Source organism: Eucyclogobius newberryi, unplaced genomic scaffold, assembly GCF_026437365.1.
Source record: "Eucyclogobius newberryi isolate DKJ021-1_F unplaced genomic scaffold, fEucNew1.0.hap1 SCAF_21, whole genome shotgun sequence".
NCBI classification, from domain to species: domain Eukaryota; kingdom Metazoa; phylum Chordata; class Actinopteri; order Gobiiformes; family Gobiidae; genus Eucyclogobius; species Eucyclogobius newberryi.
The window spans coordinates 3176623-3234989 of record NW_027315846.1 but is presented as its reverse complement, the minus strand read 5'-3'; the positions used below and the strand labels follow the sequence as shown (position 1 = coordinate 3234989).

Genomic DNA, 58367 nt, shown 5'->3' with positions numbered 1-58367 from the left:
CGTTTTGTTCTGTTCTAGTCCTCGTTTTGTTCTGTTCTAGTCCTCGTTTTGTTCTGTTCTAGTCCTCGTTTTGTTCTGTTCTAGTCCTCGTTTTGTTCTGTTTTAGTCCTCGTTTTGTTCTGTTCTAGTCCTCGTTTTGTTCTGTTTTAGTCTTCGTTTTGTCCTGTTTTGTTCTGTTTTAGTCCTCGTTTTGTTCTGTTCTAGTCCTCGTTTTGTTCTGTTCTAGTCCTCGTTTTGTTCTGTTCTAGTCCTCGTTTTGTTCTGTTTTAGTCCTCATTTTGTTCTGTTCTAGTCCTCGTTTTGTTCTGTTTTAGTCTTCGTTTTGTTCTGTTCTAGTCCTCGTTTTGTCCTGTTTTGTTCTGTTTTAGTCCTCGTTTTGTTCTGTTCTAGTCCTCGTTTTGTTCTGTTCTAGTCCTCGTTTTGTTCTGTTTTAGTCCTCGTTTTGTTCTGTTCTAGTCCTCGTTTTGTTCTGTTCTAGTCCTCGTTTTGTTCTGTTCTAGTCCTCGTTTTGTTCTGTTTTAGTCCTCGTTTTGTTCTGTTCTAGTCCTCGTTTTGTTCTGTTTTAGTCCTCGTTTTGTTCTGTTCTAGTCCTCGTTTTGTTCTGTTCTAGTCCTCGTTTTGTTCTGTTCTAGTCCTCGTTTTGTTCTGTTTTAGTCCTCGTTTTGTCCTGTTTTGTTCTGTTTTAGTCTTCGTTTTGTTCTGTTCTAGTCCTCGTTTTGTCCCGTTTTGTTCTGTTCTAGTCCTCGTTTTGTTCTGTTCTAGTCCTCGTTTTGTTCTGTTCTAGTCCTCGTTTTGTTCTGTTTTAGTCCTCGTTTTGTTCTGTTCTAGTCCTCGTTTTGTTCTGTTCTAGTCCTCGTTTTGTTCTGTTCTAGTCCTCGTTTTGTTCTGTTCTAGTCCTCGTTTTGTTCTGTTTTAGTCCTCATTTTGTTCTGTTCTAGTCCTCGTTTTGTTCTGTTTTAGTCTTCGTTTTGTCCTGTTTTGTTCTGTTTTAGTCCTCGTTTTGTTCTGTTCTAGTCCTCGTTTTGTTCTGTTCTAGTCCTCGTTTTGTTCTGTTCTAGTCCTCGTTTTGTTCTGTTCTAGTCCTCGTTTTGTTCTGTTTTAGTCTTCGTTTTGTTCTGTTCTAGTCCTCGTTTTGTCCTGTTTTGTTCTGTTTTAGTCCTCGTTTTGTTCTGTTCTAGTCCTCGTTTTGTTCTGTTCTAGTCCTCGTTTTGTTCTGTTTTAGTCCTCGTTTTGTTCTGTTCTAGTCCTCGTTTTGTTCTGTTCTAGTCCTCGTTTTGTTCTGTTCTAGTCCTCGTTTTGTTCTGTTCTAGTCCTCGTTTTGTTCTGTTTTAGTCCTCATTTTGTTCTGTTCTAGTCCTCGTTTTGTTCTGTTTTAGTCTTCGTTTTGTCCTGTTTTGTTCTGTTTTAGTCCTCGTTTTGTTCTGTTCTAGTCCTCGTTTTGTTCTGTTTTAGTCCTCATTTTGTTCTGTTCTAGTCCTCGTTTTGTTCTGTTTTAGTCCTCGTTTTGTCCTGTTTTGTTCTGTTTTAGTCTTCGTTTTGTTCTGTTCTAGTCCTCGTTTTGTCCTGTTTTGTTCTGTTTTAGTCCTCGTTTTGTTCTGTTCTAGTCCTCGTTTTGTTCTGTTCTAGTCCTCGTTTTGTTCTGTTCTAGTCCTCGTTTTGTTCTGTTCTAGTCCTCGTTTTGTTCTGTTCTAGTCCTCGTTTTGTTCTGTTCTAGTCCTCGTTTTGTTCTGTTTTAGTCCTCGTTTTGTTCTGTTCTAGTCCTCGTTTTGTTCTGTTTTAGTCTTCGTTTTGTCCTGTTTTGTTCTGTTTTAGTCCTCGTTTTGTTCTGTTCTAGTCCTCGTTTTGTTCTGTTCTAGTCCTCGTTTTGTTCTGTTCTAGTCCTCGTTTTGTTCTGTTTTAGTCCTCATTTTGTTCTGTTCTAGTCCTCGTTTTGTTCTGTTTTAGTCTTCGTTTTGTTCTGTTCTAGTCCTCGTTTTGTCCTGTTTTGTTCTGTTTTAGTCCTCGTTTTGTTCTGTTCTAGTCCTCGTTTTGTTCTGTTCTAGTCCTCGTTTTGTTCTGTTTTAGTCCTCGTTTTGTTCTGTTCTAGTCCTCGTTTTGTTCTGTTCTAGTCCTCGTTTTGTTCTGTTCTAGTCCTCGTTTTGTTCTGTTTTAGTCCTCGTTTTGTTCTGTTCTAGTCCTCGTTTTGTTCTGTTTTAGTCTTCGTTTTGTCCTGTTTTGTTCTGTTTTAGTCCTCGTTTTGTTCTGTTCTAGTCCTCGTTTTGTTCTGTTCTAGTCCTCGTTTTGTTCTGTTCTAGTCCTCGTTTTGTTCTGTTTTAGTCCTCGTTTTGTTCTGTTCTAGTCCTCGTTTTGTCCTGTTTTGTTCTGTTCTAGTCCTCGTTTTGTTCTGTTCTAGTCCTCGTTTTGTTCTGTTCTAGTCCTCGTTTTGTTCTGTTTTAGTCCTCGTTTTGTTCTGTTCTAGTCCTCGTTTTGTTCTGTTCTAGTCCTCGTTTTGTTCTGTTCTAGTCCTCGTTTTGTTCTGTTTCAGTCCTCATTTTGTTCTGTTCTAGTCCTCGTTTTGTTCTGTTTTAGTCTTCGTTTTGTTCTGTTCTAGTCCTCGTTTTGTCCTGTTTTGTTCTGTTTTAGTCCTCGTTTTGTTCTGTTCTAGTCCTCGTTTTGTTCTGTTCTAGTCCTCGTTTTGTTCTGTTTTAGTCCTCGTTTTGTTCTGTTCTAGTCCTCGTTTTGTTCTGTTCTAGTCCTCGTTTTGTTCTGTTCTAGTCCTCGTTTTGTTCTGTTCTAGTCCTCGTTTTGTTCTGTTTTAGTCCTCATTTTGTTCTGTTCTAGTCCTCGTTTTGTTCTGTTTTAGTCTTCGTTTTGTCCTGTTTTGTTCTGTTTTAGTCCTCGTTTTGTTCTGTTCTAGTCCTCGTTTTGTTCTGTTCTAGTCCTCGTTTTGTTCTGTTCTAGTCCTCGTTTTGTTCTGTTCTAGTCCTCGTTTTGTTCTGTTTTAGTCCTCATTTTGTTCTGTTCTAGTCCTCGTTTTGTTCTGTTTTAGTCTTCGTTTTGTTCTGTTCTAGTCCTCGTTTTGTCCTGTTTTGTTCTGTTTTAGTCCTCGTTTTGTTCTGTTCTAGTCCTCGTTTTGTTCTGTTCTAGTCCTCGTTTTGTTCTGTTTTAGTCCTCGTTTTGTTCTGTTCTAGTCCTCGTTTTGTTCTGTTCTAGTCCTCGTTTTGTTCTGTTCTAGTCCTCGTTTTGTTCTGTTTTAGTCCTCATTTTGTTCTGTTCTAGTCCTCGTTTTGTTCTGTTTTAGTCTTCGTTTTGTTCTGTTCTAGTCCTCGTTTTGTCCTGTTTTGTTCTGTTTTAGTCCTCGTTTTGTTCTGTTCTAGTCCTCGTTTTGTTCTGTTCTAGTCCTCGTTTTGTTCTGTTTTAGTCCTCGTTTTGTTCTGTTCTAGTCCTCGTTTTGTTCTGTTCTAGTCCTCGTTTTGTTCTGTTCTAGTCCTCGTTTTGTTCTGTTTTAGTCCTCATTTTGTTCTGTTCTAGTCCTCGTTTTGTTCTGTTTTAGTCTTCGTTTTGTTCTGTTCTAGTCCTCGTTTTGTCCTGTTTTGTTCTGTTTTAGTCCTCGTTTTGTTCTGTTCTAGTCCTCGTTTTGTTCTGTTCTAGTCCTCGTTTTGTTCTGTTCTAGTCCTCGTTTTGTCCTGTTTTGTTCTGTTCTAGTCCTCGTTTTGTTCTGTTCTAGTCCTCGTTTTGTTCTGTTTTAGTCCTCGTTTTGTTCTGTTCTAGTCCTCGTTTTGTTCTGTTTTAGTCCTTGTTTTGTTCTGTTCTAGTCCTCGTTTTGTTCTGTTCTAGTCCTCGTTTTGTCCTCGTTTTGTTTTGTTCTGTTTTAGTCCTCGTTTTGTTCTGTTCTAGTCCTCGTTTTGTCCTGTTTTGTTCTGTTCTAGTCCTCGTTTTGTTCTGTTCTAGTCCTCGTTTTGTTCTGTTCTAGTCCTCGTTTTGTTCTGTTCTAGTCCTCGTTTTGTTCTGTTTTAGTCCTCATTTTGTTCTGTTCTAGTCCTCGTTTTGTTCTGTTTTAGTCTTCGTTTTGTTCTGTTCTAGTCCTCGTTTTGTCCTGTTTTGTTCTGTTTTAGTCCTCGTTTTGTTCTGTTCTAGTCCTCGTTTTGTTCTGTTCTAGTCCTCGTTTTGTTCTGTTTTAGTCCTCGTTTTGTTCTGTTCTAGTCCTCGTTTTGTTCTGTTCTAGTCCTCGTTTTGTTCTGTTCTAGTCCTCGTTTTGTTCTGTTCTAGTCCTCGTTTTGTTCTGTTTTAGTCCTCATTTTGTTCTGTTCTAGTCCTCGTTTTGTTCTGTTTTAGTCTTCGTTTTGTCCTGTTTTGTTCTGTTTTAGTCCTCGTTTTGTTCTGTTCTAGTCCTCGTTTTGTTCTGTTCTAGTCCTCGTTTTGTTCTGTTCTAGTCCTCGTTTTGTTCTGTTTTAGTCCTCGTTTTGTTCTGTTCTAGTCCTCGTTTTGTCCTGTTTTGTTCTGTTCTAGTCCTCGTTTTGTCCTGTTTTGTTCTGTTCTAGTCCTCGTTTTGTTCTGTTCTAGTCCTCGTTTTGTTCTGTTTTAGTCCTCGTTTTGTTCTGTTCTAGTCCTCGTTTTGTTCTGTTTTAGTCCTCGTTTTGTTCTGTTCTAGTCCTCGTTTTGTTCTGTTCTAGTCCTCGTTTTGTTCTGTTCTAGTCCTCGTTTTGTTCTGTTCTAGTCCTCGTTTTGTTCTGTTTTAGTCCTCATTTTGTTCTGTTCTAGTACTCGTTTTGTTCTGTTTTAGTCTTCGTTTTGTTCTGTTCTAGTCCTCGTTTTGTCCTGTTTTGTTCTGTTTTAGTCCTCGTTTTGTTCTGTTCTAGTCCTCGTTTTGTTCTGTTCTAGTCCTCGTTTTGTTCTGTTCTAGTCCTCGTTTTGTTCTGTTCTAGTCCTCGTTTTGTTCTGTTCTAGTCCTCGTTTTGTTCTGTTTTAGTCCTCATTTTGTTCTGTTCTAGTCCTCGTTTTGTTCTGTTCTAGTCCTCGTTTTGTCCTGTTTTGTTCTGTTTTAGTCCTCGTTTTGTTCTGTTCTAGTCCTCGTTTTGTTCTGTTCTAGTCCTCGTTTTGTTCTGTTCTAGTCCTCGTTTTGTTCTGTTTTAGTCCTCGTTTTGTTCTGTTCTAGTCCTCGTTTTGTTCTGTTCTAGTCCTCGTTTTGTTCTGTTTTAGTCCTCGTTTTGTTCTGTTCTAGTCCTCGTTTTGTTCTGTTCTAGTCCTCGTTTTGTTCTGTTCTAGTCCTCGTTTTGTTCTGTTTTAGTCCTCGTTTTGATCTGTTCTAGTCCTCGTTTTGTTCCGTTTTAGTCCTCGTTTTGTTCCGTTTTAGTCCTCGTTTTGTTCTGTTTTAGTCCTAGTTTTGTTCCGTTTTAGTCCTCGTTTTGTTCCGTTCTAGTCCTCGTTTTGTTCCGTGTTAGTCCTCGTTTTGTTCCGTGTTAGTCCTCGTTTTGTTCTGTTTTAGTCCTCGTTTTGTTCTGTTTTAGTCCTCGTTTTGTTCTGTTTTAGTCCTCGTTTTGTTCTGTTTTAGTCCTCATTTTGTTCTGTTCTAGTACTCGTTTTGTTCTGTTTTAGTCCTCGTTTTGTTCTGTTTTAGTCCTCGTTTTGTTCTGTTTTAGTCCTCGTTTTGTTCTGTTTTAGTCTGAGGAGAAAGTACAAGTTTAAATGCACTTTTTTATCGTCCCTGGCCCAGTTTACACTTCAAAATTGCACCTTAAAACTAGAAAAATACACACATTTTCAGCAAAAAATCCCTTGAAATAAGTGAATTTTACCAACCAGGAATTCTTGAATCTTACTTATTTTGGGTTTATTTGGTAGAAATGTCCTAAAACAAGATAAATCAGATTATTTTGTGGAGATTTAAGGGAACAAACTTTCCTGATGGTCACGACGGGCCCAAAAAAAATCACGTTTAGTTCTGGTTTAGTTCTGTTCCAGTCCTGGATCAGTTTCAGGTTTAGTCCTAATTTACATCCCAATTCTGATGCATGAATGAAGTAAACACACTCGCTCACAGTCCCTGGTCCATATTAGTCTCTCTGACGCTAGATCTGGTCACAAAAGCAGCCAAAATGTCCACAAAACTATCATTAGACTGCATTTGAGTTCACTTACAGGAATAAGGAATAAGGAAAACAGGAATCTGAGTCTCATTTCCTGGTGGTGTGGACGGCCGAGTAGTTCTCCCACATGTCAATCATTCCCTGCGTCCTACTGCACACCTGCCTTACCACAGCAGCACGTTTCCCTGGCCGGTGTGTGTTTAGCGAGTTCCTTCAGTGACAGGACAAAATGACACAGAGAACGACCGAAAAGAGACTGAGACTTTAAACAAAACTATAAACATCCTTTTCAAATGTGAGCGAAGAAGGCCGGATCATTAGCTCACGATTAATTAATTAATTAGGGCATAATAAAGACGTTTAAGTGACCAGCTGCGAGCGCTTTGGTGAACCGCCCCCCTCATTCGTCCCACTCATTTGCACGACGTCAACGCCACAAATTGTAATTAAAATGTCAAATTTACACATAAAATCCACTCTTTTTGGACGTTTTTTTAAACATATTGTCGTCTATTATAACTTCTCTGTGTGTCATGTTGATAAATGTAGGCGGTTATTACCTATAAACCCACCACAACTTCATTCATTAGACAAAATCCAACAGTTTTACATCTGAAATTACTGTATATTTGAAAATACAAGCTAAAAACGGTCTCGGAAAGTGACTTTATGTGAGTATCCGCTCTGTTTACTGGCTTTATTCCAGGGCTGACTCTTCTTCTTCTTCCTCTCCTTCTGTGATGTACGGCTTTATTCTTTAGGCTTTATTCTTTAGGCTTTATTCTTTAGGCTTTATTCTTTAGGCTTTATTCTTTAGGCTTTATTCTTTAGGCTTTATTCTTTAGGCTTTATTCTTTAGGCTTTATTCTTTAGGCTTTATTCTTTAGGCTTTATTCTTTAGACTTTATTCTTTAGGCTTTATTCTTTAGACTTTATTCTTTAGGCTTTATTCTTTAGGCTTTATTCTTTAGGCTTTATTCTTTAGGCTTTATTCTTTAGGCTTTATTCTTTAGGCTTTATTCTTTAGACTTTATTCTTTAGACTTTATTCTTTAGGCTTTATTCTTTAGGCTTTATTCTTTAGGCTTTATTCTTTAGACTTTATTCTTTAGACTTTATTCTTTAGGCTTTATTCTTTAGACTTTATTCTTTAGACTTTATTCTTTAGGCTTTATTCTTTAGACTTTATTCTTTAGGCTTTATTCTTTAGGCTTTATTCTTTAGGCTTTATTCTTTAGGCTTTATTCTTTAGGCTTTATTCTTTAGGCTTTATTCTTTAGGCTTTATTCTTTAGACTTTATTCTTTAGGCTTTATTCTTTAGGCTTTATTCTTTAGACTTTATTCTTTAGGCTTTATTCTTTAGGCTTTATTCTTTAGGCTTTATTCTTTAGGCTTTATTCTTTAGGCTTTATTCTTTAGGCTTTATTCTTTAGGCTTTATTCTTTAGGCTTTATTCTTTAGACTTTATTCTTTAGACTTTATTCTTTAGACTTTATTCTTTAGGCTTTATTCTTTAGGCTTTATTCTTTAGACTTTATTCTTTAGACTTTATTCTTTAGGCTTTATTCTTTAGACTTTATTCTTTAGGCTTTATTCTTTAGGCTTTATTCTTTAGGCTTTATTCTTTAGGCTTTATTCTTTAGGCTTTATTCTTTAGGCTTTATTCTTTAGGCTTTATTCTTTAGACTTTATTCTTTAGGCTTTATTCTTTAGGCTTTATTCTTTAGACTTTATTCTTTAGGCTTTATTCTTTAGGCTTTATTCTTTAGGCTTTATTCTTTAGGCTTTATTCTTTAGGCTTTATTCTTTAGACTTTATTCTTCTGGGTCTGTTCGTCGTCTGTCCAAGAGGCTGCTAGTCTCTCCTGCCCCTGATTTATTTTCCTCCCTGAGCTAAGTTGGTGCTTTCCTGTTTTGACTCTTTTGGAATTTTGATGATAAAATAAAGATAAACTCTACTTTGCCTTTATCCGGGCTGCGTTTGGTGTTTTTGCCACCGGGATCTTAACAATTTAGTTCCATTCTGTTGTTGTGCTGTTTGCAATAACCAGGCGACTCTAACAAAGGAGACGCTAACGAGACAAAGGGAATTACCGTCAACGATTAATTACGCGTCTCGTCTGTGCGTCTGAAGGCGATGGAGAGCAAGCTGCTGATCGGAGGGAAAACCATCATCGACCACACCAACGAGCAGCAGAAGACGCTGGAGCGGCGGCGGCAGCAGATCGCCGAGCAGGTACCGCACGAAAACCGCACGAAAACCGCACGACACGCAAGCCAATGATGCGAAAAACACGGGGAAATCGGCCAGAAAATGGTCCGTATTCCCTGAAATTCTTTTAATAATTCAGTTAAAGGTCATGTTTACGAGCACGCGGCTGTGAATGATATGATTTCATTTAGTTTTGACGTGAAAAATCATTCAAAAAAAGGACAAATTAACGTGGGAAAGGCTGAAATTAAAGGGAAAATGTTCAAATTCATCGTCATCCAAATACAACAGTTTATCTAAAAATGTATTACCGTATTTTCCGGAGTATAAGTCGCACTGGAGTATAAGTCGCACCTGCCAAAAAATGCATAATAAATAAGAAAAAAACATATATAAGTCGCACTGGAGTATAAGTCGCACTGGAGTATAAGTCGCACCTGCCAAAAAATGCATAATAAATAAGAAAAAAACATATATAAGTCGCACTGGAGTATGAAATGCGGTTACAAGTGTGAAAATAACAAATAATATCACATATAAGTCGCTTCAGAGTATAAATATGAGTATATAAGTTTAAACATAAGTTGCACCCCGGCCAAAACTATGAAAAAAGGTGCAACTTATAGTCCGGAAAATACGGTAAATGCGTGTTTTTGATGATCATATTTCGTTTTCTCCAAATCTGATCAAGGTATTGGATTTATTTAATTATTCCGGTTTGATTTTTACAATACAACATAATTTAAATCATTTATTTGACTTGATTTATTCATGTTTTTGTGATTTATGTTTTAAGTATTTAATTAAAACACCGTGTTAAATGTTAGTTTCAGTGAGATATATTTACAACAGTAGAAGTTAGATGTCATTTTGTAGTATTTTCCTGACGTTTCTGCTGAAATGAAGTGACTTTTTGGCTCATTTGCATATTTAATCATTTGCATATTTAATCATGCGGCGCCGGGATCAGGTGGTCAGTGACGAGCAGATGCAGGACCTTATGTTTGTGGTCGGTTTGAGAAATGGATGACAAAAGCGAGGAATAACGAGCAGCAGTGAAACTCAAATGTTCGTTATGTGATATAAAGTGTTAAAGTCAGAAAACAAAAAGTACTAGTAAAGTGTATATTTGTGTGGAAAAAGACAGAATAAGTCCAATAAATGCTCGTTCATTCACGATTTTGTTCTTTTTGCTTTGGTCCGTGCAAATTCTTTACAAAAATCAATAAAATAATGAGTAAACAATACACGTTTTATTAAAGTAAGACTCTAGTTCTGATAAATAGAATATAAAACTGTCAAAATGTCAAATTTAGATGTTTTTTTCCCCAGTGGTTTGTCTTGATTATTGATATTTTTTAATCTTGATTATTGATACTTTTCCCAGTATTTTGTCTTGATTATTGATACTTTTTCCAGTATTTTGTCTTGATTATTGATACTTTTGGCCTGTGGTTTGCTGGTCTTTGTGGGAGAAGAGTGAATGAATATTTAATGAAGAAAAGCACTTTGTGAAGCTTGTAAAACACAATATAAAAGTAAACATTATTATTATTATTAATAATGCTCTTTGCCGTGATCGTGGTCGAGTATTTTAAAGGACGCACAATAAGCAAACGCTGCTGCTGCTGTTGTCGTGCCGTCGTTCCCTCATAACAAACAAAAAACAAACAAACAAACATATCTGGAGTTGTGTTTAGCGTCATTAATCCTGTTTACCATCTCTGAGCCTCACGAAAACACGCCGTTTCAAGTTCCCTCAGATGTGGAGCTCTCACGTGCCGTTTTTGAGTCCACAAATCCTCGTTTATGACCTCGTTATGAGCATTTCCGCCTCAAATCTGGCTCATTACAACTGCGTGTCAACATTAGCGTGTCGGGGGTAAGCTTTTTGTTTTCTTCCCCACCGTAATTCCCTCTGCTGCCTGTAGATGGACAGCTAAGACCAAATCCTGATGAAGGAACGCCCGACTGATGGAAACTAATGTGTGGTTTTTGATCCGTACATTATTTAAAGTTCTAAAACATGAAATGCCAAAGCAAATGAAGGAACAAGAGCAAGTTTAAAGGTTAAAAACAATAAAACAAATACTTGTTGTTTTGTGGTCGTGGGAGTTTTGTATTTATTTTACTCATTTACAACTGTTTTATGGTTTTGCTTTTATTTCTTTTTACTGGTTTAATTGTTTTAGAACCTGAGCGTTTCTACCTTTTGTTGTTGTTGTTGTTGTTGTTGTTGTTGTTGTTTTCTGTCCCTCATATGCACTTTCCAAACGGTTTGGTGTTTGTTGGTGTTTCAGATCCGGCGAGAGCGAGTGATCCAGCAGCAGATGATGCTCCAGGACGAGGAGACGCTGGAGATGAAGGAGACGTTCTCCACGCTGCAGCAGGAGGTGGAGCTTAAGACGCGCAAGCTCAGGAGGGTACGACGCTACGACACTACGACACGCCCCATCACGCCCCATCACGCCCCATCACGCCCCATCACGCCCCATCACGCTCCATCACGCCCCATCACGCTCCATCACGCCCCATCACGCTCCATCACGCCCCATCACGCCCCATCACGCCCCATCACGCCCCATCACGCCCCATCACGCCCCATCACGCTCCATCACGCCCCATCACGCCCCATCACGCCCCATCACGCCCCATCACGCCCCATCACGCTCCATCACGCCCCATCACGCCCCATCACGCCCCATCACGCCCCATCACGCTCCATCACGCCCCATCACGCCCCATCACGCCCCATCACGCCCCATCACGCCCCATCACGCCCCATCACGCCCCATCACGCTCCATCACGCCCCATCACGCCCCATCACGCCCCATCACGCCCCATCACGCCCCATCAGGCCCCATCACGCCCCATCACGCCCCATCACGCCCCATCACGCCCCATCACGCTCCATCACGCCCCATCACGCTCTATCACGCCCCGTCACGCCCCATCACGCCTTATTATCATTATTATAATCATAATTTATAATATTTTTAAACAGGGACCAAGTGTAAAAGAAGAGGTGTTATTGTTGTTGTTATTATCATTATTATTATTAGCATTAGCACTATTATTAGCATTAGTATTATTATTATTATTTTATTATTATTTTAAACAGGGACCAAGTGCAAAAGAAGAGATGTTGTTGTTGTTAGGCCCGAGCGCCACAAGCTGGCGAGAGGCCTATTAATCTCGTAAGGCCGTGCGAAGCACGGCTGCGAAAGTGCGCACGTAGTGCGCACGAAATCGAGCGCGAAGCGCTCGCCCACTTCCAAACACTCACTAACGCACTCCTTCACTCATGCACGCCCCGTGCATACTAATTAGTAGTAGGAAAATGGAACATTACCGTTGTAAACGGGCGAAGCCCGTGCAAAAGAGCGCACTAAACGAGCACTTTACATTGAGATGACGACCGCAAAGCGGTCGTCATCCCCATATAAAGCACTCATTTGCGCTAAGTAGCTCACGAATACGTTCCCCATCTCTTGCATGTTCCGTGCATATAAGCATGTAATGCAAAAATTTAACATTATTACTGTATAGAGGGCCAAAAACACAAAGTGGGCGGAGCCCACTCAAAATTAACGAAAGTACCCGTCAGTGACCAGGGACCCACACCATGAGGTAGGAAAGCGCGAGCGCTTTTCGAAAATGTATAGTTTATGATATTTGAAAAATGGGAAACATTGTTTTCGCATCGGAATATTATTCTTTCTTCTTCTTCTTCTTCTTCTTCTTCTTCTTCTTCTTCTCGGGACCAACCCCCCTATTTTTCACCCAGTGAACATTGACGAAAAGTCACAAAAATGTTCACACCTCTAAAAATCGTGCCTCTCTACATTCTGGCTATTTCCCTTTTCTAAAATAAAAAAATTGGCGCGTCAGCGCCCCCAAATGTACCAAAAATGCATTGAGAGATGGGAAATGACCCAAAAAAAATCGGATCGTAGAATCATGAAATTTGGCGCAGAGGTAGATGGTGACAAGAGAAGTAAAAAATATTATTACGGCAACGCCGTCCGCCCAACCAAATGTCGGCCATATTGCTTCAAAAATGGCTAAACATGACTTCGGAGATTTTCCAAACGTCGTACTTTTACGAACTCCTCCCAGGGCGTTGGCCCTAAAAAGCTGAAATTTGGTGAAAATGCTACTGAGGAGTGGGACATCAAAAGTTATCCAAATTACATTGATACCTCTCACGGTCTCGGTGCGGCGAAGCCGCAAACTGTAGCTAGAATTTCAGAAATCTCCCATATTTAAAATTTCTGCCGTTTGCGCAGATAAAGTCCGAATTGCGTCAAATTAGAATCAGTTGTTAAACTCTTTGCCCTAAACCTACTTGAAGTGAAATAAATTCATTTGGCGCCACAGCGCCCCCTACAGATTTTATATGGAGGTTAAATGTTTAGTTTTGCGAAATTATATGAAATTTGACACACAACTCAATTTTAGCATCCCCATCAAAAAAGTCAATGACCCATGTCATAATTGTTATGGCGTTGCCGTAACGATGACCGAAACCTTTCATGTTATTCCAATGGGGAAATCGCCAGAACATGTTTACACTTTAGACTTTCACAAACTCCTCCCCCTCAGGGCGTCAGCCCTATTAACCTGAAATTTGGTGAGACTCATCTTCAGGACCATCAAAAGTTATCCACATTTTCATTCAAAGAGTCACGGTGTCTGTGCGGCAAAGCCGCACATTTTGCCAAGAATTCAAAATAAAATAGCTTTTTGATGGTAAAACAAAGGGGAGAAGATGTGACAGCGTCACAGATTCAGCAGTAGGCGTAATAAAAGGACAATTGGGGCGCGTTAGCGCCCCCTCCTCTTGCGGCGTGGCGGCGGTGTGGCGGCGGCGTGGCGAGGGCCGATCATTGCCGCTTGCGGCTATATTTATTATTATTATTATTTATTATTATCATTTTATACAGGGACAAAATGTGAACAAAGAGGTCTTATTATTCTTTTTATTCGTATAATTTATTTTTATAAAAAAAAATGAATTCTGAGTGACATGAGTGCTTCCTTTGAACATAAATATGAGGTAATAGTCGAATTACAGTTCAGCTCAGGTCAGAGGAGAGTTTAATCTTGTAAATGTGAGTTACTTTCCAGTCCTGACGTTCACCTCACTGTTGTTGTTGTTGTTGTTGTTGTTGTTGTTGTTGTTGTTGTCATCGTCGTCGTGGTCGTGCAGCTGTTCGCTCGAGTTCAGGCGGTGAAGGTCGAGATGAAGGACATCGTGGACGAGCACGTGACGAACCGACAGGAGCTGGAGCAGACGCAGCTGGAGCTCACGCGAGAACTCAAATACAAGTATGAAAATACACAAATACTGGCTCAGACGACTCATGCAAGTATGAAAATACACAAATACTGGCTCAGACGACTCATACAAGTATGAAAATACACAAATACTGGCTCAGACAACTCAAATACAAGTGTGAAAATACACAAATACTGGCTCAGACGACTCATACAAGTATGAAAATACACAAATACTGGCTCAGACAACTCACAAGTATGAAAATACACAAATACTGGCTCAGACAACTCACAAGTATGAAAATACACAAATACTGGCTCAGACAACTCACAAGTATGAAAATACACAAATACTGGCTCAGACAACTCATACAAGTATGAAAATACACAAATACTGGCTCAGACAACTCAAATACAAGTGTGAAAATACACAAATACTGGCTCAGACAACTCATATACAAGTGTGAAAATACACAAATACTGGCTCAGACAACTCATATACAAGTATGAAAATACACAAATACTGGCTCAGACAACTCAAATACAAGTGTGAAAATACACAAATACTGGCTCAGACAACTCACAAGTATGAAAATACACAAATACTGGCTCAGACAACTCACAAGTATGAAAATACACAAATACTGGCTCAGACAACTCATACAAGTATGAAAATACACAAATACTGGCTCAGACAACTCGAATACAAGTATGAAAATACACAAATACTCGCTCAGACAACTCATATACAAGTATGAAAATACACAAATACTGGCTCAGACAACTCGTATACAAGTATGAAAATACACAAATACTGGCTCAGACAACTCATACAAGTATGAAAATACACAAATACTGGCTCAGACAACTCATATACAAGTATGAAAATACACAAATACTGGCTCAGACAACTCATATGTGACTGACCGTGGCTAAACCAGTAACATGTCTACCCGGAGACATTTTGAGTTATTCACAGATTCTGAAAGTGTGAATTCAAAGCTATGCAATGATGTCTCACTCATGCACATCTGATCATATTTGAGTAAGTTGTGGTCATTTGAATGTATACAACTCTCAAACCCATTCACTGAGAAAACGGGGCTCAAAGTTTCTCACCGGAGTGAGCCCAGAGTCACAGGGGGGCTCATTTGCATCTCATTGAGATAAGCCCTCCCCCCTGTCACACTGACACCACCTCTCCCTACATCTGTCACTCAAGACTCAAGAGGAGTGTTGTTATTGATGGTAACTGGACTTGAATCAGAATTAGAAGTTACTATATTAAAATGGAAATACTTGGATTACAAAAGGCCCTGAATAGAATCAAAGAATCAGAATGAGAATAGGGTTCATTGCATTTGCCGATAAACATAATTCACAGGTGATTCAGGGCAACACAAACAACAAAAGATAAGATAAGATAAGATAGCCTTTAATGTTACAACGCAGTAGATACAGGGGGAAAGGACAGTAACTTATAGGAAGTTTAAAAAACACTCTTAATAGAAGAACTCTTATAAACAGATGCCAGGGCCAGGTATACGAACTGCAACGGGTCCATGGCTTTGAATATATGAGATATGAGATAATAGATATGATATGTACACCACCAGAGTCCAATTACATCAGAGATCACATCCTCTTCTTCGTCTGTGCACTCTTCTGTGCTGTGACTCTCGGCTCTTGGCATCAAAGCTGTAAACAAATAACAGGACATTTAAGAAATGGCTAACTATTTCACATAAAACACTCATTAACTATTTATTTTTTTTAACACAATGTGAGAGTTTCAATATGCTGATAACTCTTGATCTTTGGAAGCCGTCTGAAGAAGGGACTCAGATGCTTCTGCCAGTCCAAGTTCTTGACAAACACAGTACAGAGGAGTTACCGTATTTTTCTGACTATAAGTCGCACTGGAGTATAAGTCGCATTTTTTGGGACATTTATTTGACAAAATGCAAGACCAAGAACAGACATTTCATCTTGAAATGCAGTTTAAAATAATAACAGATAAGAGAACATGATGAATAGGTGTACGTATGCTAACGCTAACACCTTCAGCTACATGACGTATGCTAACGCTAACACCTTCAGCCACATGAGGCACAGACAGAATGGTATGTTAACGTAACATATGAACAGTTATTCAGATAACTATAGCATAAAGAACATACTAATAAGTTTAGCAAAGCATCAGTTTTACCCCAAATCACTAAATCCATTGAATTCTTCTTCCTCTGTGTCACTTCTAAACAACTCCAGAGGAAGAGGAAGTGCAGATTCTTCTTCTGCGTCGCTTAGAGCCTAGAGCGCCCTCTTGTGGTTGTCAGTGTGAAAATAACCAATAATATCACATATAAGTCGCTCTGGACTATAAGACGTACACAGGCCAAAAGTATGAAAAAGGTGCAATTTATAATCTGGATCTAATCTATGTCCCAATTCCCCTGCTGTGTCCTTTAAAAAAAACAAAAAAATAAGCATTGTTCTGTCTTAAAACTTGAGTTGACGCTAAAATTCTGTATTTTTATCGTTTTTGCGTCTTCTTTTTGGACTCCTATAACCGTGGCGTGTTTTCCGTGAGCAGATACCTCCTGATCGAGAACTTCATCCCTCCTGAAGAGAAAGACAAGCTCCTGCACCGGATGCAGTTCGACCGCGACGAGGACCAATGGAGACGAGGACCCGTTTTACCATCGCAGAGGTATTTGTACTTCTGTAAAACACTATTCTGAAACTGAAGATGTTGCATTGTTGTTGTTGTTGTTGGTGGTGGTGGTGGTGTTGATGTTGTTGTTATTGGTGTTGAAGATGGTGGTGGTGTTGTTATTGTTGTTATTGTTATTGTTGGTGGTGTTGATGTTGCAGTTATTGTTGGTGGTGTTGATGATGTTGTTGTTATTGTTGTTGTTGGTGTGGTTGCTGTTGTTAATGTTGTTGTTGGTGGTGTTGGTATGGTTGTTGTGGTGGTGGTGGTTGTTGTTGTTGATGTTGTTAATGTTGTTGTTGTTGGTGTTGTTGATGTTGTTGTTGGTGTGGTTGTTGTTGTTGGTGTGGTGGTGGTTGTTGTTGGTGTTGTTGATGTTGGTGTTGTTGTTATTGTTGTTGGTGTGGTTGCTGTTGTTAATGTTGTTGTTGGTGTTATTGATGTTGTTGTTTGTGTTGTTGATGTTGTTGGTGTGGTGGTGGTTGTTGTTGGTGTTGTTGATGTTGGTGTTATTGTTGTTGGTGTGGTTGCTGTTGTTAATGTTGTTGTTGGTGTTATTGATGTTGTTGTTTGTGTTGTTGATGTTGTTGGTGTGGTTGTTGTGGTGGTGGTGGTGGTTGTTGTTGTTGATGTTGGTGTTGTTGGTGTGGTTGTTGTTGTTGTTGATGATGTTGTTGTCGTTGTTGTTGATGTTGTTCTCTCTCTGCAGCGCTCCAGCTTGTGTGAAGCGCAGGCCTCTCAGTGCAGTTGGATACAAACGTCCCATCAGTCAACACGCTCAGATGGCTGTGACGGCTGCCACCGGGACGCCGTTCAGATATCAGGTCAGATACTGTATACTACTACTTCTACTACTACTACTGCTAATACTACTGCTATTGCTACTGCTACTGCTACTGCTACTGCTACTGCTACTATTACTGCTAATACTACTGCTACTGCTACTATTACTGCTACTATTACTGCTAATACTACTACTACTACTACTGCTACTACTACTATTACTGCTACTATTACTGCTAATACTACTGCTACTGCTACTGCTACTGCTGTTGCTCCAGTTGTCCAAAAATTGATTTAGGTTAGTACTGGTTTAGTCCTGGTTTAGTCCTGGTTCAGACCTAGTTTAGTCCCGGTTTAGTCCCGGATTTAGACCTGGTTTAGTCCTGGTTTAGTCCTGGTTTAGTCCTGGTTTAGTCCTGGTTTAGTCCTGGTTTAGTCCTGGTTTAGTCCTGGTTTCGTCCTGGTTTTGTCCTGGTTTAGTCCTGGTTTAGCCCTAGTTTAGTCCCGGATTTAGCCCTGGTTGAGACCTGGTTTAGCCCTGGTTTAGTCTCAGATTTAGTCCCGGTTTAGCCTCGGTTTAGCCCTGGTTTAGCCCTGGTTTAGTCCCAGATTTAGTCCCGGTTTAGCCCTGGTTTAGCCTCGGTTTAGACCTGGTTTAGTCCTGGTTTAGTTCATGTATCACAGCTGTTGCAGAGCTACAATCCAAACACAGCTGCATCATCACAGATTTTATCCGTCAAGACGACTTTTACAAACAGGACTTTTTGTTTTTGAGGACACATTTTTACACTTTCTCCTCACTTGCTCCAGAGCGACGCGTCGCCACGGCAACGCAACGCCGGCCACATCATCCTCCAGTGAATCACAGCAACAGTTACTGCAAAAGTACTCGACGATATCACTGAAATATACATGGATCTGTACATGTGCAAACGAGTCACTGTTTTGTTACTTTTGGCCGTCGAATCCTTTTACATTCACTAAACTATTCCACAGTTAACGAGTTTCCAATAACGAGTTTCCAATAACGAGTTTCCAATAACGAGCTTCCGATAACGAGTTTCCAATAACGAGTTTCCCATAACGAGTTTCCAATAACGAGCTTCCGATAACGAGTTTCCAATAACAGCTTGTTCTCTGGGAAAAACAATACCGTCTTTGTACAATTCAAACAACTTCCGAGAACTACTTCAGTTATTACATGGATTATAGGCTATTTATTTGTCCTGTTTTCCTTGTTATAGCCACATGAAACTTGCAATTTGAATGATTACCGTATTTTCTGGACTATAAGTTGCAACTTGTTTCATAGTTTTGGCCTCGGTGCGACTTATACTTATATTTATATACTTATATTTATACTCCGGAGCGACTTACGTGTGATATTACCGTATTTTCTGGACTATAAGTCGCACTGGAGTATAAGTCGCACCAGCCAAAAAATGCATATTAGAGAAGAAAAAAACATATATAAGTCGCACTGGAGTATGAAATGCAGTTGCAAGTGTGAAAATAACAAATAATATCACATAAGTCGCTCTTATATAAGTATATAAGTATAAATATAAGTATAAGTCACACCCCGGCCAAAACTATGAAAAAAGTCCCTAGTTTAGACTTCTACAAACATTTAATCAGTTTAGAATGTCTTATTTACCGAGCCAATGTTTCAACATCAAAAGCACCACAACCTCAGCCTCCACCAAAGGATTCATCAGCAGCTGCTCCACCACCACCAGCAAAGGATTCAGCTCCAGCTGCTCCACATTCACCTCCACCGCCTCCAGCAAAGGAACAATCTTCAAAGGCCTTGGACCCATCTGTGACAAGCCCAACAACATCCCTGTCATCGCCCCTGCCTTCACACCAGCCCTGGGTTCCCCCTGCAACATCTACTCCCACTAAAGATTCATCATTCTCCTTCTCATCTCCACTCTCACCCATGGGCCTTCCCAGCCATTTTGAAAGTCTGATCAAATCAGGCATTAAGATGGCTCCACTCACGCCCAATATAGCAAGGGCTATGCCGACTACACCAACAAAAGCCCCACCACCCATCCCCCCTCGCTTCTCACCTGGTCCCAAACTCTCCTTGGCTACAAAAGCCCCACCACCCATCCAACCTCGCCTTTTACCTGGTATCTCCCATAGCTAGGATGCACTGGGTCTCAGCGTTGCCGGGACTTATTGTCACATTAAAAATCAAACCAACCCGGGGCCCTATGTAAAAAGAGCCCCCCCTAGTGCTATTTCTGTAGTCACATCATCACACAGATGGAAAAACAAAATGCGAGTCAGGCCCAATCTGAGAAATGTGATTCATATTCCCTGTGAAAAGATAAAGCCCAGTCCCACTGAAACTAGTCTGAAACTTGCTGTGCTAAATGTCAGATCCTTATGTAACAAATCTCTCTTAATTAATAATTTTATTTCTTCTTATAATCTTGATTTTATGTTTTTAACTGAAACATGGCTTGACAAAAACACAGGAAATGTAGTTCTGATAGAATCTGCTCCACCCAACTTTAAGTTTGAATCTGAAACACGAGAAAACAAAAAAGGGGGTGGAGTCTGTGCTGTCTTTAGAGATGAAATAATTACCCGCAGGTTGTCTTTTGGGGTGTTTTCATCATTTGAGTATGTATCCTTTAAAATGGAGCTAAAACGGTCTCCATCCATTCTCTTCATTGTTTTATACAAGCCTCCCCAGCACTGCCAAAGTTTTATTGATGATTTTACTGAGATGCTTTCAGTCATATGCACAGACTTTGATGGTTTGGTCATTACAGGTGATTTCAATGTGCATGTTGATAATGTTTGTGACAGAAACGCTAAAGAACTTGATGCTGTCCTTGAAACCTTCAGTCTTACTCAGCATGTGAGAGGCCCCACCCACAGCAAAGGACACACTCTAGATCTCATAATTACAAAGGGGGTAAATATTTCAAATGTTAATGTGATCGATGTTGCTCTGTCTGATCATTTCTGTGTCTTCTTTGACCTGTCTGTTTCTCCCCAACCTCCGGTTGGTCCTGCAGTTGTTCAGAGGAGACACATAAGTGATGGCACAGGTGCACTGTTTATGGAAATGATAAACTTTGAAAATGTCTCATGTTCTAATGTAAATGATTTGTTGAACTCTGTTACATCTAGTATTTTGAATGTTCTGGACACCATCGCCCCTATAAAGGCTAAAATGGTTAAAAATAAGCAGAAGGCGCCGTGGAGAAATGATGATTCGGTCAGGGCACAGAAAAGGGAGTGCCGCAGGGCCGAACGGAAATGGCGCAAGTCAAAGCTCCAGGTTCAAAAAGAGATTTACAAAGAAAAGCTGAACATGTACAACTTAATCTTATGTAGAACTAGGGAAAGATATTTTTCTGAAATAATTGGAAGCTGCAGTAACAACTCGCGTGTCCTGTTTGCCACAGTAAACAGATTAACAAACCCTCCAGCTCAGCTGCCGTTAGAACTCATTTCCACATCCAAGTGTAATGAGTTTGCATTATTCTTTAATGACAAAGTTCAGGGCATTAAAAATGCTATAAATCCCACAATGCAAAAAATTACCCTAAAACCACCCAGACACTTAGAGCTAACTCACTTTGCACCAGTAACTGACAAAACTGTCCATGAGATCATCACCAGTCTGAGTTCATCTACATGCTGCCTCGATGTGTTACCCACCAGATTTCTAAAGTCTGTGCTGAACAGTTTATTAGCACCATTCACTCACATAGTTAACATGTCGCTTCAATCTGGAACATTCCCAATGTCTTTGAAAACTGCGGTCATAAAGCCTCTCCTAAAGAAGAGCAGTCTTGATGCCGCAGTACTGAGTCATTACCGGCCCATCTCTAATCGGGCAAAGTCCTTGAAAAGGTTGTTTACCAACAGCTCACAGATTTCCTCTTAATAAACAACTCATTTGATGTTTTTCAGTCAGGTTTTAGACCTCATCACAGCACTGAGACTGCTCTTGTCAAGGTGACAAATGACATCCGCCTGAACACTGACACGGGCAAAGCCTCAGTCTTAATTCTGTTAGATCTGAGTGCTGCTTTTGACACTGTCGATCATGGGATCCTCTTACAGAGACTAGAGGACTGGGTGGGCATCACTGGCCCCGCCCTAAACTGGTTAAGGTCCTATCTGGAAGACAGGAAGTACTTTGTTGAAATTGGTAGCTGTGTCTCAGACCACATGACCCTGACCTGTGGAGTGCCCCAAGGGTCAGTCCTGGGTCCCCTTCTGTTCAACCTCTACATGCTGCCGTTAGGTCAGTTGATACGCAGTGAAAATGTGTCCTATCACAATTATGCAGACGACACTCAGATCTATGTTTCACTATCGGCAGGTGAATATGGACCAGTAGATTCACTCTGTCACTGCATCCAACAGATCAGTTTGTGGATGCAAAACAACTTTCTCCAGCTGAACTCAGACAAGACTGAAATAATCGTTTTTGGCCCACAGAAACAAAGAGAAAATGTTAGCGGTCACCTCCAGAGTCTCGCTCTAAAACCTACAAACCAAATTAGAAATCTGGGGGTAATAATGGACTCAGACTTGAACTTTAATAGCCACGTCAAATCAATAACATCAGCAGCTTTTTACCATCTAAAAAACATTGCCAAAATCAAAAATATAGTGTCAAAACCAGATTTGGAGAGACTTATCCATGCGTTTGTCTCCAGTAGATTAGACTACTGTAACGGCCTGCTCACTGGCCTCTCCAAACGAGCTGTAAAACAGCTGCAGTACATCCAGATTGCTGCTGCTCGGGTCCTGACCAGAACCAGGAAGTATGAGCACATTAGTCCTGTTCTCAGGTCTCTGCACTGGCTCCCTGTGGCTCAGAGAATAGACTTTAAAGCAGCTCTGCTTGTGTACAAGTCTCTCCATGGCCTAGCACCAAAGTACATCTTGGATATGTTAGTGCCATATGAACCATCTCGGACTCTGAGGACCTCAGGGACCGGCCTCCTGCTGGTGCCCAGAGTCAGGACAAAACATGGACCGGCCTCCTGCTGGTGCCAGAGTCAGGACAAAACATGGGGAATCTGCGTTTCAGTTTTATGCAGCTAAAATCTGGAACAGTCTTCCTGAAGATTTGAGACAGGCTTCAACTCTGACAATGTTCAAATCTAAGCTAAAAACAGTTTTGTTTAGCTGCGCATATGACTGAAAGGATTTTTTCTTTGCACTCTTCTCTTTTGTTTGTGATTTTATTAGTTTAGAAAATCAGTTGGATTGATAATTTTTAATTTAGTTAATTTTATTGCATTTCTGTTTCTGTAATTTCTTTGTGATTTGAATGCATTTTTCCTGCTGTGAAGCACTTTGAATTGCCTTGTGTATGAAATGTGCTCTACAAATAAACTTGCCTTGCCTTATTTAAGTCGCATAAGTCTAAAGCGTGTGAATCCTCCTGGTGTTTTCAGGCTGAGAACATCCTGCTGCTGGACCTGGACATGGGCGCTCCCGCCATGTTCACGCTCACCCTGGACGGCGAGCGCCTGGAGCGGGCCTTTTCCCCGCGCCTCCTCCCGGACCTGCTCACCCACGTCCCACTGCGTCCCAGGACGTCCTCGCTCACGTCCGCCACGCGCGTCAGGAAGTCGCAGTCCTGGTGAGACGAGGCAGACGTTTGCAAAAGCTATTAAAGGGGACGTGTTATGCAAATGTGCTTTTATGAGCTTATGTTTTCAGACTTTAAATGAATCTACTTTTTTACAAAACAAAAACATTCTTCTTTGACGGGTTATTCCCATTCAGCCTGTGCACCCGTCTCAACATTCATGTGCAAAGTCACCTTATTTTTTTCTGTATTTATTTTTTTTTTTAATTATTTTTATCTAAAAAAAATATTATTATTATTATTATTTTAATTATTATACTTTAAAAAAATATAATGCGTTTAAAAAAAAATATTATCATTATTATTTTTGATTATTATTTTTTTAAATTTGTTATTTTTTTGTTATCAAGAACATTGGGGGGGAAACAAAGGACGTAAACCTACGAAAAGTCTGAATGTGATTTTTTTGTTTGAATTTTTGAATGACCAGTTCAGTGTTAGTCCAGTTTTTCTAAATTCAAATCCGCACGTTGCAGTTTTACAATCAACAAAATGTTGAATAATACATGTTGTAGTTTATTACAAATACTACTCAGAGAAAAATGCATAATACGTCTTCTTTAAATTCAACCGTGAATGTTTGAAGCTGAATATAGTTTTTTCAGTGAAATTAAAGGGGATGTAGCAGGTTTTTGTTCACAAAGTTGAGCCAAACAGTTCTTGGGGTCAAAACGAGACCACCGTGTGCTGTTTGCTTATAATTAAGGACAAGGTTTACTGTCTGAGAACCAGGCAGAGCGCTGTTAGCATGCTAGCTGAGAACCAGGAAGCACGCTAGCCGTCGTTAGCGTCGGCAAAACTCCGCTCTGGCCTCTGAAAGTGGTGAAAAGCGCTCGTAAACTGAACGCTTTCAATACTAATGCGAAGTTTAAGATGTTTTCACATTTTTTTACGTTTTTTTTCACGTTTTTGAGTCTTAAAAACTTGTTTACTGAATGGTTTGTTTGTCTTTGCCGTCTCAGGTATCAAGCGCCGGACGGAGCTTCGGTCCCGTCCTCGTCGTCAACGACAAACCTGTCCTCGGCGTCTCCGAACTCGTCTCCCGCCTCCAGACAGAGGCCGTCGTCTGCCGCCTACATTTCCCATCAGCCCCCTCTTCAGCCCTGAGCGATTGTACTTCCTGTAAATACTAACGGGCGGGGCATTTTTAGACTCTCTTTTGAATGTAGCTCGTGTTCGTTTTGGAGGAGACACAGTGTGCTTTTTTATGATGTTTATTTTTTGGACACGTTACCGTCTTTATTAAGTGTTTTATCGGTTTAAAACGTGCGTAAATTCAAAGATGACACGTTGTATTTCGGTAACGAGGAAGTACTGCTGTAGAATGAGTGCGTTTGTAGCTCGGTGCCTCTAGTGGGCGGAGGTGGAAATGACAGATTTGACAAAATGACATTATTCGACTAGAAGTAAATAAGCAGTGGTCCAAAAAATGACCTGAGTAAGAGTGAAACAGTGTTTGGGAAAAATATTACACAAACAAACATAAAATTTAATTAAAATTAAGTAAGGTAAATTTAAAATAAATTAAAAATTACGATAAAATAAAATACATTTAAAACAAATTAAAAATAAATTATTAAATTATTTTATTTTTATTTTTTTATATAAAAAATTCGTTGATGTAATTTGAAGAACAAAACATTAAATAAATGACACAAATTCTTAACTCAGAAGTGCAATTTCACAAAACGGTTACTCTGCAAATAGATGCTTTTATTTGTAGTAAAGGCGAGTTAAAAGGCCGTACAGTTAGAATATGTTATGACACATTTCTTTCTTTCTTTTTCTCTTGTAAGTCCGTAAATCATCGGAAATCGCGGCGACAGAAAACGGCCCCAGATCGTGGCAAATGTTTCAACGCTCAAAAAGTAGATTTCAGTTTCCGTGACCTCTGGGAAGACTTTATTGTGAAATATTTCTTAAAGCGGGTGAGTTTGCGTCTCACAGCTCCGAACGAAGGTTTATCTGTCGTCCGACGTGAGGTAGCGGTAGCATTTAACGCTAACACTTTATGCACAGGTTAAGAGCAGCAAAAGCACTTTGAATGTAGGTTATTATTTGTTATTACGTGTGCCAATTTGCTTTTCTCCTTTCTCGTGCGTAAGGCTCCGGTTTTGTCGAATTGAACCTAAATTCACCCTCAAAAAGTCGCGCATCGGCAGGTTCGTGGCCACGGGCGATGAACGAAAGGGAACGCGGGACATTTGCACTATGAACGTCAAGAAAAAAACCCAAAAACAGTTTATATTCTTACTCTCTTGATTTGTACTCACCGTTATGTATTGTTGAACGACTTTGCACAAACAGAAGCGAGACCATTGATTGTCATTGTTAATATTCATTGTTTGTTTTTACACGTCTTTTACACCGAATCCAAAAAAACGGCTTCGATATTGCGTTGATATTTTCGCAGCGTTGATTCGTCGCCGCCAGCGCTCGACCTCGTTCTTATCGTATTATACTTGCTTGTTCGGTGATAGATTAGCAACCAAACGCGGCGCCGCGACTGTTGTGAAACGTGCTTTGTTGATTATAGCGCAGCCAAAGCTTATTACTGTATTTTCCGGACTATAAGTTGCACCTTTTTTCATCGTTTTGGCCGGGGTGCAACTTATACTTATATTTATACTTATATACTTCTACTCCAGAGTGACTTATATGTGATATTATTTGTTATTTTCACACTGGCAACCACAAGAGGGCACTCTAGGCTCCAAGCGACGAAGAATCTGCACTTCCTCTACCGCCAAAGTTTGTGGAGTTGTTTAGAAGTGACACTGAGGAAGAAGAATTCAATGGATTTAGTAAATTTACCCCAAAAATGTGACTTATACTCCAGTGCGACTGATAATGTTTTTTTTCTTCTCTATTATGCATTTTTTGGCTGGTGCGACTTATACCCCAGTGCGACTTATATATGTTTTTTTCTTCTCTATTATGCATTTTTTAGCTGGTGCGACTTATAGTCCGGAAAATACGGTAATTTGAAGGAGTTTTGACTTTCAGGTATGTTGTAATGCAAATGCACGCCTCGTTTCGTGTCTCAGTTTACAGTTAACTTGCACAGTTTATTAATCTTTGACTGAAGACTTCAATATCTATCTGTCCGTCGTCATGGCACCAAAGCGTACTCTCTCCGGGCTCCATGACCGTCGTCCGGCGACGTCGCCCAAAGCCATTTTCTCGCCGCGCTCGTTCGTTTGACCGCCTTATTCTTCTTGAATGTGGAAACGTGCACATGTTACAATAGAAATAAAGAACTAGACGTTTCATTGTTGTTTGTTTGGCTTTTTTCAGTATCATCACAATGTTGATTAAAATGAATCCGAGCCGGAAACGAAACAGATGACAATAATCAACATCATGGAAGATTTTCTACGACCTCCGATACTTTTGTATCTGATTTTTTGAGAGAGCGAAGCGATAAAACCTGCATTTGAAAATACATATTACATTAATTTGACTTCAATCATCGCAATAAAATCGTGATACAGACTTGTATGAATGTTCCAAGTCTTATTACATGGTGCTGAGACTCTTTCAAAGCCTAAATCTACTCAATAACTCACTGGTTAATCTGAGTCTTGGATTAGAAATAGAATATTATTAATTAAAATAAATTATTATAATTTGAAGCCCTTGAAGAAAAGAGCTTGGACACTCCAATAGCGAGAAAATTCAAGGCTTATTTTGTATCATTATTATAGGCCATTTATAACACATTTATAACACATTTATAAACACACGTATGAGGCTACTCCAGTAAAATCATATTAAACTTAACATGCATTAAAAAATATATTAATTTATTCTACCTCCTTTGTGCAGTTTCCTCACAGAGTCAATGTGGTTAATATAACATTTAACAGGTAACTGGGTGTTGAGGGCTCTGCACTTGACTGGCTCACATCCTACCTCACCAACAGGCAAGAGTTCATTTCCCTCTCCGGTCACTCATCCACCCTCTCCCCAGTAACGCAGGGGGTCCCCCAGGGCTCAGTCCTCGGCCCCCTCCTCTTCATCTGCTACATCTTCCCCCTTGGTCACATCCTCCGCCAACTCAACCTGGACTTTCACTGCTACGCTGACGACACCCAGATATACCTCACCACCAAATCCACCCAAAACCCTCCCCTCAGCCACATCGAAACCTGCATCTCTACAATAAAATCATGGCTCACTCTCAACTTCCTCAAACTGAACAGTGACAAAACAGAGCTCCTCCTCATTGGCACCAAATCCACTCTCAATAAAACTGGTCCCTTTTCACTCAGCATCGACACCTCGACCATCACCCCCTCTACCCTGGTACGCAATCTCGGTGTCATCATGGACCCCACCCTCTCCTTCACTCCCCATGTCAGCCACATTGTCAAGACCTCATACTTCCACCTCCGCCGCATCGCCAAAATCCGACACTGCCTCACCCTCCCCGCTGCTGAATCCCTCATCCATGCCTTCATCTCCTCCCGCCTTGACTACTGCAACTCCCTCCTCACTGGCATCTCCTCCCATTCCCTCCACAGACTCCAAATGGTCCAAAACTCCGCTGCCCGCCTCCTCACCCACACCCGCCTCCTCACCCACACCCGCCTCCTCACCCACACCCGGTCCCGTGATCACATCACTCCCGTTCTCCGCTCTCTCCACTGGCTCCCCATCAAGCAGCGCATAAACTTTAAAATACTCCTCCTCACCTTCAAAGCTCTTCACCACCTTGCCCCCCCCTACCTGTCTGACCTCCTCATCCCCCACCGCCCCACCCGAGCTCTCCGATCCTCCTCCTCTCTCACCCTGACTGCACCAACATCCCGACTCAAAACTTTTGGCGACAGAGCATTCTCCCGAACAGCACCCCGACTCTGGAACTCCCTCCCCCAACCTGTCCGCCACTCTCCCTCACTCACAACATTCAAATCCCGCCTAAAAACATACCTCTTCACCCAAGCCTATGACCTCCCCTACCCCTAGCCTCCTCTACCCCATTGCCTACTCTTCTACCCCCTGTTACATCCCCATCTTTTTCTCTCTACTTCTTCTGTCTTGTTCATTTTATCTGTATATTAATGTGTTCTGTACGTGTTGTTCCCCCTGTCTGTAAATACCCCCCCTTTTTTTTTTTTTATTATGTTCAGCGTCTTTGGGTCACTGAAAAGCGCTATATAAATAAAAGTTATTATTATTATTATTATTATTATTATTAAGTCATGTAACTATTATGTAGTAGAAGGTAATAGTCTTTTATAACACATTTATAAACACAGGACTGTTAGCTTCTATATATTTATACTTATATTAAACTACTACCCTCGATCTTGCTGCCAATACTGTTTGTATTTTGTGTTTATATTCAGTCTATTTTTATTGTAACGCCTTATTTTAAGTATTGCCTTTTATTTACCATAGTTTATATAATTATACTATTATTATTCCTCGTCTGTTTCATAACACCGGACCTCATTCCCACTTTGTCAAATTTGGTCACTGACGTTAGAATAATTTAGATAAAAAAATTTTTTAATGTATGTTATGTCATTGTGGCTTTATTATTATTAATTATTGTGAAACAAGGAACATGACCAGAGAGTGAAAACAAATAAATTAAAAATTTATTTAAAAAAAAATAAAAAAATTATAGTAATAATAAATAAAATAACTAAATATAAATAAAATAAATAAAATAAATAAAATAAATAAAATAAATAAAATAAATAAAATAAATAAATAAATAAAATAAATAAAATAAATAAAATAAATAAAATAAATAAAATAAATAAAATAAATATAAAATGTAACATTTTAAATGTAAAATTTTAAATGTAAAATTCTAAATTCTAAATTCTAAATTTAAAATAAAAAATAAAAAATAAAAAATAAAAAATAAAAAATAAAAAATAAAAAATAAAAAATAAAAAATTACAAATTACAAATAAAATAGTAATAATAAAGCCACGCTCTCTGGTCGTGTTCCTTGTTTTATGTTTTTATTTTTTTTAAAAGAGAAAAAGAATACTCTTCAAACTCGTCAAACTCTGCCTGCTTCTGAGCCACTGTTCACATCACGCATCACGCGCCTCCGCGCCGCACGCACGCTTCACGCACCGCACGCAAACACCGCGCCTCCGTTTGTAAATAAGACCAAACTTCCGCACGCGCTTCTCCTTCATCTACAGTGAGATGACGTCGCCGTGGCGTCACGTGACCGCGCTTACAGTAAGTCCAACATGGCAGCGCGAGCGGACGTTTCGCCGTGAACGTTTCAACACTTCCAACTCCATCGCACGCACTTTGCCGCGCGGGACGGAGGCGATGAGGGAGCGGCAGAGGAAGAAGAAGGGCCGTACGTGGGCGGAGGCGGCCAAAACGGTAATCTGCGCGCGTTTTTTTTCTGCGGCGTTCGTTGCGCTTGTGTGTCACGCGTGTTGCGGAGCGAGTTCACGACCCGCCGCGGCTCGCGAGGCCCTGTGTTTACGGCCGGGGACGCGTTACAGCCCAGGCGTTTCGTCCGGCCCGGGAGGCGCAGGTGCTTTTTCTGCTGTTTCTGTGACGTTCCTGCGCAGTTTAAAGAGTGAATATCACGTTCAATGGTTGAATTGTGGTGAATTGTTCGGTGTCGTGTTGGGAAAGTTATGGTTACGTGGTTAGGAATTGTGTTTTTGGTTCGTTTTGTGCACAGTTCGGGGCAATAGCGTCCGATTTGTCACATTTTCTTGCATATTAATCAGTATTTAATCTATTTGACGTGCATCGAATCAAAAATGCCGATAGTTTTAGTTATTTATTACTAAAATTAAGCAGTCATTTAAAATTTCATGGGAAGAAACGTAAGTTAGTTTGCGTCTATATCACAAATGGAGGAAAAAATACTATGTTCTAGCCTGAAAACTTGACAAAAAAGTACAATATTTGGTAAAGTATGTCATATATTTGTAGATACAGTGAAAAACGTTTGTGAGGTCAATAGTACTTGAAGTATTTCCACAGTGTAAGATAAATAATAGGATTTTGCCCTCATCAAAATGCTTAGTGTTTATTACAATCATCTGTTGACTGCACAAATAATACAAAATACAATTGTAAATATGTTTAAACCAGGCTCTGACGTCACTCACGTGTATCAGAGTAGTTTTAATGTGCTAAAGCCATTTTAATTTGTTATAATTTGTGATATTGTGAGGCTAATCCCACTTTCTCCATTCAAACGGCGACGTGTTCCACTTTTAACTCCATTTATAAATGTATAATGCATTTAAATGACATATTACAGACGTTTATTAAATACTCTATACTTTAAAACGTTTAGTCTCGTTCTGGAGGTCAATATATCCACACACGACCTGGACTTGTGCCGCTTTGACTGAAATGCCTTGGCTTTTGAGACGGTCCCTGTTTTGAGCCCGACATTTGCGTAACAACTTTAGCCGTCCGTGCGCCGTCTGTCAGCCCCTTTTAGCGCTTTTTAAACTTAGTTGCGCTAAAACACGTCCTCAAACACGTTCTCTTCGCGTTCGTCCGGATCCCGCAGTGGACGCGTCTCGTGTTATTGCGTAAAAACGGCGTAACTTGTCGCGAAGTTAGCGCCGGAGCGGTCCGTGTTGTGCTAGCGGAGTTAGCATGCTAGCGCTCGTGCTAACCGTCAACAAGTTTTGGAGTCGCTATTATTGATTATCACGCGACGGTTTTTGTTTTCGTCACGTTGTGTTTGACGTGCACGCTTTTTTGCGACCTGTTTATACGTGGCTTTGTGTTTTACGAGCTGTCATCGGCGTAATTACGGCATAATTAACGTAGTTAGCAAAGAGGCTAGTGGACGATTATAACGAGCTAATGACTGAACGCGACAGCAGCGTCTGGACACGTTAAACACTTAAAACTATGACAAATACACGAGTTATAATGAGTTTAACGATGTATAAACTGTACAAACTCTGTCATTACTGCTCTAAAAGTTGTGTAATAAAGCAGCTATTGTCAAGAAGAGTAAAGACATTCAAGTTTTAGATGGAAAACTATTATGCCAATGCACACAGTTATTTTATTAAATAGCAGGAAGATGAAGAGCATGAAACAACTTTTTATTTAATATATCAAAACAAAGCAAGCGTTAAAGTTCTTAAGTTTTACACCAGGGAAGTGTAAGTTCTAAAACATATTTCCTCTATTATGTCATCGATAAGTGACATTTCATCCTAAAAGCAGTTCATACATACATTTAACAAAATAAATGTGTTGCCGGGTATTATTATTTGTCAAATCATAATTATTGTGTAATGTATAAGGAATTTGGACCTTGTTTACATTATGGTTGCTAGGTAACAGTTGTAGCGTTACCTCTGCTGCCCATACACAACCAGGAAGTGACATCATAATGTCGCCAAATTGTCCAAGGTTAAGACACAGTCGGGTCCAGAGGGACGGGCTGTTATGATTATATCATACTATATAACTGTCATTCAAAGTTATGATGTTTAGGGTATTGGGTAACGTAAGGAACAACGTTAAGGTAATGGGTAAAGTTAGGAACAACGTTAGGGTAATGGGTAACGTAAGGAACAACGTTAAGGTAATGGGTAAAGTTAGGAACAACGTTAGGGTAATGGGTAAAGTTAGGAACAACGTTAGGGTAATGGGTAAAGTTAGGAACAACGTTAGGGTAATGGGTAATGTTAGGAACAACGTTAGGGTAATGGGTAATGTTAGGAACAACGTTAGGGTAATGGGTAATGTTAGGAACAACGTTAGGGTAATGGGTAAAGTAAGGAACAACGTTAGGGTAATGGGTAAAGTTAGGAACAACGTTAGGGTAATGGGTAAAAGTTAGGAACAACGTCAGGGTAATGGGTAAAGTTAGGAACAATGTTAGGGTAATGGGTAATGTTAGGAACAACGTTAGGGTAATGGGTAAAGTTAGGAACAACGTTAGGGTAATGGGTAAAGTAAGGAACAATGTTAGGGTAATGGGTAATGTTAGGAACAACGTTAGGGTAATGGGTAAAGTTAGGAACAACGTTAGGGTAATGGGTAATGTTAGGAACAACGTTAGGGTAATGGGTAAAGTTAGGAACAACGTTAGGGTAATGGGTAAAGTTAGGAACAACGTTAGGGTAATGGGTAAAGTTAGGAACAACGTTAGGGTAATGGGTAAAGTTAGGAACAACGTTAGGGTAATGGGTAAGGTTAGGAACAACGTTAGGGTAATGGGTAAAGTTAGGAACAACGTTAGGGTAATGGGTAAAGTTAGGAACAACGTTAGGGTAATGGGTAAAGTTAGGAACAACGTTAGGGTAATGGGTAAAGTTAGGAACAACGTTAGGGTAATGGGTAAGGTTAGGAACAACGTTAGGGTAATGGGTAAGGTTAGGAACAATGTTAGGGTAATGGGTAAGGTTAGGAGAAGTGTTAGGTTAGGGTTTAGGTTAGGACATGTAAGAGCAATGACATAAAAAACAATAAAAATAAATAAATAATGCTATAAAAGCATAAAATAAAACATAAACCAGTCAAAAATATAAACATTTAGACCAGTTTAAGTTGCCTCATTACCATGGCAACCAGATCACCTCCCGACTATCTAGCAGTTGCCATTTGCAAACTATGGAAAATATGCAAATATAATAGTTTAAATCTTCACCAGGATTATGTCGGTTATGTTCTGTCATAGGCACTTTAAGGTTGATTTTGCATTATATTATAAGTCTCCTTTGAGTTAGAACATACGTCATTAAAACCCGGTCTTGATTGAGCCTTTGATATTCTAGTATTACATCTTATTCTTGTTTCCAGGTGTTGGAGAAGTATCCGAACACGCCCATGAGCCATAAAGAAATCCTGCAGGTGATCCAACGAGAGCGACTGAAGGAAATTAGGTGTGTCCATCCAAAGTTATATTCAATTAAAGGTGGTATTAAACCGCTGATTTGCCCGTGTCGACTGCTCAGTACAAATGTGAGTGTTTTTCACGGGTTACTTTACAATAATTTGCTGATCACTGGTACTATCGCACCCCGGCCCTTTGTAAAAACAGATCCATTACGACATACGCACTCCTCACACCGGTGCCGTTTGTCGTCTTCTTTATTGTAATTATTGAATTTCTTTTTGTTTCGTCGTCACCGTTTTCATCCAGAAGGTAAGACAGAACCGCGGTAGCTAGTTCCCACCCTCCCTCCGCTTGGACCACCTCGCTGCACGTTTGGCGTAGTTTTCCCTTTACAATAACATGTCCTAGTTATAGAGCAAACTTTACATAAACTGCTGCTGCGTAAAGCGACGGGTGAAACGAGACAAACATGACATATTTACACACAAAAGGATTCATAAAAGTCCCGAGTTGTTTTCAGTAAAAGAGTCTGTTTCACTCTTCATCGGTCTAATGTTCTTTTCCCTTTAGTCCATATGTGCTTCCTGATGATGGAAACACATTAAATGGCGTAGAGTTAATTTTACTCTTTTTAGAAAATCCAGGGACAGTCAATTTTATTTATTTATTTATTTTTCATTTGAACTAAGGCTTGGCAATTACCGTATTTTCAATGAATTGTCTATTTTTCGATTATTTTTCACATATAAGTCGCACCGGACTATAAGGCGTATTAAGCGAAAAAACAAAAGGTGTGCCACACAAAATCACTTCGAGGTCAATAAGTCCAACCAGAATTAATCCATATACCTTTCTTTCTGGAGTATAAGTCGCACCAGCCAAAAAATGCATAATATAGAAGAAAAAAAACATTGCACTGGAGTATGAAATGCGGTTGCAAGTGTGAAAATAACAAATAATATCACATATAAATTGCTCTTTATATAAAAGTATTTAAGTATAAATATAAGTATAAGTCGCACTCCGGCCAAAACTATGAAAAAAGGTGTGACTTATAGTCCGGAAGATACGGTGTAAGGCACAGTTGGATTTGAATGCGCACTGTAGTTTTTGAGCAAATTAAAGGCTTTAACGTGCTCCTTATAGTGCGTAAAATACGGTAATACAATTTGAATGGAGTAATTTCTATTTGTCAGTGATCAGCCAATCGTCTGTCAGTGGTTTGGAGCAGAGGTCAGACTTTGGGGGGGAAATACATTCGACTTTGTTTTATGGTTAGGCGTATTATTCATGTTCAGATGTTCAGGAAATTCATATTTAAATGCATTTTATTTTAAACTGGACAAAATGAAAACAACTCAATAATCAATCGTTCTGGGATATGCCGTTATATCGAAAATAAGATACTAATCAGATACTAAAACTATCATCCAAACAAAAGGCTTAATTATCAATACTGAAGAAAATAACTTAAGCAGTGTAAAATGTGATCTTTCCTGGACAGTTTTTAAAGGATCTTGAGCAGTATAAAACCACATGTGACATTAACAAAGTCAGATTATTTTGTGTTGAATATTACAGGCTGTTGTATCCAAACAGAAGCTTTTTATTATATTATATTTATTATTGCGAAATCGGTATTGAGCTTATTCCTTCGTCATTGACCATCTAAGTGTTTTACATTATGGGCTGTATCCCTGTTTGAACATTTTTTTTCTAAAATGAATATAGTTATCCTTTAGCTGAGTTAAATTCGTTACATTTTGTCCCGTCTAATGTTTAACAGGTGATCGTTTTAAAGTGCCTATGACAGGTTTTATTTGGTGTATTTGTACCTGTTGTACATATAAATATATATAGTTTTACTCCAATCGAGCAGGTATTTGTGGAGAAAATGATGAAAAATCTGTAGAAAATGACAGGAAGTGACATCACACCAGGGACACTCATTCCAGTTAAAGTTTATGCAGAATTTTCAATGAATAAACTACTTTTTTGACTCTCTAAACATTAATTCAACAAAATAAAGTCGCTCTCATATATTTTCATTTGTCAATTTCAAATTTTTTTGACATTAGATGAGTTTTGACCCAGTGTTTGCTGGCTAATTTCCTTGTATGATGTCATCAATTACAAACATTTGCTATTCTGTGATAACTTTTTATACATTTTAGCAAAATGCAAAATATATTCATCTTAACTGCAGTTTAGTTCAACGAGTCGTCCGACCTCTAGGGGGCGCTTTAACAATGTGAACATATATTTGAGTTATTTTAGAGCCTTTAAACGTTTAAAGCTCAAGCTCGCTACCATTTAAAACATAAAAAGCATCACAGAAACTCACGTAAACCTCCGACACGTGCAAAGGCTGCGTTCACGCGCCATCATGCCGTCTTTGCACCTAAACGTAACGCAACACACGCCTTCGATGACCCGACAAACACGTTATAACCACGTTTGAGCCGTGGACTCGGAGCGCTAACGAAACGCCCGACAGAAAAGCGGCCTAGCTCCCGTGTAGCGTCCGCGCGCTCTTTGTAAATGTGTGATTGTCTGTATTCCAGTGGCACGTCGCCGCTGGCATGTCTGAACGCGATGCTGCACACGAACTCCCGAGGAGAAGAGGGCATTTTCTACAAAGTCCCGGGGCGCATGGGAGTCTACACTTTAAAGGTGATCGAGCGTTTGACCGTCCTGTTCCGAAAGGGCACGTTTCTCAGGCCGTAAAACCCTCTCTTCTCGATACGTTACGTTTTCCGAAGACGAGCAGGCGGCGAACCCTCTACTGATTTGACCGAAGCGACTGAAATGGATGAGTTTGAGTGACGTTTTGCTAGAATGAACGGGACGAGACAACAAAAATGCGTTGAAAATATTAGTTGTTGTACCATAAAACCCATTGTCACGTCTTCTGGCTCATTAACTCTCTGTGTAAATCTGTTTGTACGTTCCAGAAGGACAGTTCTGACGCGTCGAAGGATCTGTCTGAGGACGGTTCCGAGGAGAGCAGCATCGACTTCGACTCTCTGAGCGACTCCCAGAGCACCGAGAACTCCATCAGCCCCGAGCAGCCGAGAGGACGCTGGATGAGGAGAGGTACAAACGACAACGCCACGCCCGCCACGCTCGCTGCGCCACGCTCACCGCGCCCATTCTGCCCACAAAGGGTTAAAATACACGGGTTTGACCGGCCGCGGGTCAAAAAGTACCACACATATTATACAACATATGATTATATAACCCCTCATCAAATGCATACTGTTTTTTTCCGGAGTATAAGTCGCACCAGCCACCAATAGAGAAGAAAAAAACATATATTAGTCGCACTGGAGAATGAAATGCGGTTGCAAGTGTGAAAATAACAAATAATATCGCAAATAAGTCACTCCAGAGTATAAGTATAAATATATAAGTATAAACATAAGTCGCACCCCGGCTAAAACTATGAAAAATGGTGCGACTTATACTCCGGAAAATACGGTACCTGCAGTTGTGTTTAGCTTCATTCAGGCGTGTTTCATTCATCCGGGTCACGAGACTCTCTCCCTCTGAGCCTCACAACGTTTCTAAATCCAGAATCGTCCTGTGGATTTTGGCCATAAATCACGTTCATTATAACTGGGTGCTTATTTTAGCATGTTTGGGCAGGCTAGCTTTTATTTATTTCCCCTTTTTAAATTCCCTCTGCTGCCAGTAGATGGAGTGCAATCCTGATGATGATGAACCACACTTTTCCCCTAATGTGTGGTTTTCAGTACAAAGTTTCTCCAGAGCGAAACTGCCTCTTTGATTGATGTAAAACTGTGGTAATTATTGACCAAAGGAACAATTCCACCAAACATGAGCCGCTGTGAGCCAAGTGGATAATAAGTGATTAAATATGTGACGTCATCGGTTACTCAGTGTTGGAGTTTTGGAGAGTTTCTGACCACAAAACCCAACAAACCATTACCAGCAGTGATCCATGCTAAACCAGGGCTAAACCAGGGCTAAACCAGGGCTAAACCAGGACTAAACCAGGACTAAACCAGGACTAAACCAGGGCTAAACCAGGGCTAAAGCAGGGCTAAACCAGGACTAAACCAGGGCTAAACCAGGGCTAAACCAGGACTAAACCAGGGCTAAACCAGGGCTAAAGCAGGGCTAAACCAGGACTAAAGCAGGGCTAAACCAGGACTAAACCAGGGCTAAACCAGGGCTAAACCAGGGCTAAACCAGGGCTAAAGCAGGGCTAAACCAGGACTAAACCAGGGCTAAACCAGGGCTAAACCAGGACTAAACCAGGGCTAAACCAGGGCTAAAGCAGGGCTAAACCAGGACTAAAGCAGGGCTAAACCAGGAATAAACCAGGGCTAAACCAGGGTTAAACCAGGAATAAACCAGGGCTAAACCGGGGCTAAACCGGGACTAAACCGGGACTAAACCGGGACTAAACCAGGGCTAAACCAGGGCCAAACCAGGACTAAACCAGGGCTCAACCAGGGCTCAACCAGGGCTCAACCAGGGCTAAACCAGGACTAAACCAGGGCTAAACCAGGACTAAACCAGGACTAAACCAGTAATAAACCAGGGCTAAACCAGGACTAAACCGGGACTAAACCAGTAATAAAACAGTGATAAACCAGGTCTAAACCGGGACTAAACCAAGACTAAACCAGGACTAGTTCATATTCAGTTTTCTGTCATTTGCTCATGTTTATTAGGAGAAGCCACAGTGTTTATTACATATTTACTTACTCAAAATGAAACCAAATCACACTCTAAATCTAAACTATGCCACCACCACACAGTGACTTCAGCCACTCCCCTTTAATCTTATTTTCAGTTTTGACAAATGAGTCCCGCCCTTTATCGGCACTACTTCTCTCGACAAAACACACAGGAAACGGACGGAGCGGCTCGCACCAGTCGAGCTCCACTCCGGCTCATTCATTAGTTTCACTGTAAATGGAATCAAATGCAGCATGTCCCTCACTAAAGGTACGTTTGTTAGACTTTTGTTTCCCCTTTATGATGGATTTTCACCTCATATTCTTTCTGATCTGGTCAAAGTTGTGATTTGGTCAGATTCACAGTCTTCCCTGAGGTTCTCCAGCATGTATTCATGTGCTTGTCTCTCATGCGTTTCATGTTTTTACAGTTCAGTAGATAATATTTGATCAGGAAGCTTTGACCCGTGACCACTTCCTTTTATGCACTTTAAACGGCGCTCGTGTCATTTTTTTAAAAGAAGGAAGAGAGATTTCACAATACAAGCAACAAGCAAGTGATAATAATGATGATAATATGGATTAATAATGATTCTAAAGGCTTGAAAAGTGCACTATGTAACTACTCCCTGTTTGTTTTTTATTTATACCTTTTATTTGACCAAAAGGTCCCGTTGAGATATTAAACATTTTTTTGTTTATTGTATGTATTTTTACGTATGTGTGTGTTTATTATTTATTTGTTTGTACATTTGTTAAAACTTGTTAAAGTCCATGTGATGCATTAAACTACACTTTCAATAAAACAATGTGATTATTTGTTAAGTTTTGACTGAACATTCCTCCTGTTTATCTCCAATTTGACAGTTTTGTTGACGTTTAAAATCTCACTTCCTGTTTGGACATGACCAGCAAATATGACATAGGTAGAGGTAATTATTTCCACAGCATTTACTTAGCAACCAGACTGCAAACAAGGGCCAAAATCAATTTAAATCGTACAATAATTATGATTTGACGAATAATTACACCTGACGACACCTTTGTTTTGTTAAATGACTGTTTGAACTGTAAAAAAGTGTCAGTCGTGTGCAAGTTGTCTTTGCGTTTCTGATGGAATGGGCGCTTTTTGATGACATCACAGTGGGATTCTGTGGTAGAACTCGGCTCTAAGGCTGGACTTTGACATACATTTTATTAATTACGTCATACAAACTCCTTCATCACTGTTGTCAAAGGTCAAAAGGCCTCGAAGTCTAACGAGTGAAGTCTGAAGAATGAAGTCTGAAGGGTGAATTCTAAAGAGTGAATTCTAAAGAGTGAAGTCTGAAGAGTGAAGTCTAAAGAGTGAAGTCTAAAGAGTGAAGTCTAAAGGGCGAAGTCTAAAGAGCGAAGTCTGAAGAGTGAAGCAAAGTCTAAAGAGCGAAGTCTGAAGAGCGAAGTCTAAAGAGCGAAGTCTGAAGAGTGAAGCAAAGTCTAAAGAGCAAAGTCTGAAGAGCGAAGTCTAAAGAGCAAAGTCTGAAGAGTGAAGCAAAGTCTAAAGAATGAAGTCTGAAGAGCAAAGTCTGAAGAGCGAAGTCTGAAGAGTGAAGCGAAGTCTAAAGAGCGAAGTCTAAAGAGTGAAGTCTGAAGAGGGAAGTCTGAAGAGTGAAGCGAAGTCTAAAGAGCGAAGTCTAAAGAGTGAAGTCTGAAGAGCAAAGTCTGAAGAGCGAAGTCTGAAGAGTGAAGCGAAGTCTAAAGAGCGAAGTCTAAAGAGTGAAGTCTGAAGAGGGAAGTCTGAAGAGTGAAGCGAAGTCTAAAGAGCGAAGTCTAAAGAGTGAAGTCTGAAGAGTGAAGTCTGAAGAGTGAAGCGAAGTCTAAAGCGCGAAGTCTAAAGAATGTTGTTGTTGTTGTTGTTGTTGTTTTATGGCGGTTGGCATCCAATTGTTGCATTACCGCCAGACTTTATGACACTTTATTCCTAGAATGAAGTCTGAAGAGTGAAGTCTGAAGAGTGAAGCGAAGTCTAAAGCGCGAAGTCTAAAGAGTGAAGTCTGAAGAGGGAAGTCTGAAGAGTGAAGCGAAGTCTAAAGAGCGAAGTCTAAAGAATGAAGTCTGAAGAGTGAAGTCTGAAGAGCGAAGTCTGAAGAGTGAAGCGAAGTCTAAAGAGCGAAGTCTGAAGAGTGAAGTCTAAAGAATGAAGTCTGAAGAGTGAAGTCTGAAGAGCGAAGTCTGAAGAGTGAAGCGAAGTCTAAAGAGCGAAGTCTAAAGAATATGATGTAGGTGGCGGTAATGTAACACTTGGTCACCAACCGCCATTAAACCCAGAAGAAGAAGATCGAAGAAGAAGACGATCAAAGAAGAAGAAGAAGAAGATCGAAGAAGAAGACGATCAAAGAAGAAGAAGAAGATCAAAGAAGAAGAAGAAGAAGATCAAAGAAGAAGAAGCTCAAAGAAGAATAAGAAGGAGTGGAATATCAAAGAAGAAGAAGGAAAGCAACTACAACAACTACAACTACAGAAGAAGAATAAAGTCTAAAGTCTAAGACGTACAACTACAGTAGGGGGCAGTAATGTAACACTTGGACACCAACCGCCATAAAACTCCAAAGAAGAAGAAGATGTCTGAAGGATAAAGTCTAAAAACACCAAAGAGGAAGAAGAAGAACATCGCCACCTCCTGGAAATACTTTGTGAGGTTCATTCAGAAATCTAGTCCTAACTTTACATTTCGGTTTCAAGACCTGCTCTTTGTTTATTTACAACAATCTGAACAAACATTGCATTAGAAACCTTAATAATTCCTTAATAATTCTGTTAACATATCATATTCATAAATCAACATTCTTAGACAGAAAACTGTTATTCTTAATTTTTTTTCTGCTAAAATTCAATAAATAAATAAAATAAAAGTAATCGAACTCACTACTTACTTCCTGTAACTTTTATTTTTTAACTTAACTTTCAAAAACTGCAACTCGACTTATGAAAAACGATGATAATTATTTTCTGTCGTGTGAGTTCTGAAGCCCTGACAGTTTCATCCGCACATCTGCAGAAACTAGAGCCTAAGCTTTCCCATGATGCATCACACTCACATGTGGAACGTGACATTCTCTTTAAAGAAGCAACGCAATTTGGGTCCGACCAGTGTGCACAGGGCCAAGTATGCGGATGTAACAGGTTTTAAACCAAGTCTCAACCAATAACAAACCAGCTAGTTGGGACTAAACCAGGACTAAACCAGGATTAAACCAGGACTAAACCAGGTCTAAACCACGACTAAACCACGACTAAACCAAATGTGGGACCAAACTAGTTCTTAACCAAGTCTAAACCAATAACAATCCAGCTAGTTAGGACTAAACCAGGACTAAACCAAGACTAAACCAGGACTAAACCAGAACTAAACCAGACCAAACCAAGCAAAATCCAAGACAATACCGGTTCTTAACCACGTCTAAGCCACAAACAAAACAGCTGGTTGGGACTAAACCAGGACTAAACCAGGACTAAACCAGGACTAAACCAGGACTAAACCAAATCTTGGACCAAACCAGTTGTTAACCAGGTCTAAACGAGTCTCTGGATGTTTACTAAGACTTACAAACTCATTCAGCTCATTGTTGCAGAGAGATATTTTGGAGCGGTAACTCAACCCGTGCCATTGTGCGTCGCAGAGTCTCGGTTTCACCTCCACAAAAGCATTTAAGTTTCTGTTTTTTCCCCCCGGGCCGTGTATTTTCAAATTTTTCCAACCTGTTTTTCTTTTCTTTCTTTTTTTTTGTGTGCGTGCGTTTATATTTTTGCCAGTTCCCTCCAAGCTCCAGTCGCAGCCGTCGTCTCCTCAGCCGCGCTGCTCGTCTCCGTCTGTGGCCACCGCCAAACTCCTCTCGCCGTCGCAGAAACACAGCAAGAGGGCGCTCAAACAGGTAAAAAAACACACACGCTAAATCTGCACTTTGGGCGCTCAAACAGGTAAAAAACACACACGCTAAATCTGCACTTTGGGCGCTCAAACAGGTAAAAAACACACGCTAAATCTGCACTTTGGGCGCTCAAACAGGTAAAAAACACACACGCTAAATCTGCACTTTGGGCGCTCAAACAGGTAAAAAACACACGCTAAATCTGCACTTTGGGCGCTCAAACAGGTAAAAAACACACGCTAAATCTGCACTTTGGGCGCTCGAACAGGTAAAAAACACACACTAAATCTGCACTTTGGGCGCTCAAACAGGTAAAAAACACACGCTAAATCTGCACTTTGGGCGCTCAAGCAGGTAAAAAAAACACACGCTAAATCTGCACTTTGGGTGCTCAAACAGGTAAAAAACACACGCTAAATCTGCACTTTTGACGCTCAAACAGGTAAAAAAACACACGCTAAATCTTCACTTTGGGCGCTCAAACAGGTAAAAAAACACACGCTAAATCTGCAATTTGGGCGCTCAAACAGGTAAAAAACACACGTTAAATCTGCTCTTTGGGTGCTCAAACAGGTAAAAAACACACGTTAAATCTGCACTTTGGGCGCTCGAACAGGTAAAAAACCCACGCTAAATCTGCACTTTGGGTGCTCAAACAGGTAAAAAAACACACGTTAAATCTGCACTTTGGGCGCTCAAACAGGTAAAAAACACACGTTAAATCTGCACTTTGGCCGCTCAAACAGGTAAAAAACACACGCTAAATTTGCAGTTTCGGTTTCTGCCATGCCCGATTGCATGTCTGACCAAGTGACGGAAAATACTGAACATCTCTGTGCAAAATGCTGACACAGACTTGATTTACATTTTTAAAGGAGATGTGAAATTGACTGTTACAGTGCCCCCTAGAGGTCGGACGACTCACTGAACTAAAATGCAGTAAAGATAAATATACCGTATTTCACCTTTTTTCATAGTTTTGGCCGGGGTGTGACTTATACTCCAGAGCGACTTATATGTGATATTATTCGTTATTTTCACATGACAACCACAAGAGGGCGCTCTAGGCTCAAAGAGACGCAGAAGAAGAATCTGCACTTCTTCTTCCTCTGGAGTTTGTGGAGTTGTTTAGAAGTGACACAGAGGAAGAAGAATTCAATGGATTTAGTGATTTGGGGTAAAACTGATGCTTTGCTAAACTTGTTAGCATGTTCTTTATGCTATAGTTATCTGAATAACTGTTCATATGTTACGTTAACATACCAGACACTTACCACAGTTCTGTCTGTGCCTCATGTAGCTGAAGGTGTTAGCGTTAGCATACGTCATGTAGCTGAAGGTGTTAGCGTTAGCATACGTACACCTATTCACCATGTTCTCTAATCTGTTATTATTTTAAACTGCATTTCAAGATGAAATGTCTGTTCTTGGTCTTGGATTTTATCAAATAAATTTCCCCAAAAAATGCGATTTATACTCCAGTACGACTTATATATGTTTTTTTCTTCTTAATTATGCATCTTTTTGGCTGGTGCGACTTATACTCTAGTCCATTTTAAATTTTGCTAAAAATTCAAAAGATTCAAAAAGAAATGACAGAAAAGCACATTTTTTAGGTTTATAATTGTACTTCCTGTTTGTAATTGATGACATCACACTAGGAAATAACCCAGCAAACATTGGGATTTTTTCCTTTTTTTTAACAAATTAAAATATGAAAGCGACTTTATTTTGTTGAATTAATGTTAATGTAGCGAGTCAAAAAATGTGTTTCTTTGTGAAATACATTGTTCTCATAGTTATTATTCCACATTCCTCCCGTCTTGTCCCGCTGTCATACAGTTCACACACTGAATCACAGTCACATTCACCCATAAATCATTCATCACTTCCACCGTCGGCTGCTCCGTGGCTATTGTTTTGCGTTTAATTAAGTCTCATTTGATTGCGCGGATCGTAACTCGTCCCATCTGCGCCGGTGTGGTGCTTTTCTGCTTCGGAAACATTTTGACTCCGCAGTTCCCCGGCGAGATAAGCTTCCTGTGATGCCGCCGCCGTGCAGCTGTCACTTCACCAAATCGCCGTGGCGTTTCCTGCTGCACATTTTTGTATTTCTCTCAGTTGCTTTTTCTGTCTGTCTTCCTCAGGCCTTAAAGCAGCAGAGGAACCAGCGCAGACAAGGAGCCATGGGGTCCACGTCCAGTCCCAGGCTTCTGCTCAAAACCATCAAGGACATCACCATGGCAACCGACAACATCGCCGTCAAGTCCGGTGAGGAAAAACACTTTATTCACACATATTTTCACACATCTGTCAACGCATTTGACCCTTTATTCAGTTTAAAATGTATTCGAAAACATAAAACATTGTACAGTAGAAATAATGGTTCGACTACCGTATTTTCCGGAGTATAAGTCGCACCAGCAAAAAAATGCATAATAGAGAAGAAAAACATATATAAGTTGCACTGGAGTATGAAATGCAGTTGCAAGTGTGAAAATAACACGTAATATCACATATAAGTCGCTCTGGAGTATAAGTATATAAGTATAAATATAAGTCAGGGTTCAGATAAAGGATTTTCACTTGTATCACAGCGGCACTGCTAAACAATCCATTAATTTTTCGAAATTTGTATAGCAATTTCATAATTGCATAGCAAAACACGAAAGTGACTAAAAATCAATATTTTCCATTGATATAACACGATCATTTATTTAAATGTATTTGTAAACATTCTATTAAAGAAAACTCTTAACAAATTAACTTTTTATTTTTTTTTTCTTTAAATAAAACTTGCAAATAAAATTAATTGTTGAACAAATTAATCAACACAAAGTCAGATGGCCTTATTTACAACTTTCTTCCATATCTTCATCAATCAGATGACTAGTTGCAGGAGTCATTTACATATTAATTGTCATTACACTCGGAAAAATAAAGGTTGCTGTGGCGTCCATCATGGTGTATTTTATGTGTTATTCAAAATGTACCACTCTATTTGACGTTCCATTCCATTTTTCGTTTTTCTACTTGATGACGGTCCCTAAGTACTCTCGTCACCGCTCCCGCTGCACATTTGATGATGGTCCCTAAGCACTCGTCTCGGCTCCATCTGCACATTCGGATCCATGTAATTCGCTGCGCCCAAAATACGCATCTGATTGTTAAAAACGAGGTTGTGTCACTTGGCAGTGTAAATATGAATATTTTGGCTGTGTATGATCTGCAAAGACTTTTGCGTTTAGGAGCTATTGACCTCGGAAGTCTGAATCTGACACTAACTTTACCGCACGTGGCTCCTCCCACTTTCAGACTCATGATCTGAGACAGCAGCGGGACTCGTCATGTCAACACAGCGTCCTACATGTGTCAGGCCGTTATTGAAGATCGATTGACGAGTGATCAGTACTTTTAGGCGCTTTGGTTACACAATTGAACACGCATTTTTGTATCGCAAAAGCTGCGATACAAAAACACTTTTTTCTGACAAATGCATCGCATTTGAGAGAAATTGCGTCGCATTTTGCGATGCGATACCGCTTATTCTGAACCCCGTAGGTATATGTTGCATTCCGGCCAAAACTATGAAAAAAGGTGCGACTTATAGTCCGGAAAATACGGTAATCAAGCAGTGATTTTATGTTTCCACTGATGAAATTAAGTTTATACACAGGATATTCAGTTCTTTGTTAGACTTTCCATCGTCTAAGATAATTGCAGTGTTTGTAAACTCAAATTGCGATTTCGATTTGATTGCGACACATGATTATTGACATGTTTGTGCCGTTACCGTAGACGACCGCTCTTCAAACCCATGTTTCGCTTCTTTCGTTTTCCCGACAGACCTGCGGCACGGAACGAGAAAGCGGTTAAGTGCAGGTGAGGTTTCATGTTTCAATGTTATTTCAATGAACTAAAACCAAACCGGTGGATCAGAATGAGGATCAGATCATTAAAGCGCCCTCTACAGGTCGGACCACTCATTGAAGTAAAATGCAGTTAAGATAAATCTATTTTGAATTTAGCTAAAAATTGTTATAAAAAACATATATCCCAGAATAGCAATTTTTTAGATTTATAATTGCACTTCCTGTTTGTTATTGATGACATCACAGTAGGAAATTACCTAGAAAAACTCTAGGGAAAAAAACTCATCTAATGTCAGTTTTTTAAAATTTGACAAATAACAACTTTATTTTGTTGAATTAATGTTTAGAGTCAAAAAAGTTTTTTCTTTGTGTAAATTCTGCATAAACTTTGACTAGAATGGGTGTCCTTGGTGTGTCACTTCCTGTCATTTAAAGATTTTTTTTTTTTTTTTTAATATTTCGACTGTTCTCCACAAATACCTGCTTGATTGGTGTAAAACTATAATTTAAATGTACAAAAGGTATAAACACACAAAATGAAGTCAAAATTAGAAGATTGTAAAAACCTGTTAGAGGCACTTTAATGTCAGCTCACAGAGACTCAAATGATGATCTTTTACAATATTTGCATCGTCAGTCATATATTTCTGAAAACTAAGAATTGCAAATACACTGCATCCATACTGGACTAGACCTGGACTAAACCTGGACTAGACCTGGACTAAACCTGGACTAAACCTGGACTAGACCTGGACTAAACCAGGAATAGAACAGGAATAGAACAGGACTAAACCTGGACTAGACCTGGACTAAACCTGGACTAGACCTGGACTAAACCAGGAATAGAACAGGAATAGAACAGGACTAAACCTGGACTAGACCTGGACTAAACCAGGAATAGAACAGGACTAAACCTGGACTAGACCTGGACTAAACCTGGACTAAACCAGGAATAGAACAGGACTAAACCTGGACTAGACCTGGACTAAACCGGGAATAGAACAGGACTAAACCTGGACTAGACCTGGACTAAACCTTGACTAGAACAGGACTAAACCTGGACTAGACCTGGACTAAACCAGGAATAGAACAGGACTAAACCTGATCTAGACCTGGACTAAACCTGGACTAGACCTGGACTAAACCTTGACTAGAACAGGACTAAACCTGGACTAGACCTGGTCTAAACCTTGACTAGAACAGGACTAAACCGGGACTAGAACAGGACTAAACCAGGACTAGACCTGGACTAGACCTGGACTTGACCTGGACTAGAACAGGACCAATCAGGAGGCGTGGGCGCTGGTCCCGGCGCTGCGACTGACCGTGTGGCCGAACGGTGCGTTGCAGGTCAGATCAAGCGCACCAGGTGTAACATCGACGTGGAGACTCCGGACTCGATCCTGGTGAACACGAACCTGCGGGCGCTCATCAACAAGCACACGTTCAGCGTCCTGCCGCCCGAGTGCCAACAGAGGCTGCTCAGGCTGCTGCCCGAGGTCGACCGACAGGTGAGGGGGGCGGGAACGCTCGCGCCGCTGCCGTTACCCCGCGGCCCGGCCTGGTTCGGCGCTCTTTTTCCGGACTGCAGATGCCCAGATACGGCGATACAAAGACTATAGTGACGTGTTCTGTACAAAGACTGTAGAAATATATATTTGAGCTGTTGGAAAAAGGAACAGAGCTCTGCAAAGTCTGACTTAAGATGTAAAATGGCTACGTTTGATGATAATGAGTTAAAAAGATCACTTGTGTTTCTCTTTTTAAGGTTAAACACATTTTGATGTAGCTACATTTAAACTTCTTAAGGCCGCAGAACGCATCCTCGTGCGGACCTATCGGATCTGTGCCGGTCTGGCTCATCCCGGACGCCATACCGCCCCCCTGACAGTTGAGGACGCAGTGCCACCTGTCACCAGAAGGGGGTAGTGCGTCCTGTTGGGAGCAGTGTGTCAGCGTGTCGATAGAAACGAGAAGAAATTACCAGCGTTTTTTAATGTATTAATTTATTTTTTAAAGTTTTTCACAATAAAACAGAATGAGAAGATATTACCAGCGTTTTTTAAATTTATTTTTAAAAAAGTTTTTCACAATAAAACAGATCATGACCAGAGAGCGTGTTTTTTAAATAAATATTTTAGTTTGGAGAGGCATCTGACTGAATACAAAGAAGAACACGGTAAATGGATGAAATTATCATGCTAGCTTTTGTTTGTCTCAAGCCTAATTTCTCGTATATATTTGTGCTTTTATGATATTTCCCGCGTAACTCTTCAGTCTGGCCCCTGTGTGCTCCGGTGCGCCCCCTGCAGGACAGCTGTGGCGCTGGATGTGTAACTGCACTGAGCACTCTGATTTCAAACGGACCGGGCGAAGCTAAACGTGAACGCACTGCCCTGACCCGAGCTCTAGGGGGCGTTCTCACATTCGTGTCAAACAAACTGAACTGCACCAAAAAAAGAAAGGACAGATGTTTATGAAAATGTGATGAAATCTGAAGTTTGTAGAGGGACAACGCAGGGAACTAGTTTGAAATGAAATTGGCGGGTGATTTGTCCGACGCGTTGGCGTAGTCTGATTTCCCTCACATTCTCGTAATAGTTTCACACGCGCTGTGTTCCAAGTTTTTTGTTTTTTGTGAGCGCTGCAGCTGCGCTTTCAAATACACCTGCTGTGCGCTTGTTTAGTGCGAATCCGGTTTGATGTTGTGTTCACAAACGCCGCGAACGCAGAGCACTTAGCAAGAAGCGCAGAAGAGTTGGCGTAGATCGGATCGAGCGTGAACCGATTTAGCACGGAGTCGGTCCAGTGGTTCCTGGTTCTGCTCAGCAACAAAATAATAGATCTATAAGGTATCAGGACTATGCTAATGTTAAGGTTTGTTACTTGATAAATGAAAAACGGAACCTGGATTGTCATGAATCGTGGCTCCGGCCGATTCCAACTTTTGGTGATAAAAATATAGATTTGATCAAAACAATCAAACGAATTCGAAGCCATTTTAACTTATTTTACTATTACTCAACTTCACAACTACTTATGTTTACAATTATGATTTATTGTTAACAGTTCATCAACTAGTCGATTGTCAAAAATAATAATGATCGTGTTTTGATGATCATTTCAAGACCTTTTATAACAAAAACAGCGACATTATTGGATCAAAATGTCAAAAAATATGTAAAAAATTCAGATTTTTATCAATTACACACCTTTTTTGGTCAATATTCTCTATTTTAGAACCTTTATTTGGTTGATAGCGTATTTAAAAAGTGTCAATTTACTAAATAAATAATCATCAACCAATCGAAAAAACAATCGCTTCGACGGGTTCAGTAACTGTTGATCGCCTCTTTACTTACTTTTCTCTTGAATATGAATGTTTCTGTAACCATTGGCAACCACTAGCCCCGTTCCCTCCAGATTCTTCCTCTAAACCCGACGCCTTGTCTCTCCAGGCCTGCATGGACGGGCTCCTGAAGGTCACGGGTTCGGCCCTAAACAACGAGTTCTTCACGTCGGCCGCGCAGTCGTGGAAGGAACGACTCGCCGAGGGTCAGTAAAGACGTTTAAAAGAGTATCATGTGACCAAAGCCGGGGCGCCAACGGTACGTGAGGGTTTTAAACGTTCGGCGTGTGTGAAATGTCGTCTCAGGGGAGTTCACGCCGGAGCTGCAGCTGCGAATGCGCCAAGAGATCGAGAAAGAGAAGAAAATGGAGAGCTGGAAAGAGGCCTTCTTCGAGAACTACTACGGGGAGAAGTGAGTGAATAACACACGTCCAAATGCTCAGAAGTGGTCTCAAAACTCCTGCCATGGACACAATAAACGGATACCGTATTTTCTGGATTATAAATCGCTCCGGATTGTGAATCGCACCAGCCAAAAAATGCATAATAGAGAAGGAAAAAAACATATATAAGTCGCGCTGGAGTATAAGTCGCATTTTTGGGGGAAAGTTATTTGATAAAATCCAAGACCAAGAACAGACATTTCATCAAGAGATTAGAGAACATGGTGAATAGGTGTACGTATGCTAATGCTAACACCTTCAGCTGCATGACGCACAGACAACGAACTGTGAGAAGTGTCTGGTATGTAATAGAAATAATGACTAATCAAAAAAGAATCGCAAAAATAATTGTTAATGACGGCCCAAATTAAATGAAGTCAAACATATACTTCTAAACAATAAATGCCGTAAAATCATTAGATGTCACCTGTGTAATTTTTTTTTTAAATGTTTCAAAATGAAGCAATACAATGAATAAAATAAAACTATTATTCAAGCTAGCCAAAATAATTCAACTAGCTGGACCTACTTTACTTTAATTTTGTGGTGGGGAGTTTTGACAGTGCGTAAAATAATTTAAATATGAGGATTCTGAGTAGAACTGTACTCAATATATCGATATCATGATATACCGTTAACAGACTCGATACAGAGATGCACATCGTGATACTTTGAAACAACAAAGTCATTATGAATTGCAGACTTCTAGACTAAGTTCCAATGCATTTTGTTATTCTACTTCATCAACACATCTTTTTAGTCAACTTTTAACACCGGTTTTAGAGGATATCCATGCATCAAGCGTCTAGTATCGGGATTTGCATCGCATTGTGAGGTACTAGGCAATACCCAGCCCTAATTTTGAGACACCCGGGCATAAAATATCTCCAAAAAGAGTCAGTCACCGGCCTCTAGTTTAATTAATTAAGTCTGAATGTCTCAAAATCATCATTTAATCCTTCACGTACTGTCAAAACTCTGCACAAGAAAAGTTACTTGCATTTCCTTTGTTGAAGGTTGCACAAATTGTACTTTCCTAACCAAGAGTCTGGCTTTTGATTCTCAGCCGCTCCTTATAATAATCAGTTAAATGTCTTCTTCTTTTGTCTCTTTCCTCCAGTTCCGGACTCAGCTTCGAGGAATCTGTGGAGCTGACGAAGGCCGATCAGAATCTGAAAACGTCTAAACCGCAGCCTCTCCCGATTCCTCCCCCTCCAGCCGCGCCCACTACGGCTAAAACTCCTCCGGCTAAATCAGGCGACGCCAAGGACGGCGAGGAGAAAAAAGCGAAAACCGCACCGACTTCGTCCACCTCGGCCAAGGACGTCAAACCTCTCGCAAGAACGCCGCAGGAGCCGCTCAGACCGCTTCCTGTTCTGGAGCCGATGCGGACGAGGCGCGCGCAGCAAGCCGAAGATCGCAAAGCTAGCCTCGCCGCGCAATCCGCGTCGCTGAGCAAAGCGGTCGCGGACGAGGCTAAGACGCAGAAAGATGTCGGAAAAGTGACGCAAAGCGAAGAGAAGAAAGCAGAACCGCCGCCGACGCCATCGTGTCCGGTCAAAGAACCTCCGAAACTATGTCAAGAAGTTAAAACAGATTCAAAAGTTGTGTCGTCGGTCAAAGAACCTACAAAGTTAAGTCAAGAACTTAAAAAGGATCCAAAAGCTGAATTGTCGGTCAAAGAACCTACAAAGTTAAGTCAAGAACTCAAGAAGGATCCGAAAGTCGAATCGTCGGTCAAAGAACCTACGAAGTTCAGTCAAGAACTCAAGAAGGATCCGAAAGTCGAATCGTCGGTCAAAGAACCTACGAAGTTCAGTCAAGAAGTTAAGGATCTGAAAGTCGAATCGTCAGTCAAAGAACCTACAAAGTTAGGTCAAGAACTCAAGAAGGATCCGAAAGTCAAATCGTCGGTCAAAGAACCTACTAAGTTCAGTCAAGAACTTAAGAAGGATCCGAAAGTCGAATCGTCAGTCAAAGAACCTACGAAGTTAGGTCAAGAACTCAAGAAGGATCCGAAAGTCGAATTGTCGGTCAAAGAACCTCCTAAGTTCAGTCAAGAACTTAAGAAGGATCCGAAAGTCGAATCGTCGGTCCAAGAACCTACAAAGTTAGGTCAAGAACTCAAGAAGGATCCGAAAGTCGAATCGTCGGTCCAAGAACCTACAAAGTTAGGTCAAGAACATAAGAAGGATCCGAAAGTTGAATTGTCTGTTAAAGAACCTGCAATGTTTAAACAAGAACTCAAAAAGGATCTGAAAGTTCCATCTCCTGTCAAAGAACCTACGGAAACGAGCCAAGAGGTGGAAAACGTTCAGAAAGCACTTGTGGAGCCGGTAGAAGCTACAAAAACAACGCCGGGAGTCAAAAAGGACGAGCCGGCGGCGGTCGAGAAGGCGGCGGTCGAGAAGGCGGCGGTCGAGAAGGCGGCGGTCGAGAAGACGACGGACGAGGACGCGTTCGAAGGCGGCGCAGAGGGTTCCAAACGCAAATGTTCAAGCGAAACAGACGGCGAAGCGACTCCGGAGAAGAGGCCGCGCATCTCGTCCTTCTCGTCGGCGTCGTCCGTCTCTTCCGCGTCGCCTCCCCCGGCCTCGTCCCTCTCCAGCCCGGCCACGCCCTCGCCAACCGGTCAGAGAGTGCCACCGCTGAAGGTAATGTTGTTCCGTAACGTTTTAACGAGTCTTTTGCATAAAACGAGGCATCCCGAGAAATAAAGGCTAATTTCGTAACTGCTGTTTTGTGTCGTACTGGACGTTATCGTTCGTCGAAATCATCGTCAAATAACTTGTAAGTAATCGACCGGTTGTTATATGGACTTTACGCACACAAACATGTCGAAAAGACGTATTTTCGTGAGTCGGATGAAGCAGCGATTGCGTCAAAATGACACAGGAAACGTTCTCTCGAGGTCAAACAACATAGTTACAGCCTTTTGCGATAGAAAGACTAATCGATCAACAAACTGCACCTTTGTGGACTGTAGAAGACAGTGATATCATCTTATTGTAACCTTTTCTCTCACGTTTTCAGATCCACATGTCCCGCATCCTCCCCGTACCGGTGTCTCCGGGACAGCCTTCCCCTCGCGCCGCTCTCCCCGCTCCCCTCAGCAGCCCGGGTCGCACCGGGGCCAGAACTTTGGCCGACATCAAAGCCAAAGCGCAGCTCGCCCGGGCGCAGAGGGCGGCGGCGAGAATGGGCATTCACCCGGCAAACTCCCCCAGTCCGAGTCCGAGTCCCACATCGCCGCACGCTCCCGCCAAGATTCCCCCTGTGAACGCCACGCCTCCACCACCGAGCCCCACGCCCTGTTCGGTAACGGTCGAGCGAACTACGGCGATAGAGCACAGTCAGTCGTCGCCGATCAGAGGCAGCAGAAACGCGTCGTGCATTCCCGCCAACAATCCGCTCGTCGCCAAACTCCTCCAAGGCAAGGAAGTCCCGCTGGAGCAGATCCTTCCGAAACCGCTGTCCAAAGTCGACGTTAAAATGGCGGCGAAGGGGAAAGGAACGCAACTGTTTGACGTCGAAAACAAGTCGAGCGTCGTCAGGCAGGAGTTCAAACACCACAAAGAGCTTCCGAACAAGGAGACGCAGGAGCAGATCTTGCAGGCGTTGATGCAGCGGAAGGTCCAGCAAAACCAGGCGTTCGGCGAGACGGGATCGCGGCGTTCGAAGGCGACGGAGGAAAAGCCGGCGAGGATCGGCGTCGGGTTCCTGGGCTGCAAACGGAAGCAAAGGCCGGCCATGACGGGGCACTACCTCCTGAACGTTTCGACGTACGGCAGAGGCTCGGAACGACAAAGGCGGCAGTCGATCGCCAACACGTTGAAAAGGGAAGTGGGCGAAGGGGAGGTTAAAGCCGAACGGAACTCGGGCGACGTTCAGCACTGCGCGAGAGTTAAGACGGAACCGGGATCGGACGATAGCGACGCCAACAATAATAATAGCGGTCGCAGAATAGCCAAAGACTCAACCAGCCCTCAACGGAAGCACCTCAGTTTCAGCAGCAGCAGCAGCGACCCGGGAAGCTCGGAGCCATATCGAAGTCACCAGCAAAGTTTCCACAAAGACAATCGCCAGCACGCGGCGTACAGCGGCTCCATTAGCATGACGTTGAACAATAGCGACGGTCGCGCCAACAACCCCGCGCCGGACTCGAACTCCTACTCAGAGGCGGACAGCGGCGGCGGGCGACACGGCAGCGTCATGTCGTTCTCCGTCACTGTCACGACCATACCCGCCGGCAGGACCCCGGACGGCGGCCAGGGGGAGCCGTCGCCCGGGCAGTCGTACGAGGAGGCGCCCGGCATGGAAGACGTGCAGTCGAAATGCTACTGCCGCCTCAAGGCCATGATCATGTGCCAAGGGTGCGGCGCCTTCTGCCACGACGACTGCATCGGGCCGTCCAAACTGTGCGTGTCGTGCTTGGTGGTGCGGTGACCGCCGCGCTCGCCACGCGCGCTTTACGGTGCGGTTACCGGCGCACGTTGATCGTCCGCTCGTTTGTTTGTTTCGAGTAACAATTAATTGACCAATCGTGACTTGAAACAAATAATCGCGTGTCGTGTTTTGACCGTCTAGACTCTAAAAGTCGTAGGAAAAGACGAGTTCATCCCAAAGATGGCGGAAATATTCAATCAAAATGTCAAAAAGGATTAAACAATTTAGAATTTTAATCAATAATACACTATTTTTGTATTTATTCTCTATTTAGAAGTATTTTTTCACCATATTTTAATCTTTGTTCCGTTGAAAATGTATTTAAAAATCTAAATAGAAATAATCGCAGTCGTGTTTTGACCGTATAGATTCTAAAACTCATTAAAAAAGACAATTTTATCCCGAAGACGGTGGAATTGTCCAATCAAAATGTCAAGGATTAAACAATTTAGAATTTTAATCAATAATACACTATATATGTCATTATTCTCTATTTAGAAGTATTTTTTTTTACAAAATTTCAATCTTTGTTCCGTTGAAAATGTATTTAAAAATCTAAAATAGAATTAAACGTAGTCGACTACTGAAACAATCGTTAGTGACAGCCCTGATGATGAAGTCGTGTATCTTTATTGGACCGTTAACATATTTAAAGGTGCACTATGTCACTTTTCCTGGAGACGACAGGGAACAAAAGCAACAGAAACGCCTCAAATTGTATGAATAATTGTATCATTTCAGGCGAGACAGTCTGAAAAGTGACAGTGCAACTTTAAAGTGAAGATATAGGAACATTAACATTTGAAACACGAGAATTCAGAACTACAGGCTTTTATACAGACGATAGAATAAGAATAATAAGACAAATCAAAAGGTTAAAACAGAACAAACTAAATGATACACTTTGTTTTGAAAAATTCTCGGCATATTTTACACTTTATTTGGTTTAAAGAATCTCATGCATTTCAGAACTACCAGCTTTTATACAGAATAAGACACCTTTTATAGGATTAAAACAGCTTAAACTGAATAATACGTTTTGTTTTGAAATAAATACCTCAATCTAGAAGCTTCCTGTCTGTATATTTTACACTAAATTTGGTTTAAAATGTGTTCAAAAAGTCTCAATGTACAAATCGAAACAACCGTTTGACGAGTCGACTACTTAAATAATCACAAATAAATCCAATGAATAATTCTTCCTCAAAATGTTTGATTTTCCGAGCAAATTTTTCAACATTTTCAACGAGCATTTACCCCTGAATTTCTAGGCGTTTTCATAACACGACGAGCGAGCTCCGATGCGCTGGTAACCGTGTTGTAAAGTGTCACTAATGAACTATTGTCATAATCATCAGGTTTACGTAAAAACTACACTCCGAAAAATAATGCCTACGTGAGTTCAGATCGTGCGTAAAGAAGGATTTACACTGGACCGTCGGGGAAATAATAACCGTTTAGTGCAATTTTTCTAGAATTTTCCATCCGTTTCGCGTCAGACGGCCGCGCGGCGATGTTAGCGCTCGGCTAGCTTCGGCGCGGGTCTATTTTTTTAAACCGTAGAGACGCAGAGTTTCGGTTTTTGTACGAAGCGAGAGAGGCGACCGTCGCTATTTTTCTAGTGCGTTTTTTTTGTCGTAGACGGACACTTTTCTTAAATATATTGCTATTATAGGCCTGTTTTTTTAAACGGACGACTCAAAGGGCGCTAACGATAATCAGTGGTTGTTTCATAGAGTACCTCCTGTAGGTTGGGTTCACGTCGCGAAGGAAGTTACGTGAGATTTATTATGCAACGACATCAAACGTTCGAGTTACGGCGAGCGAAACCGACGAAATGTGTTTATTTGCTCGTGTTCTCGCCTCATTTTCACCCGTAGATCTGTTGTTCTGCTCAAATTAATGACTTCATACGGTCAAATGCAAGCTGAGAGTCTCGGTTAGCGCGTTTGCGAGCGGCAGGGGGTGATAAAGGACACTTCAACTCGCCTTACGACACTGTATTTCCTCAACGAACGTCGTATTTAAGGAGAAAAGGCAATAATATCAACCAAAAGTCTGTATCGGCGATAAATGTGAGAGTTGCCGTAGTTTTTTCCGACGTTAATCTGTTTTTCCACAACTGATTAATTGATTTTCTTCCATCTGATCAGTTGCGTCTTTAGCTCTTGCGCGGAGAAAATGTTGTTACTCGGACAGTTTGGAATGTTGCGATGTTTTTTACGTGACGTTTTCAGCGCCAAAAAGCGGTAGAAACTAGAGAAACTATCAAAAAATACACTTCTACACCAAAACAACGATTATATATTGCAATAAAGGTTTGGAACTAATCACACAGCTCACGAAAAACAGTTCGGAGACATTTTTATCGATTAGCTTTGGCGCTAGCTCGCGTTAGCGTGAACCCGACCTACACTTTTGCATGGCAGGGAAGTGCAACTACCAGTAAAACTCTTTTATACGCAGACTGTACATTTATTATAACTGAAAAAAACAACAACAACGCTTGTATTTAAAAGAAACGCGTGTATAGTTTTAGACTTTATTTAAAAAAACACAGAAAAAAACATGTTTGCACACGATTTTTCCAATTCAAAGCACTTCTTCTTCTTCTTCTTCTTCTTCTTCTTCTTCTTCTTCTTCTTCTTCTTCTTCTCCTTCTTCTTCTTCTTCTTCTTCTTCTTCTTCTTCTTCTTCTTCTTCTTCTTCTTCTTCTTCTTCTACTGAACCCCAGGGATTTTAAACTGTACAGCACTAAAAATGAGTCTAGTTTTGGTTTACGTTCGTTCCAAGTCGCTTTTTGCGTTTTTTAAAATAGCTAAAACCTTATTTTCCAAGTACAAGTCACTATCGACGGCGTTTGTAGCATTTCGGCGGCGCGTCTTTTGTCCGATTTTGTCAGATTTTTTGACACAATTTGAAGACCGATCGATAAACTTTTTATTTATTTCGCTGCTCGAACTCCACCGGCGTTTCCGGTCCAAACGTCGCACTTTTATGACTAAATGTTTGTTCGATGACGTTTCTTTTATGTCTAGATTTAGAGATTTAAAGTTGTTTGCAATATTTTTAGAGAAACTAAAGCAATTTTTAACGCTTTATTGTCGAGCTTTATGACGATTCACAAAGGTTCACGACGGCTCTAAGTTTAATTTAAGATGTGTAATTTAGACACTATTTCCATTATTTTTTTAACTTAAAAGTAGTTGCACTGCAAAAAAAAGCATTTTTAAATGACTAGCTTTGATGTCTTTATTATCATTTTAACCTTTTTTCTGCCTTTGGATTATGGCATTTTCTTACCGGCAAATTTTGGTTGATACTATCTGTAAAGAATCGTCACAAGTCGAAATAAATGTGTTAAAAATACTCAGAATTATCCAATCAAACGGGACTTTTCGCTCGTTAAACCGGGGTGAACGTGGAGTTTGAGCGATTATATTAATTTTAAACTAAACTAGACAAACTTTGCCAAAGTCACCTTAACGTCAGAATCACGTCGTGTTTTATTGTAGTTTAATCAAAGTAATATATTTATTAATATATTTTATTAGAATCTATTTGATAATAGTTTTTTTTTTTCAATCGACAGGGTATTTGCTATGAAGCTAGTGGCGTGTTTCGTTAGCGCTTTGTTCAGACTGAATCCGCAGGAAGTCACTTTTTTACTTGTGTGTGTCATTTTTGAAGACATTTCCAGATTTTCGTTTGTGTGTTTGAACGAGAGATAGAAGGTTTTTGTGTTTTTTAACTCAAATGTTGGATTATAAATTCATTATGGATGTTTTCCCAAGCTTCCGCGATGGGAAAAAGTACCGTATTTTCCGGAGTATAAGTCGCACCAGCCCAAAAAATGCATAATAGAGAAGAAAAAAACATATATAAGTCACACTGGAGTATAAGTCGCATTTTTGGGGGTAAATTTACTAAATCCATTGAATTCTTCTTCCTCTGTGTCACTTCTAAACAACTCCACAAACTCCAGAGAAAGAGGAAGTGCTGATTCTTCTTCTGCGTAGCTTAGAGCGCCCTCTTGTGGTTGTCAGTGTGAAAATAACGAATAATATCACATATAAGTCGCTCCGGAGTATAAGTATATAAGTATAAATATAGGTATAAGTCGCACCCCGGCTAAAACTATGAAAAAAGGTGCGACTTATGGTCCGGAAAATACGGTACATGATTTGTTTTCTTATTTGAAGCTTAAAGGTGCACCGCTAACTTTTCCGTCGCCTTTTTGTCCCTTGAATGTTCCGTAGTTCGGCTTTAAATCTGTTTAGCTTTTCTTTTTTTCTTTTTTTGCCAACTTTTGTTTTTATTGCCTTGAAACACACAAATTATAACTGGGAGAATAATTATTTTAAAGCCCTAATGCGGAACATGCGCCGCCAGAAAAGTACCGCAGTGCACCTTTAAATGCATAGAATGTTTGTACTAGTGATGGACGGTAAATATATGAAAAAGTATCAATTCAAGAGAACGTTTCTACGAAAATTATGAATGAAATATTGAAATAAATTGTTTTTATTTTAGTTTTTCCGCACAATCGTGTCATTTTGGATCAGGTCGAGCCAGAGTGGAGCAAAGACAAAGACGGAGAGCTAATTTATTTTTATTCTCTTTATTGTAAATGAGTTTTGGTGCATTTTTAAATACTAAAGTCACCAATATTTGGCAAAGGGAAACGTTTCCGTACAAATCTATGAGTGGTTTTAGCGTCGCTCACTGTTTTCTGTCTGTGTCATTCTGTGTGTGTTTGTCCTAAAAGGCTTAAACTCTGGGTGAATGTAAAATAGTAATCAGCACTTGTAAACAAAGTGTATTTTATCTGAAGCTATTGAATATTATAAATAAAATATGACTGAAAATGTGTGTGTTTTTGTGTCTTCTTTATTTATAGAGCACGGTTCATACAAATGCACAACAGTAGAAGAAAAACACGCACATTAACTACAGAATAAAACAATGTAAATAAAAGAAAACGCTTCTGAAAATATTCACTGAATAAAAACGTTGTTTTTTACTGAAATATTTAATGACAATTGACAATGTTAAAATTATATTTGCACTGTAAAAAATGTCACATTTATAAAGCGTTTTTATATCTACACAAAGTGCTTTACATC

General features: G+C 40.5%; 2 protein-coding genes across 3 annotated transcripts in view; both read left to right on the top strand.

Annotated features, from left to right (window-relative positions):
* LOC140370704 (kinesin-like protein KIF3B) overlaps positions 1 to 23821 on the top strand; it is a 27017-nt gene extending 3196 nt beyond the window's left edge. Inside the window, exons 3-9 of the mRNA XM_072457909.1 lie at positions 8199 to 8300; positions 10577 to 10699; positions 13490 to 13608; positions 16151 to 16267; positions 16980 to 17094; positions 22498 to 22685; positions 23657 to 23821. Of these exons, the coding sequence (XP_072314010.1) occupies positions 8199 to 8300; positions 10577 to 10699; positions 13490 to 13608; positions 16151 to 16267; positions 16980 to 17094; positions 22498 to 22685; positions 23657 to 23801 (909 nt within the window). The 3' untranslated portion in view covers positions 23802 to 23821. The remainder of the gene's footprint in view (positions 1 to 8198; positions 8301 to 10576; positions 10700 to 13489; positions 13609 to 16150; positions 16268 to 16979; positions 17095 to 22497; positions 22686 to 23656) is intronic.
* A 5057-nt stretch (positions 23822 to 28878) lies between these two features.
* asxl2 (ASXL transcriptional regulator 2) lies at positions 28879 to 58111 on the top strand. 2 transcript variants are annotated; one of them, XM_072457828.1, is made up of 12 exons: positions 28879 to 29060; positions 32478 to 32560; positions 35079 to 35187; positions 35472 to 35610; positions 41016 to 41134; positions 43279 to 43402; positions 44978 to 45013; positions 46354 to 46514; positions 48462 to 48558; positions 48659 to 48764; positions 49916 to 51449; positions 51829 to 58111. In XM_072457828.1, exons 1-12 carry the CDS (start codon positions 29004 to 29006, stop codon positions 53239 to 53241), a joined length of 3978 nt encoding a protein of 1325 aa, XP_072313929.1. In that variant the 5' UTR covers positions 28879 to 29003; the 3' UTR covers positions 53242 to 58111. The 2 variants fall into 2 exon arrangements, with proteins under 2 accessions (XP_072313929.1, XP_072313928.1); XM_072457827.1 differs by having other exon boundaries at positions 28880 to 29060; positions 35469 to 35610.
* Positions 58112 to 58367: the final 256 nt, after the last annotated feature.

Bases quoted from the DNA above. Each gene is read 5' to 3' on its own strand.
- asxl2 (XM_072457827.1), top strand. From the start codon at position 29,004: ATGAGGGAGCGGCAGAGGAAGAAGAAGGGCCGTACGTGGGCGGAGGCG. The intron at 41,135-43,278 runs GTAAAAAAACAC...TGTCTTCCTCAG, and splicing joins GCAAGAGGGCGCTCAAACAG to GCCTTAAAGCAGCAGAGGAA. The intron at 48,559-48,658 runs GTCAGTAAAGAC...ATGTCGTCTCAG, and splicing joins GAAGGAACGACTCGCCGAGG to GGGAGTTCACGCCGGAGCTG.